The 72,089-nt window shown below is 36.0% G+C and overlaps 2 pseudogenes; both read left to right on the forward strand.

The window, feature by feature from the left end:
• Nucleotides 1–4,770: 4,770 nt before the first annotated feature.
• On the forward strand, nucleotides 4,771–5,181 carry LOC147791429 (14 kDa proline-rich protein DC2.15 pseudogene; annotated as a pseudogene).
• Nucleotides 5,182–27,352: 22,171 nt separating this feature from the next.
• Nucleotides 27,353–27,652, forward strand: LOC147791430 (14 kDa proline-rich protein DC2.15 pseudogene; annotated as a pseudogene).
• The last annotated feature ends 44,437 nt before the right edge of the window (nucleotides 27,653–72,089 follow it).

The following is a 72,089-nucleotide window of genomic DNA, read 5'->3' on the forward strand; positions in this document are numbered from 1 at the left end:
TTATGATTCAAGTCATACCTTCATTCATTCATGACATACAAAGTTTGTGAGTCATGCATCCGTAATAATTGTCATATCTTCCCTAATTAACATAATTTACATAGCTTGGTGTATGAAGTTTTATGCATCATATCATCAATATCATAAATATAATTCCACAAGATGGTAACATGGTATAGTCGTATTATAGCATAGCTTATAACAATACATAATACGACATAGCGTAATTTATAACATAGCATAGCATCACATAATACATGCAAACAGTCATAATAATGACATGTGCAGGGTTCACTAAATTTCTTGAGTTGATGTTCGTTTTATCCTACTCGTCGAGGAATAGTTCCAAAACTAACTCCAAATCGACTTCCTCCATTTTCTTTTTTCTTCATCATGTTCTCCAAATTGGTGTTGGCTAGAAATAAAAGAAATGATAGTATGAATATTGAGAAATAACACACACATCTTAAGCTTGGAATAACTCTAGGAACTTCTCCATCATCATTTTCATGTGATAAATGTTATCTCTCGAATGTGCAATTTCATCACTTATCGAGCTAAAATCTATATAGATATTTTTTTTCTTTACTCAAGCTTTTGTCTAACTGCAAAGGCTCATAATATATCACTAGAATTTTTTCGATCATGTACTTATCGAGCATAAACACGTGGAACACATGAAGTAGGGTAAACATTCTTGTATTGAGAAGTAAATTTGTATATGTTTCAAGATCCTTATGTGTAGTAATGACTTAATTTAAAATAATTATAAATTCCACCTCTTAATTTTTAAAATCTTCTTTAATTAAAAGAATTAAATTTATTTCACATGAAATTAAAATTATAAATATGAAACCTATCTTTTTAATAAAATGTAGAATATTAACCAAAATGAACATATATCATTGGATTGGATTATATCATTGACTATAATGTTGGATTTGAATTTAAAAATAAATAAATAAATATATGGATATTAATTTCTTGTAGGTCAATTTCATTCCCTTTTTTTTTTTTTTTACTTTAATTTATTAGTCGTAATGGTCCCTCACGTAAATAACTGATACGAACCGTTATGACATTTTCATCGATAGTTGACATATACATTCATTGTTCAACAATTTATTTAACTTGCGTTTACTGTTTCGATCATAAAGAAAAATATAATTAAAAAAAACTTATACAAAGATAAATATTTAACCTAAACATTATTTCTAAATTATGATCAGTAGAAATTTAAGTTTAGTTATTGACATGCAAAACTACAATATTTGAATAGTTAAAGCGAAACTATTGGTAGAGTTGATATGGCTTTTTTTGGGATTGATTAAGAATGAACAACAAAGGAAATATAATGTTTTTTAATGGATCAAATCTTGAAGGTTTGACTTTTTATGGTTTGCAAGTGGAGAATAAAGTTTAAATTAAGAGTAAAAAAAAAAAAAAAAAAGAAATAAAAGTCATTAAATTGACTAATTAATGTTTTTATATTTGATTATGCAATGTATTGATTGGTGGAGTTCTGGGATGTGTCACACACCTCTCTTTGCTTGTTCATTACTTTGACTTTCTTTTAAGTAAATTGTCTTGGAGTGATGCCTTCCAATTTTTCAAGTTCTTCTTTTTTCTTTTTTTGATATATTTTAATTATAAACTTTCTGTTTTCGATCTATTAAAATATTATGTCGGCGAGACAATAAATAGTTTTTGAACAATCAAATCATACTAGTAGATTATTTGTGCGTCACTCTCCATTAATCATTTTAATTTTTATGAATTATCCTAACTTCTATTAGGATAAACAAATAAATTTTGATTAGTTGACAATAGTCTCTATTTTTAAATTATGGTAATGCCTTATATTCACTAACCTGGATGAGAGGTGTCACTACACGTACGATTCTTCAACGAAATACTCATTAGAATCTTTCTTATGAAGCTATGAATTTACACATTCAATTTAAAAATAAGAAATAACAAGTACCATAAATGTTAGAAAAGAAACATTAACATGATTCCAGTACGAAGATGAGAACCCTGAACTACCCATGAAGAAAAACAATGCATACTACTCTCATAACTTAGCTTCTATGACCATTCTAGAATCACGGTCGTATGTGTAGGGGTGCTTTACCTTTACCTAAAATATAAGGGTAGTATGTGGCTAGTATTTGAAGAAATACTCAATAAGTAACCCTACTGTTGGGGTCAGTAACCCTACTTAAATAGTTGTATATACTTTTCTTTCTACAACAGTAACCATGAAAATAAGATTTTTAATAAAAATATAATTATTGATTATATTTCAAGACTTTTAACAATGGGCCATGTAAATGAGAGAAATAATTTTATAGATTTCAAACTTGAAACTGATTTTCTGGGCTCACATAGGTTGACTCGAATTTCAAAGGACGGAATCGAACATTCATTAAAGATATATTCGTGCAACGATTTAAGCTAGCTAAGTAAGTGAACTTACTATCGGCATGGTTATATTTGCTGTTGACACGTGCCCCGTGATTCTGCACGTGTCATATATATTGATATGTGTGAATTTTTTGTGGATCGATATGCTTCTTATTTGTTATGTATATGTTATAATATGTGAATTGTTTAATAATAATTACGGTACGATGTGTTCAATGATATGTTTGAGATAGGATACGAGAAGGATGCAAAAAACGAAATGTAACGATAGGAGTAAAATACGTTCATGAAACGTTAAGGTTAAGTTACATACCAGAGTGATATGGATAAGAGAGATTGATGGAAGAATACAGTTAGGCTACGGGTAGAAAGGGATATTGTTGTGATAGATTGATAGAACGATAGCGTAAGGTTAAGTTCTTGTGATGAGATGACTAAGGTACGTTAACGTAATGATATGTCTGTGATAAGTAAAGAACGTTAAGGCTATGATAAGTTAGAGAACGATATGACTATGAAGTGTTTATGTTATGACTCGTTTATGATATGAGACATTGTGATGCAATATGTTATGGTATGATGTGTATATGATGAAATGTTATGTTAAAAGGATAGCACGTTATGTTAGGTCTCCTAAATTGTGTGTATACAGCACGATATGAATGACATGAAATTACGATAAATGAAATGAAGTATAACCCCGTTAGAATTATGTATGATTTGAGAATTGAAGGATGAGAAACGATATGACATGAATGATGAACGATATCTGAAACAATATGAAAAATGATATGATACGTACATAATGCTAGCGGGGTTGTATTAAAGGATAATGAAAATGGAAAAGTTTTGGGACCTCATGCATTATGTGTGCTCATGCATTTGGGAGGGATACCCCTATCCCATCACGAGGGTACGGACGCGTACATCCAATGGCAGGACAACGATCGTTATGCTCTGCATAGCGCTGCCGTGATGGTTACTAGTTCTACCGAGTGTCAGGCCTAAGGGGCTCCTAGAGTATGCCCACCGGATGAGGAAGGTGGCCCAGCAGTGTGTGAATTAGCTGGTGAGCCCATACTCGCACGTATGGGCTGTGTGTAGAGTATATGGTACACGTCCAAAATTATTCGTTACGACAGCATCGTAGGGAAAACGAAACGAAAGATAGTTCTCATCATTTCATTGTATGTGATTGTTGCATTTAACCCCAATAGTGGTGTCACTTGCTGAGTATTTCTTTAAATACTAAGCCATATGCTACTACATTTTTCAGGTTAAGGTAAGGCATTCCGGTACGGTTGACGACGATATCGCAACTTGAGACCAAGGCGCATGCAGAGGGTAATGGTATTTATTTTGTTAGACATGGGCTAGAATAGGATGTTTTTAACTTAAACTATTCATTTTATTTAGTCTTTTGTTGTGTCGTTTTAAAGATGTTTTCAAAACACGTAAGTCCATGACTTTGTTTTAAAATAAAGGTTATGTTTTATGGAATTCAAATAAAGTCTTCCGCATTCAATGTTTATGGTACGTATACAGTAGCGACCTTAAATTAAGTAGAAAATTTTGGGTCATTACAGCTCACATGCGCACATGGACCGTTAAGGATGGACTCGTTTACATACCCCTAAGGCTTGACTCGTTGGGTTAAATGTGCTGACGCGCCGAACACCACAGAGGGAAAGACCCACATGATATCATGACGAACATAAATATCAAAAGTACACATATGTACTAACATAACGGAGATGTATCATGATGCACAACATACATAAATGCGTGAGGTCCCAATGACTTAAAATCAGTAAGAATCATTTCATTTATCCTTTTATTCATGTCATAGTACACATACGAGACATGTATGCATAGTATTCATCATGGCTTTCATCATGCATCATCATTAGTATAATATAATCTATAACATGCCTTTACTTTACTTTACATGACATGACATGACATTAGGTATATAACATGTTTTAGTTTCTGCTGGGTACAAAATTTAATTCTATCAAATATTATTTTCCAACAATAATTTGTTTTAAAAAGTATTTGATATCTTATTATCAAACATCACTTGGTCTATTTTGTAGGCCATTTGACATTTTTATAATATTTTAAAAAAAGACAAACTAATTAAAAACCCATCTCTCAAATCAATTCCTCAAAAGTTAATAAAGTAACTGAAAAAGTTGGGTGTTTCATATCCAGCAATTTATAAGGAATTTTTTTTTATAATACAACAAATTCTCGAACCCCATTTATAAAAACCCCAACCCTTCTCATAATTCTTCACAAGCCATCGCACAAACCTACAAACCCTTCAATATCTCTCCACCAATGGCTTCGAAGCTCTCTTCACCCATTGCCCTCCTCCTCCTCCTCAACCTCCTCTTCTTCACTATGGTCAGCTCCACCTATGTCCCTTGCCCACCGCCGCCACCCAAGCCCCACAAGCCCACCCCGTCAAGGCAGCAACCATCACTCCCCAAGTGCCCCAGGGACACCCTCAAACTTGGCGTCTGCGCCGACTTGCTGGACGATCTAGTGCACTTAGTGATCGGCTCACCACCAAAATCCCCATGCTGCACCCTAATCCAAGGCCTTGTTGACCTGGAAGCTGCTGTGTGCCTTTGCACTGCGGTGAAGGCCAGAGCCTTGGGTCTCAAGATTGACCTCTCAGTTTCCCTCAGCTTTCTTTTGAACTATTGTGGAAAGAAGGTTCCGTTCGGCTTCCAATGCGCTGCTTGAAACCAAATCCTTTCATTTCCGTTTCTTGTTTCTTCTTCAATTTTCCATTTCAATGTCGTGTTTAAATAATTGGTTTGGTCGTACGTCGTGTTATGATGAGTTTGGAAATCTTCTCAGAATTCCACCATCTTTTTATAGTTTCATTACAATGCAATGTAACATAATGGTACGTAGTTTTTTTTTTTTCAAATGAACAACGTTGTTCGTCTATTCTTGTGTCTTATTACAAATTTGACGATGCATATGTTTGAAACCTCAAATCATGTTTCACCTGTGTCACTTGCATGAAATCATAACCCTTAACTTCAAAATTTTCATGACGAAAAATTAAAGAGAGTAATATTAACACTCAAGTTTTAAATGACAATGTTGATGAAAAATGTAGAGACCTCAATTTAATGAAAATATGGATGTGAGTGTAACAGCCCAAGTACGCCGCTAGTAGATATTATCCATTTGGAATCGTTATGTATCGCCGTCAGCCTTACGGTTTTAAAACATGTTTGTTAGGGAGAGGTTTTCACATTCCTATAAAGAATGCTTCGTTCTCCTCTCCAACTGACGTGGGATCTCACAATCCACCCCCTTGGGGGCTAGCGTCTTTGTTGGCACACCGCTCGGTGTCTTGTTCTGATGCCATTTGTAATAGTTTAAGCTCACCGTTAGCAGGGATTATCTACTTTGGCCGTTACGTATCACCGTTAGTCTCACGGTTTTAAAATGTGTCTGTGAGAGATGTTTCCACATTATTTTAAGAAATGTTTCGTTCTCTTTTTCAACCGACGTGAGATCTCATAGTCCATGGGAACTTTTGAAAAATTTATGAGAATATCTAAACCATCGTATAAGAATTTGCTATTCTAAACGAGGAAGAGGGTTATTATTAATATTATGTGTTGATATTTTTATTAAATATAAGGTCAATTTTATACAATATGATTAAAAAGTGGATTTGGTGGACAATATTAGATATCGACATATTAATGAAAAAAGAATACAATGGTCCGTGTCAATACTCTCGGTCACGGTCATTGAAAAGCAAATTGTAGAGATAATTGCTACATTTTTCTTTTTCTTTTCTTTATTTCTTTATTTAATTATTTATAGAAACAACTTTAATTTTAATTTTGAAGAAGACGATGAATAATTCGTGGTTCACTAAGCTGGGCAATTAATTTTTTTTTCTAATACTTATTTATTACAACCTTTTGATAATTTTTGAATTGTTATCCATTATACTTCATATTAATTACATCATCATATGCCTCTTTTATCTCGAATCAATGATAAGTATTTTAATATATTTAAAATTGTAAAATAGGTTTTTTTTTATTAATTTAATTTATTAGTATTTTTGTTGTATATATTTTTTTTTTCAAAATTGTCTATTGATATTGACATTTCCATAAAATCGAGACTTCCATATTTTAAACATTAATGTTAAGTAACTAATTTTGATATCTAACCTAAGGGCTATAACTTGAATAGAAAATGCAACTATTTTACCTTCATTCTCATAGCCTATATAGTGACCCTACATGGTTGTCTTACCTTCATCTAAAAGAAAATAACACTTGGTTTGATAATTTAAAAAAATACTCAGTAAATAATCACACTGTTGCGGTCGGAAAATGCAAATACATGCAACGATCTCTACTTTTCAGTCTGGATAGAGTTGAATGTGTAATATTTCTCTACACATGGACACATAGATCCACCTTGCAGACTCGTATACGTATCCTCTAAGTCTACTTGTTGGGCTAGCTTAAACTCACGTTGGCAGAAGCTATGGAGGGAAAGGAGCGTGCATAACACCATGACGTACATGGTATCGTAGTTTATGTAGTGTAATATATGGAGGTTCATGCATCATACAACCAAGCCAACATTAAAGCCATTTCGTAGGCGAAGTTATTAACGTATGGAAAATTAGAGTATCTTTCTTTAAGACCTACCTTGATCGGCACAAATGTGAGGATTGTTGAGCTATTCTTAGATATATTTATATTTTAAGTCTCTCCTTTCTCCGGTAGAGTTGAAGTGTCACAGCCCAAAATTTGAATCTCGAAATCAAGGGCTGGACCAACAGACTATGCAATGAAATCGTGTAATAACAAATAGAGAAGACGAGATTTCAAAAAAAAAAAAAACTTTTGCAATTACGTAAAAGGTTTAAAATCCAAAACAAGGTTTTCAAGTAAGAAAAGTATGGAAACTGTTTACAAGCAATGCATGACAAATCTAACAAAATTATGCACAGACTCCTAGACGCCCAAGGACACTCCTCTGTGGCATTAAGATTCAGCATGCATTCCCGCCTCGATCCATGGCATCACTCACCGGAAAAAAAAGAGTAGAAAGGAATGAGTATAAAAATACTCAGTAAGCAGGCTACTTGTAGGCTCTTTTCGCATCCTTATCTTGGTGAGTAACCACGGTCTTTCTCAGGTTTCTAAGGAGAGTGATCTAAGCTGCAACTCTCTTTTCTGTATCTTAGGAGGCTTGCCCATCTTAAGCATTGAAATGATCAGTGTCCTGAGGTGAGGTGCGACCTCATAAGTAAATCTGAGGGGATTGTATGGCTGGATCTGAAAATGTGACTCTCTCTGAACATCATCCATGGAGGTTAACTGGCAACCCTCACACGGGACCATACATCCACTAAACGGGGTGGGACCCCCTGTGTGCCGGTCAGCTACTGAGTCATCCTATGTGGCTCCACGTCCCCCGCTCAGGGACGGGTTTCTACGGCCGAGGAGTCCTGTTCAGAAGACCCCTTGGCTATCACCACTAGGTCTGGGCACCTGTCACACTTCCGTATCCGGATCTGCTAAACACAACGATCATCGTACCGGAGCTCTATCTCGATGGTACGATATCGGAGGAGAGAGGGAAGTGGAGGTTCTGATGACACTACCTACACTGCTCAACTCTAGCGGGCTACCTATAGTTACCGTGGTGACCTATTATTCTTTCTAGGGTAGAACCTGGTGGCTTAGACATAGATTCATGTATCTCTAGGATTCTCGTGCCTGGTCTCACAAACCTATCGAGTTAGGAATTCTGGGCTCTGGATCTGCCGGTAATCATTTTGCGGGTCTAATTGCACGGTATTCTAAAGGTCCCCCAATCAAGGGTCTCGTCTAGCCTACTTAGTCACAAGCACCCTAATCTAAGCTCATAATTTCTTCCTATTCATCAAGAAAGATACACAAGAAATCATCATGCATAAGAGTTAACACGCAGCAGTTCAGGCAATATTAACAAACATGCTCAACGGGAAGATAACGTCCATCTTTACCCGGAGCGCAGATTTCACAAGTTTCCCAACCTCCTCATGCATACATACATTATCAGAGTCTCAATCAAAACAGATTTAATACACATTTCGTATCTAGCTTTCCATAATCATCTCATATTCGCAGTTTCTATACTATTATGCTAAGTCCGGCTAGCTAATTTCATAGGTGGTAGCATGCATGCTTGTTCCTAGCGGTTCCTACAAGTACTGCTCGTGGGAATCCAAATGGCTACTTACTTGGTTGACGCGTGCCTTCCCGAGTTCGAGTTTTCTTGACGGAATGGATTCCAACAAATCCGAAATTTCCTTCACAAGTCCTAATTCACATAATAATAGGGTCAGCATCAAATCGGATCGGAAAACAAGCAAACAGAGACTGAACGGGAAGAAAATCGGTTCCTCACGCGCCCCCACTCGCGACACGCTTGCCGTGGAGGGTCACTATGCGCGCGTGCCCCACGCGCTGCTCCCCGCGTAGGCGCAGGTCAGAGGCACCGGGTCAGGCGCTTCACGTGCGGCGCGGGTCGGGCCGGCCAGGTCTGCGCGCCTGACGCGTGTCCTGCCGGGTGAGGTCGTGCCTCACCAGCCGGTGATTGACACGTGTCGATCACCGGTTCCGCCGCTCTCCTCCGTTGCCGACCGACGCGTGGCGGCCTCCACCTTCTCTCCTACGTTTTTTTTCATTTTCCAGGTCTCTTCACGTTTCGATCTATTTTCTTTCGACTTTTTTATCTTCCAATTTGTAATCCGATTCGACAAATTTTCTTCACGAACCTTGTAGATCTCATATTCTACTCCTTCGAAACAATTTTCTTAAAATTTTCTGATAATCACAGATCTTATTATTTGAGTTCGAATTCGGAGAAAAAAATACGAGTTCTTACCAAAAATCACGTTTTCTTGAAACTCCTATTCGAACGCCAATCTTGGCCGCCTTCACTCCAGAACTTAACCAGATAGCGCTGTTCAGGGTAGAGTCCAAGGATCAACACAAAACGTCACTAACACACAAAAATCTTAATGATTTCTCGATCTAGACACTCATGGACTACCCTGAAGTTTTTGGACATTTTGACGAAATAGGAAGGTGCGATTCATTAGAGCACCTTGCCTCGGACTATTGACGGTTTAGATTGGGGACTCGAATCTCCGACGTCCATTCAGATCCGATCTCCTCCTCCTCCCTCAAAACCTTAATCTTCTTCCCTCTTCTTTCTTCTTCCTCTCCCCTCTTTTTTCTCTTTTCCAAATTATGTCTCGCCAAAAGAGACCCCTCAAGTAATAAGGGCAAAATGACTGGTTTGCCTCTATTGTGACCTAATTTCTTTTTTCTTTTTTTCCCTTTTTTTTTTTTAAACACTCGAGCGCTACATGAAGCCTCAAGAAAAGCAGCCCAATAAATAGTTCATACTCGCAATTGTGCTCCATACATTAAACCTATGATAATAAGACAAACTATGAAGTTTGAATAGTTTATGACACTATGGGGTTCCGCTGACTTCTAGACGTCGTTACAGATTAGCTTGATTAGAGGGTCCAGGCGAGCGCCTGGAGGATTCACGCTCGCACGTGCGGGTCATGTGTAAAGAAGTACTACACATCCAATTTGTTCGAGATTGGAGGTCAGTCCTAGATGAGCTAGAGCTCGATCCCAAGAGCATGTTGCATGTGTTTGCATCAGCATGACCCCTACAGTGGGTCACTTACTGAATATTTTTCGAAATACTCAAGCCGTGTGCCAAATATCATTTTTCAGGTAAAGACAAAACGCCCATGTACGGACGACGACGACATCGGAAATAGATACTGTGGCCCGTGCATAAGGTAGTTGCATGTTTAAATTTTTAGTTAAAGAAGTATAGGACGCTTTTATTTCATTATTTAGATTATTCTATTTGTAATTGTTTTGTTTTAATTTTAAATTCCAACGTTATATTTTGAAACAAGTAAGACCGACAATGTGTTCTATTAGTTTGAAGTGTTCTGAAACATGTTTGTTAGGGAGAGGTTTTCACATTCCTATAAAGAATGCTTCGTTCTCCTCTCCAACTAACGTGGGATCTCACAATCCACCCCCTTGGGGGCCAGCGTCTTTGTTGGCACATCGCTCGGTGTCTCGCTCTAATGCCATATGTAATAGCCTAAGCTCACCGTTAGCAGGGATTATCTACTTTGGCCCGTTACGTATCGCCGTTAGTCTCACAGTTTTAAAATGTGTCTGTGAGAGATGTCTCCACATTATTTTAAGAAATGTTTCGTTTTCTTTTATAACCGACGTGAGATCTCATAGTCCATGGGAACTTTTGAAAAAATTATGAAAATATTTAAACCGTCGTATAAGAATTTACTATTTTAAACGAGGAAGAGGGTTATTATTAATATTATGTGTTGATATTTTTATAAAATATAAGGTCAATTTTATACGATATGATTAAAAAGTGGATTTGGTTGACAATATTAGATATCGACATACTAATGAAAAAAAAATACAATGGTCCGTGTCAATACTCTCCGTCAATGAAAAGCAAATTGTAGAGATAATTGCTACATTTTTCTTTTTCTTTTTCTTTTCTTTATTTATTTAATTATTTATAGAAACAACTTTAATTTTAATTTTGAAGAAGACGATAAATAATTCGTGGTTCACTAAGCTCGGCAATTAATTTTTTTTTCTAATAATTATTTATTACAACCTTTTCATAATTTTTGAATTGTTATCCATTATACTTCATATTAATTACAACATCATATGCCTCTTTTATCTCGAGTCAATGATAAGTATTTTAATATATTTAAAATTGTAAAATAGGTTTTTTTTTTATTAATTTAATTTATTAGTATTTTTGTTTTATATATATATATTTTTTCAAAATTATCTATTGATATTGACATTTCCATAAAATCGAGACTTTGATATTTTTTTGTCAACATTAACATTTGAAACATTAATGTCAAGTAACTAATTTTGATATCTAACCTAAGGGCTATAACTTGAATAGAAAATGCAACTATCATACTTTCATTCTCATAGCCTATACAGTGACCCTACATGGTTGTCTTGCCTTCATCTAAAAAAAATAGCACTTGGTTTGATAATTTTAAAAAATACTCAGTAAATAATCACACTGTTGTGGTCGGAAAATGGAAATACGTGTAACGATCTCTACTTTTCAGTCTGGATAGAGCTGAATGTGTAATATTTCTCTACACATGCACACATAGATCCACCTAGCAGACTCGTATACGTATCCTCTAAGTCTACTTGTTGGGCTAGCTTACACTCACGTTGGCAGAAGCTATGGAGGGAAAGGAGTGTGCATAATATCACGACGTACATGATATCGTAGTTTATGTAGTGTAATATATGGAGGTTCATGCATCATACAACATTAACATCACAACATAGTTCCATAACATGACATAATCATATTATAGTACATCTTGTATCATTGCATAAACATAACATACCACAAAACGCATCAAACAATCATGAAAAATTCATCATTCGTGCATCATACAAGTCATTCAACCAAGCCAACATTAAAGCCATTTCGTAGGCCAAGTTATTAACGTATGGAAAATTAGAATATCTTTGTTTAAGACCTACCTTGATCGGCACAAATGTGAGGATTGTTGAGCTATTGATAACTCTCTAATAGTAGAGTCATATTAAGTTCTTTTGTTGTTAATATTGCACTCTTATTCACAATTTACTCATTTATTATCCCATTTATTCGACTTAGTGAGCATGAAATCGTTTATTGCGGTCTAACATGAAAAAAAATATGATTTTGCATAAATCGATCTTAATTGTATGTTCAATTGAGTTACGTGGTAAAATTTGAGACATTTATGCTAAACCACGTGGGAGTAGCAAATTTGGAAACAAATAGGGGATGACATGGAAATTTTAAATCCACGTTAGCAGTCCAAGTGGGTCATTGATTACCCAATGAGAAACATCCTATGTGGACAACTTATTCATTTTCAGCCCTAAAGGGGAACCCATGCTCAATATAAAAGGAAAAGAAAGATTAAGAGGAGGAGAGCCACACTTTGGGGAGAAAAATCGAATTACACAGCAGCAGCCTCTGCTGCAGTGAACTGCTATGAAACTAGAGAAGAAGAAGAAAACCCTAATTCAGCAGCTGTTGACAGCAGAAGGAAAAGAAACCAACAAGGATTGATTAGGGCAAAGAGGTGGACGTGAGAGCTCAAGAGAAGGGAACTTCCATTGACGAACGACAACAAATCGGGATAACTCTCTATTTCCTTATTCTCTTTTCTTATTCCATCAATTTTACTTGATGAAGATGCAGATTCCTCTGTTTAATTCAGTTTGTATGGAGAGCTAAACTTAATAGGGGAGGCGAGAGAGTTTTATATAGTTTAAGTATGTTGACGGTATGATTTTAGTTTATTAAAGAGTTGTTGTTAATGATTTACATGTATGTTTAATTAGCTACTTTACATACATAGTTGTTCTCTTGTTCGGGAGAAGAGAGGGAGCAATGAAATCCTCTTTAATACTCTAGTTTGATAGCAAGGAGACTTGAAGGGTAATAGAAGGGTTAGGAATAATTCTTCTCCTATAGCCTTGTTAATAGAAATTACAACGATTATGGAAATAATCACCATTCATGATCCTCGGAAGTGGGCTTGAGAATCTATTAAAAGGAACTAAAATCAACCACAAAACTCAACAACTTATCTATTTAATCTCTCTTAGCCGAACCTTCCTCATTATAGTTGATTGTCTCATAATTTTCTGTTTTTCGACAGCAGTAGCACTCTGTTTTAGTTTTGTTTAAATAGTTAAAATCTCCAACACCCATTTGAATGTTACCCAAAAACTCAATTTCCAGCGATAAAATTAATAAAAAAGATAGGTTCCCTGTGGAATCGATAATTTACTTATTACTTGGTACATGTGATAGTGTATACTTGCATTTATTCTTGTGAATTTTACATCATTTTATTCTATACATCCACAAGCGATCAGCTATTCTTAGATATATTTATATTTTAAGTCTCTCCTTTCTCCGGTAGAGTTGAAGCCTCAAGAAAAACAGCCCAATAAATAGTTCATACTCGTAATTGTGCTCCATACATTAAACCTATGATAATTAGCCAAACTATCAAGTTTGAATAGTTCATGACACTATGGGGTTCCGCTGACTTCCAGACGTCGTTACAGATTAGCTTGATTAAAGGGTCCAGGCAAGCGCCCGGACGATTCACGCTCGCATGTGTTGGTCATGTGTAAAGGAAGTACTACACATCTAATTTGTTCGAGATTGGAGGTCACTCGTAGATGAGTTAGAGCTCGATCCCAAGAGCACGTTGCATGTTTTTGCATCAGCATGACCCGTACAGTGGGTCACTTACTGAGTATTCTTTAAAATACTCAAGCCGTATGCCACATATCATTTTTCAGGTAAAGAAAAAACGCCCATGTACGGACGACGACGACATCGGAAATAGATACTGTGGTACGTGCATAAGGTAGTTGCATGTTTAAATTCTTAGTCATAGGAGTATAGGACGCTTTTATTTCATTATTTAGATTATTCCATTTGTAATTGTTTTGTGTTAATTTTAAATTCCAACGTTATATTTTGAAACACGTAAGACCAACAATGTGTTCTAGTAATTTGAAGTGTTCTGAATGTGTTTTAAATTTTTCGTTATTTATGATGAGTATCTAAGAGTTACATTCCGCATTTAAGAGATAAACATGAGACTTGGTAGCGACTCTGAGTATGTAAAAATTTAGGATCGTTACATAAAACATTAACTTGAGACTAAAGAATAAGCTAAACCTAAATGGGAATGAGTGAATAAAAAATAAAATACGAGGAATGCCAAACCGAATCAAATAAGTTAACAAATCAAAATTTGTTACCCATGCAGTATTAGAAAGCCATGACAAAGGGATGATCTTAGAGTCAAGGTCGAGGCCTAAGCCATCGAGGCTAGAAATAAGTCACTTAGGTTGAGGCCACCTTGGTCAGGTTGAGAAAATCTTGATGAATAGCTTTACTAAGTAAGCCTATGTCAAGGCAAACACCTTCATCCAAGTCTATGATGAATCTCTCTACCTTCTTTGTCTTCATGTAGACCAATTTCGAGGCTAGGCTAAGCTCATTCGCCTCATGAATTCTTGGTATATTCCTATTGTTTTATACATGTGACCATGCTCAAGTAATACTCTTCTCATAATGTCGTGTGATTAAACCACCATTAGGACTGGATATAAAGGTCATCTGCACTTTCTCCATCAGATTTAGAGCAAAGCTTTTTCCTTTCATTTTGACATTGAACATGTCTTTGCACTACATCTCTAATCAATCACTCCTTATTCTCAAACAAGTAACTGTCCATGTTTTTCGAAACTTTTTTAGGGAATGATGAGGCATGATGATTTAGAATAGAATTTCGAAGAAACAGAGTGTATAAAGCAGTAAAAAAGTGCTTAAAATCGAAACCCTAATTCGGAAACCCCAAACCGAGACGTTTGAAACTCGTGCTAAAAAAAACCGAGCAACCGTACATGTTTTTCAAAACTTTTGTGGGGAATTATTAGGCATGATGATTTAGAATAGAATGTTGATGAAATGGAGTGTATAAAGCAGTAAAAAAGTACTTCAAATCGAAACCCTAATTCGGAAAACCCAAATCGGGACGTTGAAACACGTGCTAAAGAAACCGAGTAACTTTCCATGTTTTAAGAAACTTTTTTGGGGAAGGATTAGGCATGATGATTTAGAATAGAATGTTGAATAAAAAGAGTGTATAAAGCAGTAAAAAAGTGCTTAAAATCGAACCCTATTTCGGAAACTGCAAACTGGGACGTTTCAAACATGTTCTAAAAAACCGATAAACTGTCCATGTTTTTCGAAACTTTTGTGGGGAATGATTAGCCATGATGATGAAGAATAGAATGTCGAAGAAACGGAGTGTATAAAGCAATAAAAAAGGGCTTAAAATTGAAACCCTAATTCAGAAACCCCGAACCGGGACGTTTGAAACACGTGCTAAAAAACCAAGTAACTGTTCGTGTTTTTCGAAACTTTTGTAGGGAATGATGAGGCATGATGATTTAGAATAGAATTTTGAAGAAACGGAGTGTATAAAGCAATAAAAAAGTGTTTAAAATCGAAACCCTAATTCGGAAACCTCAAACCAAGACGTTTGAAACACGTGCTAAAGAAACTGAGTAACTTTTCATGTTTTAAGAAACTTTTGTGAGGAATGATTAGGCATGATGATTTAGAATAGATTGTCGAAGAAACAGAGTGTATAAAGCAGTAAAAAAAGTGCTTAAAATCGAACCCCTAATTCGGAAACCCCAAACCGGGACGTTTGAAACACGTGCTAAAATAACCGAGTAACTGTCCATGTTTTTTGAAACTTTTGTGGGGAATGATTAGGCATGATGATCAAGAATAGAATGTCGAAGAAACGGAGTGTATAAAGCAGTAAAAAAGTGCTTAAAACCGAAACCCTAAACTGGGTCGTTTGAAACACGTGCTAAAAAAATCCGAGTAACTATCCATGTTTTAAGAAACTTTTTTGGGGAATGATTAGGCATGATGATTAAGAATAGAATGTCAAAGAAACGGAGTGTATAAAGCAGTAAAAAAGTGCTTAACATCGAAAAAAAATGTTTCGTTCCTCCTTCCAACTAACGTCTCTAGTTGATCAATACAGATATATGTGGACCAATTAACCCCGAGTCCTTCGGCGAAAATAGGTATTTCATTTCCTTTATCGATGATCACTCATGGAAAACTTAGGCTTACTATCTGAAAGAAAAATCCAAGGCATTCGAGGTGTTAAAAAATTTCAAAGTAATGGTGGAGAAGGAAACATGTAGACACATCAAAGCTGTTGTGGCTAGTATACTTTGACGACTTTGATGGAGTACTGCGAGGAGCTAGGCATAAGGTGATTTTTAACCGCACCGTACACCCCTCAATAAAATGGTGTGGCCGAGAGAAAGAACCGGGCCATTCTCGACATGGATATCTCAATGCTTAAGAGAAAAAGGATGTCGAAGGAATTTTGGGCAGAAACCGTGCAATGCACCATCTACGTACAAAATCGATGTCCACATGCAAAGTTAGATGATCAAACACCACAAGAGGCTTGGAACGGACAAAAGCCTACAATTTCTCACCCTTAAAATGTTTGGTAGTGTGGCTTATGCTCACGTACCGGACCAACGAAGAACGAAGCTCGAAGACAAAAGCAAAAGGTATATCTTTATTTGATATGATGGGAAGACAAAAGGATACAAGCTACTTGACCCGATTAGTAAGATGATGATAGTGAGTCACAATGTGCGAGTAAATGAATCCAGCGAATGGGATTGGAACAATTTGACGGATGTCAACATCGAAGTAGGAGAATCATCAGTTGCTACACCAACAGACTCAGAAATTTTCAATGATGAAGATGAACCACGACAACCCAAAATGCGGAGTTTGCGAGTTTTGTATGACTCAACTAATGAGGTACACCTTGTATGTCTTATGGCAGATGCTGAAAATACCAGCTTTGAAGAGGCGGTGCGAGACACGAAGTGGCAAACCGATTCATCGCAACAACACATGGGAAGCGACAAAATTACCGGTAGGAAGTCAGCCCATAGGTGGGAAGTGGGTATTCAAGAAAAAGATGAATGCTCAAGGCGAGATTGAACGGTACAAGGCGCGACTTGTTGCGAAGGGATACAAGCAAAAGGCTGGAATCGACTATGACAAAGTGTTTGTTCCCGTCGCTAGAATGGAGACAATCTGATTGATCATTTCCCAAGCAGCCCAATTCAAATGGCCGATTTTTCAAATGGATGTCAAGTCAGCATTCTTGAATGGTGTGCTTAAAGAAGAAGTATACCTCGAACAACCTCCCGGGTATGTGAAAATTGGAGAAGAGAAGAAGGTACTAAAATTGAAGAAGGCGCTTTACGGGTTGAAACAAGCACCATGAGGATGGAATACTCGTATCGACACATACTTCAAGGAGAACGGGTACAAGCAATGTCCCCACGAACATTCACATTATACAAAGAAGAGTGGAGGCGATGTGATACTTGTCGCTCTCTATGTCGATGACCTCATCTTCTCAGGCAACAATAATGAAATGATAGAAGAGTTCAAAAGCACAATGACGCGAGAATTTGAGATGACAGACTTGAGCTTGTTAAAGTTTTTCCTCGGTTTGGAGGTTAAACAAGGAGAAACATGTATTTTTATATCACAGGAGAAATATGCAAAGGAAATTTTGAAGAAGTACAAGATGAAAAATTGCAACCCGGTATCTACACCAATGGAACCAGGTGCAAAGCTCTCAAAGTATGATGAAGGAGAACGAGTAGATGCAAATAGGTACAGAAGCCTGGTGGGAAGCCTTCAATCTTACATGCACAAGGCTAGATCTTTCATTAAGTGTTAGCATAATAAGCCGGTTCATGGAGGAGCCAATTTATTCACATTGAAAGACGTTGAAGCGAGTTCTCGATACGTCCAAGGAACATTGTCACTTGGGGTTATTCTACTGAAAAATAGAATATTACAAGTTAGTCGATTACTCTGACAGTAATTGGTGCGGAGACATAGACGATCGAAAAAGTACATCGGGTTATGTATTCTTCATGGGCAACACAGCATTTGCTTGGCTTTCAAAGAAGCAACCGATCGTGACACTCTCGACGTGTGAAGCTGAGTATATAGCAGCATCTTGATGTGTGTGTCACGCAATATGGCTTAGAAACTTGTTGAGTAAGATGGAGCAAAAGCATCGAGGTTCAACCGTAATACAAGTTGACAACAAATCAGCAATTGAGTTGGCCAAGAACCTAGTAAACCGTGAAAGAAGCAAACACATTGACGTTCGATTAAATTTAATCTGAGATCATGTGAAGGAAGGAAATGTGAAATTGCTGCATGTGGCAAGTCAGGATCAAGTTGCGGACATCTTTACAAAACCGCTACCGAAAGTACTTTTTGACAAATACAAGAAGACGATTGGCATGGCAGACGACAAGAGCATTGAAGTTTATGTGCGGGAGTTTTGTTGGAAATAAACTTAAATGAAAAAAAGAAGAGAAGGGTAGTTTTTTATTTTGTTAAACTTAGTAAGACTTTTGAAATTTGAGTGAAAAGGCCAAAGAAAATATAAAGGGCCAAGAATCATCCCACGAGAAAATGGGTGATGGGGTAGCTAATTTTATATCTTAGAAACCCTATAAATTGATTCGTTTTTATTGTAAAATGCAAGAGGCAGAGAGCAAGAACAAGAGACAGAAAGCAAAGTGTACAGTGTAATAGAAAATAGCTTTTTCATAATTTCTTTTGTCCCCTTGTCTCTCCCCTCTTGACACCTCCTTCACAGGTTCGTGAGAGTTATTTAAACAAGTTGATTTCAGAGCGAGCGTCTATTTTCTACAAGTTGGTATCAGAGCCATTGTTATTTTCAACAAACTCAAAATCCCTAATCAAATTCAGGACTTTTATTCCACGAATCCTCTCATCTCCTTCATATTCCGCCTTGAGGTAATCCCAGATTTCCTTTGCTGTTTTGAGAGACATTATTCGCATGAAGATCATTTGAGATACGGCTGCAAATAGGCAAGCTTTTGTCTTTGATTTTCTTGTCTTCTTTTCCTTATGTGCTTTGATTTTTGCTACAATAGGATTTGCTGGAAGTGGAGGGACCTCGTAATCCTCTTCTATTGCTTCCCAAAGATCCAAAGCCTCCAAATAAGTCTCCATCCGAACTTTTCACATTTGATAATTGTCTCCATCGAAGACTGGTGGTGCAACAGCTAAAAAACTAGATTCTCCTTCCATTTTGATCTCACATATCCTTAAGAAGACGACTTTGATACCAATTTGTTAGTGAAAGAATGAGTGATTGAATGGTTGAGGAGAAAATTGTATTATGAAGACCAAGAAAGGTCTAAATATATAGAGAGAATATAAAAAGATATTAAAAAATCTACCTAGAAATCTGCAGTAACAAACCAGTAAACAAATTAAAACTAAATCAACTCCTAACGACAACGAGATTTAATTAGATATTAGCTGATAGCAATCTAAACAAACACGTGATCTTTAACAGTCCAATTGATGATACAAAGGCTGTTTCTCTTACAATTTCATAATTATTTCATCTCTTGCATCATCTTAGGGTTGTTGGTTGCCTACGCTCGTTATTTGGTTGTCATAATCTATATTTATTAAACGAAAGGTCTCCCACATTAGGGTAGTCGTAGTGGGGACCGACACTACTACAGGCATCGATGGTGCCACTTGTGGTACTGTAGGTAGCGACAAGGCTAGGCCTATACGACCCTAATTTTCCTAATCAAATATAGATACTACTACATACATGACATGGCTAATACGTGTGGAAAAGTCTATGAAAATATTTCATAAACGATGTCGTGGATTTAAACATTCATAATAAATTCATTAAAACAATATTGCTATGAACAATATAGCAAAAAATAGCTGATGTGAATTTAAATGAGATAAAAAAAAATATAAGGCGATGGCGTGATATAACCTAAGGACTACTAAAACAAACATGAACACAATACCTTAGCTTTGATCTCATGGCCTTCACCGCGACGCCGTCACATCCATACGAGAGTACCTTACCTGTACCTAAGAAAGAAGAGTAACATGCGACTTAGTATTTTAAGAAATAATCCATAAGTAACCCCACTGTTGAAGTAAGAAAAATGCAATCAAATGCAATATGGTGGGACCTATCATTTCATAAAACCATCATGACATGACTTTAAACTCAGTCCGGGCAGGGTTGAATGTGTAGTACTTATATACACACGGCCCACGCACGTGCACATAGTCTCACCAGATAGACTCATGTATATATTCCCTTGGCCTCATTCATCAGGTTAATGCACGTTCATGCTATCGGAAATCACATGGAGAAAGGACCCACGTAATATCACGACAAAAATAGATATCGTAATGTACGCATTCGTATTATTCACAATGGGAAAGTATCCTGGTGCAAATGACGCACATAAATGCTTGAGGTCCCCATAGCTTAAAACCATGACATAAGTTTATGATTCAAGTCATACCTCCATTCATTCATGACATACAAAGTTTGTGAGACATGCATCCGTAATAATTAACATAATTTACATAGCTTGGTGTATGAAGTTTTATGCATCATATCATCAATATCATAAATATAATTCCACAAGATGGTAACATGGTATAGTCGTATTATAGCATAGCTTATAAAAATACATAATACGACATAGCGTAATTTATAACATAGCATAACATCACATAATACATGCAAACAGTCATAATAATGACATGTGCAGGGTTCACTAAATTTCTTGAATTGATGTTCGTTTTATCCTACTCGTCGAGGAATAGTTCCAAAAGTAACTCCAAATCAACTTCCTCCATTTTCTTTTTTCTTCATGTTCTCCAAAATGGCATTGGCTAGAAATAAAAGAAATGATAGTATGAAGATTGAGAAATAACACACACATCTTAAGCTTGGAATAACTCTAGGAACTTCTCCATCATCATTTTCATGTGATAAATGTTATCTCTCTAATGTGCAATTTCATCACTTATCGAGCTAAAATCTATATAGATATTTTTTTTCTTTACTCAAGCTTTTGTCTAACTGCATTGGCTCATAATATATCACTAGAGTCTTGTCGATCATGTACTTACCGAGCAAAAACACGTGGAACACATGAAGTAGGGTAAACATTCTTGTATTGAGAAGTAAATTTGTATTTGTTTCAAGATCCTTATGTGTAGTAATGACTTAATTTAAAATAATTATAAATTCCACCTCTTAATTTTTAAAATCTACTTTAATTAAAAGAATTAAATTTATTTCACATGAAATTAAAATTATAAATATGAAACCTATCTTTTTAATAAAATGTAGAATATTAACCAAAATGAACATATATCATTGGATTGGATTATATCATTGACTATAATGTTGGATTTGAATTTAAAAATAAATAAATAAATATATGGATATTAATTTCTTGTAGGTCAATTTCATTCCGTTTTGTTTTTTTTTTTACTTTAATTTATTAGTCGTAATGGTCCCTCACGTAAATAACTGATACGAACCGTTATGACATTTTCATCGATAGTTGACATATACATTCATTGTTCAACAATTTATTTAACTTGCATTTACTGTTTCGATCATAAAGAAAAATATAATTAAAAAAAACTTATACAAAGATAAATATTTAACTTGCATTTACTGTTTGATCATGAGTAGAAATTTAAGTTTAGTTATTGACATGCAAAACTACAATATTTGAATAGTTAAAGAGAAACTATTGGTAGAGTTGATATGGCTTTTTTGGGATTGATTAAGAATGACAACAAAGGAAATATAATGTTTTTTAATGGATCAAATCTGGAAGGTTAGACTTTTTATGGTTGCAAGTAGAGAATAAAGTTTAAATTAAGAGTAAAAAAAAAAATAATAAATAAAAGTCATTAAATTGACTAATTAATGTTTTTATATTTGATTATGCAATGTATTGATTGGTGGAGTTCTGGGATGTGACACACCTCTCTTTGCTTGTCCATTACTTTGACTTTCTTTTAAGTAAATTGTCTTTTCTTTTTTTGATGCCTTCCAAGTTTTCAAGTTCATCTTTTTTCTTTTTTTGATATATTTTAATTATAAACTTTCTATTTTCGATCTATTAAAATATTATGTCGGCGAGACAATAAATAGTTTTTGAACAATCAAATCATACTAGTAGATTATTTGTGCGTCACTCTCAATAAATCATTTTATTAGGATAAACAAATAAATTTTGATTAGTTGACAATAGTCTCTATTTTTAAATTACGGTAAATGCCTTACATTCACTAACCTGGATGAGAGGTGTCACTACACGTACGATTCTTCAACGAAATACTCAGTAGAATCTTTCTTATGAAGCTATGAATTTACACATTCAATTTAAAAATAAGAAATAACAAGTACCATCAACGTTAGAAAAGAAACATTAACATGATTCCAGTACGAAGATGAGAACCCTGAACTACCCATGAAGAAAAACAATGCATACTACTCTCATAACTTAGCTTCTATGACCATTCTAGAATCACGGTCGTATGTGTAGGGGTGCTTTACCTTTACCTAATATATAAGGGTAGTATGTGGCTAGTATTTGAAGAAATACTCAATAAGTAACCCTACTGTTGGGGTCAGATAATCCAAACAAACATATACATGATAGGACCTACGCTTTAAAGCAATATAACATGACATTGAGCTCTTTCTAGTCTGGGTAAGGTTGGATGTGTGGTACTTTTTCAGACACCACTCATGTAATAGCCCAACAATAAAGAAAGAAAGAAACAAATAAAATAATTATAAAAAAATAATAATAATAAAATAAATAAATAAATAAACAAAAAAACAACCTTTCCCCCTCTCCACTAACCTTTCATCCCTCCCCACAATTATCTCCCCCCCTCCCCTCCTCAACCCATCCTCCTGCCACAAAGCAATAGAAAAACAACTTCAGATTTACTTGAGAAAAAAAAAAATGAGAATGACCTTTTTACTCAGCTGTGATTCATGTGAGATTTATGTGAAGATAGATCTGATCAATAAGATATATATTAAATCTTCATTTTCTTTTATCCTATTGTTTTTTAGAAATCACAGCCAATTATAGTTAGATGTTCATTGAATTATTACAATGGTTTAGCTTTGAGTTAGAAACTAAATGTCCATCATTCATATTCTAGCAAATCATTAGTAATATTAGATTAAATTTATATCAGTAGCCAAATGAATAGATTAAAAATAGAATGACCAATAAAATTTGTGAACGGTAAACATTGAGGTAAGGAAAGATTTGGAAACAGAGATCCACTGTAAATTTAGAATACATGAGAACAGAATGAAAAGGGCACAGGGAACAAACAAAAAAAAAATTAGGGAATTAAAAACCACAAACTAAATTTAGAGGGAAAGGTAAAAGCAGATGGTAAATACAGAGAGTATAAAGCTCAGAATAACTTAAATAGTTGTATATACTTTTCTTTCTACAACAGTAACTATGGAAAATAAGATTTTTAATAAAAATATAATTATTGATTATATTTCAAGACTTTTAACAATGGGTCACCCATGTAAATGAGAGAAATAATTTTATAGATTTCAAATTTGAAACTGATTTTCTGGGCTCACATAGGTTGACTCGGATTTCAAAGGACGGAATCGAACATTCATTAAAGATCGTGACAACGATTTAAGCTAGCCAAGTAAGTGAACTTACTATCGGCATGGTTATATTTGTTGTTGACACGTGCACCGTGATTCTGCACGTGTCATATATATTGATATGTGTGAATTATTTGTGGATCGATATGCTTCTTATTTGTTATGTATATGTTATAATATGTGAATTGTTTAATAATAATTACGGTACGATGTGTTCAATGATATGTTTGAGATAGGATACGAGAAGGATGCACAAAACAAAATGTAACGATAGGAGTAAAATACGTTCATGAAACGTTAAGGTTAGGTTACATACCAGAGTGATATGGATAAGAGAGATTGATGGAAGAATACAGTTAGGCTACGGGTAGAAAGGGATATGTTTGTGATAGATTGATAGAACGATAGCGTTAGGTTAAGTTCTTGTGATGAGATGACTAAGGTACGTTAACGTAATAATATGTCTGTGATAAGTAAAGAATGTTAAGGCTATGATAAGTTAGAGAACGATATGACTATGAAGTGTTTATGTTATGACTCGTTTATGATATGAGACATTGTGATGCAATATGTTATGTATGATGTGTATATGATGAAATGTTATGTTAAAAGCATAGAACGTTATGTTAAGTCTCCTAAATTGTGTGTATACAGCACGATATGAATGACATGAAATTACGATAAATGACATGAAGTATAACCCCGTTAGAATTATGTATGATTTGAGAATTGAAGGATGAGAAACGATATGACATGAATGATGAACGATATGAAAAATGATATGATACGTACATAATGCTAGCGGGGTTGTATTAAAGGATAATGAAAATGGAAAAGTTTTGGGACCTCATGCATTATGTGTGCTCATGCATTTGGGAGGGATACCCCTATCCCATCACGAGGGTACGGATGCGTACATCCAATGGCAGGACAACGATCGTTATGCTCTACATAGCGCTGCCGTGACGGTTACTAGTTCTACCGAGTGTTTGGCCTAAGGGGCTCCCAGAGTATTCCCACCGGATAAGGAAGGTGGCCCAGCAGTGTGTGAATTAGCTGGTGAGCCCATACTCGCACGTATGGGCTGTGTGTAGAGTATATGGTACACGTCCAAAATTATCCGTTACGACAGCATCGTAGGGAAAACGAAACGAAAGATAGGTCTCATCATTTCATTGCATGTGATTGTTGCATTTAACCCCAATAGTGGTGTCACTTGCTGAGTATTTCTTTAAATACTAAGCCATATGCTACTACATTTTTTTCAGGTTAAGGTAAGGCATTCTAGTACGGTTGACGACGATATCGCAACTCGAGACCAAGGCACATGCAGAGGGTAATGGTATTTATTTTCTTATACTTGGGCTAGAATAGGATGTTTTTAACTTAAACTATTCATTTTATTTAGTCTTTTGTTGTGTCGTTTTAATGATGTTTTCAAAACACGTAAGTCCATGACTTTGTTTTAAAATAAAGGTTATGTTTTATGGAATTCAAATAAAGTCTTCCGCATTCAATGATTATGGTACGTATACAGTAGCGACCTTAAATTAAGTAGAAAATTTCGGGTCATTACAGCTCACATGCGCACATGGACCGTTAATGATGGACCCGTTTACATACCCCTAAGGCTTGACTCGTTGGGTTAAATGTGCTGACACGCCGAACACCACAGAGGGAAAGACCCACATGATATCATGACGAACATAAATATCGAAAGTACACATATGTACTAACATAACAGAGATGTATCATGATGCACAACATACATAAATGCGTGAGGTCCCAATGGCTTAAAATGAGTAAGAATCATTTCATTTATCCTTTTATTCATGTCATAGTACACATACGAGACATGTATGCATAGTATTCATCATGGCTTTCATCATGCATCATCATTAGTATAATATAATCTATAACATGCCTTTACTTTACATGACATGACATGACATTAGGTATATAACATGTTTTAGTTCCTGCTTGGTACAAAATTTAATTCTAAAACTAAAACGTGATTCCTTAGTTCAAATTTGAACTATTGCTACAAAATTAACACAATGAACAAAAAGAGGGTTCAAGAATTTAACTTACTCAGATGACCTCCTTAAACGGCGATACTTCCTTCAAAAAATTGATGTTGATATCCAACGCAAATTAGGCGATTGATCCAATAACTCACTTCTATTTAGGGTATATTTTTTTTCAAAACTTTGTTTTACTCCTTTAATTACATTCTACCCCTTAAGTAACATTAATCCTCTAATTAAGACTTTGTTTATGATTGTATCTACTAATCCTAGAACTAAGATTATTTACTAAATATTTTTTATAATCAATGTTTTCTATTTTTTAGGTAAAGGCAAAGACATCTTAAGCAGCACAATGATTGCTATAGAAGTTGGGAGAGACTTTCGATAGAGTTTTGTTTATATTTCAGTTTTTCATTTTTTTAATATCTTATTCAAACACGTTTTTATTTGAAACAAGGATGGGTTTCATGCTATCGAAGTTTAACTGTCCAATATATGTTTTAAAATTCATTTTTGGGATCCTAAATAAAAGTCTAATTTTATTTTTTATTTTTTTTTAGATCTTTTATCTTATAACCATTTCATCTCAATTAAATTTTAAAAGATTTTCAAAGCATGCATGTAATAACAATCATAGTCTTGTCATGTTTTAGAGGTTGTATTGTTATGTCATACTAACATCAATATATACCACAACTCATTGTTAACATATATTTATCCGCTTTGACTCATTATACATCGCCGCCAATTTTACAATTTACTAGGGAGAGGTTTCCACACCCTTCAAAATGACATGGAATCTCATAGTTATATTTAAAAAAAAAAAAAAAAAAAAACTATATTATATTTGTAAAAATTATTTGTGCTAAAAATAATCTCTAGATTATCATCTATTGCCCACTTGTCTGGAGTGTTCTATCAAATATTATTTTCCAACAATAATTTGTTTTAAAAAGTATTTGATATCTTATTATCAAACATCATTTGGTCTATTTTGTAGGCCATTTGACATTTTTATAATATTTTAAAAAAAGACAAACTAAATAAAAACCCATCTCTCAAGTCAATTCCTCAAAAGTAAATAAAGTAACTGAAAAAGTTGGGTGTTATAAAAAAAACGCTATAAAAAGTCTTTTTGAAAAACCCATCTTTCAAAAAAACGCTATAAAAAGTCACTCTATTATAGCATTTATTATAGTTATAAAAAAAACGCTATAAAAAGTCTCAGACTTTTAATAACATGGGCTGTCATGGACGTACGAAAAACGCTATAAAAAGTCTACGATAGGCAGTTTTCGAAAGCTATGTTATCTATTATTTCTTGTAGTGTAAAGTAACTCAAAGAGTTAGATGTTTCATATCCAGCAATTTATAAGGAATTTTTGTTTTAAAATACAACAAATTTCCAAACCCCATTTATAAAAACCCTAACCCTTCTCATAATTCTTCACAAGCCATCGCACAAACCTACAAACCCTTCAATATCTCTCCACCAATGGCTTCCAAGCTCTCTTCACCCATTGCCCTCCTCCTCCTCAACCTCCTCTTCTTCACTATGGTCAGCTCCACCTATGTCCCTTGCCCACCGCCGCCACCTAAGCCCCACAAGCCCACAGCGTCAAGGCAGCAACCATCACTCCCCAAGTGCCCTAGGGACACCCTCAAGCTTGGCGTCTGCACCGACTTGCTGGACGATCTAGTGCACTTAGTGATCGGCTCACCACCAAAATCCCCATGCTGCACCCTAATCCAAGGCCTTGTTGACCTGGAAGCTGCTGTGTGCCTTTGCACTGCGGTGAAGGCCAGAGCCTTGGGTCTCAAGATTGACCTCTCAGTTTCCCAATGCCCTGCTTGAAACCAAATTCTTTCATTTTCGTTTCTTGTTTCTTCTTCAATTTTCCATTTCAATGTCGTGTTTAAATAATTTGTTTGGTCATACGTCGTGTTATGATGGGTTTGGAAATCTTCTCAGAATTCCACCATCTTTTTATAGTTTCATTACAATGCAATGTAACATAATGATACGTAGTTTTTTTTTTTTCAAATGAATAACGTTGTTCGTCTATTCTTGTGTCTTATTACAAATTTGACGATGCATATGTTTGAAACCTCAAATCTTGTTTCACCTGTGTCACTTGCATGAAATCATAATAAACCCTTAACTTCAAAATTTTCATGACGAAAAATTAAAGAGAGTAATATTAACACTCAAGTTTTAAATGACAATGTTGATGAAAAATGTAGAGACCTCAATTTAATGAAAATATGGATGTCAGTGTAACAGCCCAAGTACGCCGCTAGTAGATATTATCCGTTTGGAATCGTTATGTATCGCCGTCAGCCTTACGGTTTTAAAACATGTTTGTTAGGGAGAGGTTTTCACATTCCTATAAAGAACGCTTCGTTCTCCTCTCCAACTGACGTGGGATCTCACAATCCACCCCCTTGGGGGCCAGCGTCTTTGTTGGCACACCGCTCGGTGTCTGGCTCTGATGCCATTTGTAATAGCCTAAGCTCACCGTTAGCAGGGATTATCTACTTTGGCCCGTTAGGTATCGCCGTTAGTCTCACGGTTTTAAAATGTGTATGTGAGAGATGTTTCCACATTACTTTAAGAAATGTTTCGTTCTTTTTTTCAATCGACGTGAGATCTCATAGTCCATGAGATCTTTTGAAAAATTTATGAGAATATTTAAACCGTCGTATAAGAATTTACTATTCTAAACGAGGAAGAGGGTTATTATTAATATTATGTGTTGATATTTTTATTAAATATACGGTCAATTTTATACAATATGATTAATAAGTGGATTTGGTGGACAATATTAGATATCGACATATTAATGAAAAAAGAATACAATGGTCCGTGTCAATACTCTCGGTCACGGTCAATGAAAAGCAAATTGTAGAGATAACTGCTACATTTTTCTTTTTCTCTTCTTTGTTTATTTATTTAATTATTTATAGAAACAACTTTAATTTTAATTTTGAAGAAGACGATGAATAATTTGTGGTTCACTAAGCTCGGCAATTAATTTTTTTTTTCTAATAATTATTTATTATAACCTTTTCATAATTTTCGAATTGTTAACCATTAAAATTCATATTAATTACATCATCATATGTCTCTTTTTATCTCGAGTCAATAATAAGTATTCTAATATATTTAAAATTGTAAAATAGGTTTTATCTTTTTTTTATTAATTTAATTTATTAGTATTTTTGTTTTATATATATATTTTTTTTTCAAAATTATCTATTGATATTGACATTTCCATAAAAGCGAGACTTCGATATTTTTTTGTCAACATTAACATTTTAAACATTAATGTTAAGTAACTAATTTTGATATCTAACCTAAGGGCTATAACTTGAATAGAAAATGCAACTATCATACCTTCATTCTCATAGCCTATATAGTGACCCTACATGGTTGTCTTACCTTCATCTAAAAGAAAATAACACTTGGTTTGATAATTTAACAAAATACTCAGTAAATAATCACACTGTTGCGGTCGAAAAATGCAAATACATGCAACGATCTCTACTTTTCAGTCTGGATAGAGTTGAATGTGTAATATTTCTCTACACATGCACACATAGATCCACCTAGCAGACTCGTATATGTATCCTCTAAGTCTACTTGTTGGGCTAGCTTAAATTCACGTTGGCAGAAGCTATGGAGGGAAAGGAGCGTGCATAATACCACGACGTACAAGATATCGTAGTTTATGTAGTGTAATATATGGAGGTTCATGCATCATACAACCAAGCCAACATTAAAGCCATTTCGTAGGCGAAGTTATTAACGAATGGAAAATTAGAGTATCTTTGTTTAAGACCTACCTTGATCGGCACAAATGTGAGGATTGTTGAGCTATTCTTAGATATATTTATATTTTAAGTCTCTCCTTTCTCCGGTAGAGTTGAAGTGTCACAGCCCAAAATTTGAATCTCGAAATCAAGGGCTAGACCAACAAACTATGCAATGAAATCGTGTAAAGACAAATAGAGAAGACGAGATTTCAAAAAAAAAAAAACTTTTGCAATTACGTAAAAGGTTTAAAATCCAAAACAAGGTGTTCAAGTAAGAAAAGTATTGAAACGGTTTACAAGCAATGCATGACAAATCTAACAAAATTATGCACAGACTCCTAGACGCCCAATGTCACTCGTCTGTGGTATTAAGATTCAGCATGCATTCCCGCCTCGATCCATGGCATCACTCACCTGAAAAAAAAGAGTAGAAAGGAATGAGTATAAAAATACTCAGTAAGCAGCCTACTTGTAGGCTCTTTTCACATCCTTATCTTGGTGGGTAACCACGGTCTTTCTCGGGTTTCTAAGGAGAGTGATCTAAGCTGCAACTCTCTTTTCTATATCTTAGGAGGCTTGCCCATCTTAAGCAGTGAAATGATCAGTGTCCTGAGGTGAGGTGCGACCTCATAAGTAAATCTGAGGGGATTGTATGGCTGGATCTGAAAACATGACTCTCTCTGAACATCATCCATGGAGGTTAACTGACGACCCTCACACGGGACCATACATCCACTAAACGGGGTGCAACCCCCTGTGTGTCGGTCAGCTACTGAGTCATCCTATGTGGCAACACGTCCCCCGCTCAGGGACGGGTTTCTACGGCCTAGGAGTCCTGTTCAGAAGACCCCTTACCTATCACCACTAGGTCTGGGCACCTGTCACACTTCCGTATCCGGATCTGCTAAGCTCAACGATCACCGTACCGGAGCTCTGTCTCGACGGTACGATATCGGAGGAGAGAGGGAAGTGGGGGTTCTGATGACACTACCTACACTGCTCAACTCTAGCGGGCTACCTATAGTTACCGTGGTGACCTATTATTCTTTCTAGGGTGGAACTTGGTGGCTTAGACATGAATTCGTGTATCTCTAGGATTCTCGTGCCTGGTCTCACAAACCTATCGGGTTTGGAATTCTGGGCTCTGGATCTGTCGGTAATCATTTTGCGGGTCTAATTGCATGATATTCTAGAGGTCCCCCAATCAAGGGTCTTGTCTAGCCTACTTAGTCACAAGCACCCTAATCTAAGCTCATAATTTCTTCCTATTCATCAAGAAAGATACACAAGCAATCATCATGCATAAGAGTTAACACGCAGCAGTTCATGCAATATTAACAAACATGCTCAACGGGAAGATAACGTCCATCTTTACCCAGAGCGCAGATTTCACAAGTTTCCCAACCTCCTCATGCATACATACATTATCAGAGTCTCAATCAAAACAAATTTAATACACATTTCGTATCTAGCGACATAATCATCTCATATTCGCAGTTTCATAGGTGGTAGCATGCATGCTTGTTCCTAGCGGTTCCTACAAGTACTGCTCGTGGGAATCCAAATGGCTACTTACTTGGTTGACGCGTGCCTTCCCGAGTTCGAGTTTTCTTGACGGAATGGATTCCAACAAATCTGAAATTTCCTTCACAAGTCCTAATTCACATAATAATAGGGTCAGCATCAAAATCGGATCTGAAAACAAGCAAACAGAGACCGAACGGGAAGAAAATTGGTGCCTCACGCGCCCCCACGCGCGCCATGAAGGGTCACTACGCGCACGTGCCCCATGCGCTCCTCCCCGCGTAGGCGCAGGTCAGAGGCACCGGGTCTGGCGCTTCACGTGCGGCGCGGGTCGGGCCGACCAGGTCTGCGCGCCTGACGCGTGTCCTGCCGGGTGAGGTCGTGCCTCACCAGCCGGTGATCGACACGTGTCGATCACCGGTTCCGCCGCTCTCCTCCGTTGCCGACCGACGCGTGGCGGCCTCCACCCTCTCTCCTGCGTTTTTTTCATTTTCCAAGTCTCTTCACGTTTCGATCTATTTTCTTTCGACTTTTTTATCTTCCAATTCGTTATCCGATTCGAAAAATTTTCTTCACGTACCTTGTAGATCTCATATTCTACTCCTTCGAAACAATTTTCTTAAAATTTCCTGATAATCACAGATCTTATTATTTGAGTTCGAATTCAAAGAAAAAAATACGAGTTCTTACCAAAAATCACGTTTTCTTTAAACTCCGATTCGAACGCCAATCTTGGCCGCCTTCACTCCAGAACTTAACTAGATAGCGCTGTTCAGGGTAAGAGTCCAAGGATCAACACAAAACGTCACTAACACACAAAAATCTTAATGAGAGCACCTTGCCTCGAAGTATTGACGGTTTAGATTGGGGACTTGAATCTCCGGCGGCCATTCAGATTCAATCTCCTCCTCCTTCCTCAAAACCTTAATCTTCTTCCCTCTTCTTTCTTCTTCCTCTCCCCTCTTTTTTCTCTTTTCCAAATTATGCCTCAGCCAAAAGAGACCCCTCAAGTAACAAGGGCAAAATGACTGGTTTGCCCCTATTGTGACCTAATTTATTTTTTCTTTTTTTCCTTTTTTTTTTTTAAATACTTGAGCGCTACATGAAGCCTCAAGAAAAGCAGCCCAATAAATAGTTCATACTCGCAATTGTGCTCCATACATTAAACCTATGATAATAAGACAAACTATCAAGTTTGAATAGTTCATGACACTATGGGGTTCTGCTGACTTCCAGACGTCGTTATAGATTAGCTTGATTAGAGGGTCCAGGCGAGCGCCTGAAGGATTCACTCTCGCACGTGCGGGTCATGTGTAAAGAAGTACTACACATCCAATTTGTTCGAGATTGGAGGTCACTCCTAGATGAGCTAGAGCTCGATCCCAAGAGCATGTTGCATGTGTTTGCATCAGCATGACCCCTACAGTGGGTCACTTACTGAGTATTTTTCGAAATACTCAAGCCGTGTGCCAAATATCATTTTTCAGGTAAAGACAAGACACCCATGTACAGACGACAATGACATCGGAAACAAATATTGTGGTCCGTGAATAAGGTAGTTGCATGTTTAAATTCTTAGTCATATGAGTATAGGACGCTTTATTTCATTATTTAGATTATTCCATTTGTAATTGTTTTGTTTTAATTTTAAATTCCAATGTTATATTTTGAAACAAGTAAGACCGACAATGTGTTCTATTAGTTTGAAGTGTTCTGAAACATTTTTGTTAGGGAGAGGTTTTCACATTCCTATAAAGAATGCTTCGTTCTCCTCTCCAACTAACGTGGGATCTCATAATCCACCCCCTTGGGGGCCAGCGTCTTTGTTGGCACACCACTCGGTGTCTGACTCTAATGCCATTTGTAATAGCCTAAGCTCACCGTTAGCAGGGATTATCTACTTTGGCCCATTACGTATCGCTGTTAGTCTCACGGTTTTAAAATGTGTCTGTGAGAGATGTTTTCACATTATTTTAAGAAATGTTTCGTTCTCTTTTTCAACCGACGTGAGATCTCATAGTCCATGGAAACTTTTAAAAAATTTATGAAAATATTTAAACCGTCGCATAAGAATTTACTATTTTAAACGAGGAAGATGGTTATTATTAATATTATGTGTTGATATTTTTATAAAATATAAGGTCAATTTTATACGATATGATTAAAAAGTGGATTTGGTTGACAATATTAGATATCGACATACTAATGAAAAAAAAAATACAATGGTCCGTGTCAATACTCTCGGTCAATGAAAGCAAATTGTAGAGATAATTGCTACATTTTTCTTTTTCTTTTCTTTATTTATTTATTTAATTATTTATAGATCCAACTTTAATTTTAATTTTGAAAAAGATGATGAATAATTTGTGGTTCACTCAGCTGGGCAATTAATTTTTTTTTTCCAATAATTATTTAGTACAACCTTTTCATAATTTTTGAATTGTTAACCATTAAAATTCATATTAATTACATCATCATATGCCTCTTTTATCTCGAGTCAATAATAAGTATTTTAATATATTTAAAATTGTAAAATAGGTTTTTTTTATTAATTTAATTTATTAGTATTTTTGTTTTATATATATATTTATTTTTAAAATTATCTATTGATATTGGCATTTTCATAAAATCGAGACTTCGATATTTTTTTGTCAACATTAACATTTGAAACGTTAATGTTAAGTAACTAATTTTGATATCTAACCTAAGGGCTATAACATGAATAGAAAATGCAACTATCATACTCTCATTCTCATAGCCTATATAGTGACCCTACATGGTTGTCTTGCCTTCATCTAAAAAAAATAGCACTTGGTTTGATAATTTAAAAAAATACTCAGTAAATAATCACACTGTTGCGGTCGGAAAATGGAAATACATGCAACGATCTTTACTTTTTAGTCTGGATGAGCTGAATGTGTAATATTTCTCTACACATGCACACATAGATCCACCTAGCAGACTCGTATACGTATCCTCTAAGTCTACTTGTTGGGCTAGCTTACACTCACGTTGGCAGAAGCTATGGAGGGAAAGGAGCGTGCATAATATCACGACGTACATGATATCGTAGTTTATGTAGTGTAATATATGGAGGTTCATGCATCATACAACATTAATATCACAACATAGTTCCATAACATGACATAATCATATTATAGTACATCTTGTATCATTGCATAAACATAACATACCACAAAACGCATCAAACAATCATGAAAAATTCGTCATTCGTACATCATACAAGTCATTCAACCAAGCCAACATTAAAGCAATTTCGTAGGCGAAGTTATTAACGTATGGAAAATTAGAGTATCTTTGTTTAAGACCTACCTTGATCGGCACAAATGTGAGGATTGTTGAGCTATTGATAACTCTCTAATAGTAGAGTTATATCAAGTCCTTTTGTAGTTAATATTGCACTCTTATTCACAATTTAATCATTTATTACCCCATTTATTCTACTTAGTGAGCATGAAATCGTTTATTGCGGTCCAACATGAAAAAAAATTTGATTTTGCATAAATCGATCTTAATTGTATGTTTAATTGAGTTACGTGGTAAAATTTACGACATTTATGCTAAACCATGTGGGAGTAGCAAATTTGGAAACAAATGGGGGATGACATGGAAATTTTAAATCCACGTCAGCAGTGCAAGTGGGTCATTGATTACCCAATGAGGAACATCCTATGTGGACAACTTATTCATTTTCAACCCTAAAAGGGAACCCATGCTCAATATAAAAGGAAAATTCGAATTACACAGCAGCAGCCTCTGCTGCAGTGAACTGCTATGAAACTAGAGAAGAAGAAGAAAACCTTAATCCAGCAGCTGTTGACAGCAGAAGGAAAAGGAGACCAACAAGGATTGATTAGGACAAAGAGGTGGACGTGAGAGCTCAAGAGAAGGGAACTTCCATTGACGAACGACAACAAACCGGGATAACTCTCTATTTCCTTATTCTCTTTTCTTATTCCATCAATTTTACTTGATGAAGATGCAGATTCCTCTGTTTAATTCAGTTTGTATGGAGAGCTAAACTTAATAGGGGAGGCGAGAGAGTTTTATATAGTTTAAGTATGTTGACAGTATGATTTTAGTTTATTAAAGAGTTGTTGTTAATGATTTACATGTATGTTTAATTAACTACTTTACATACACAGTTGTTCTCTTGAAGGGTAACAGAAGGGTTAGGAATAATTCTTCTCCTATAGCCTTGTTAATAGAAATTACAACGATTATGGAAATAATCACCATTCATGACCCTCGGAAGTGGGCTTGAGAATCTATTAAAAGGAACTAAAATCAACCACAAAACTCAACAACTTATCTATTTAATCTCTCTTAGCCGAACCTTCCTCATTATAGTTGATTATCTCATAATTTTCTGTTTTTCGACAGCAGTAGCACTCTGTTTTAGTTTTGTTTAAATAGTTAAAATCTCCAACACCCATTTGAATGTTACCCAAAAACTCAATTTCCAGTGAAAAAATTAATAAAAAAGATAGGTTCCCTGTGGAATCGATAATTTACTTATTACTTGGTACTTGTGATAGTGTATACTTGCACTTATTCTTGTGAATTTTACATCATTTTATTCTATACATCCACAAGCGATCAGCTATTCTTAGATATATTTATATTTTAAGTCTCTCCTTTCTCCGGTAGAATTGAAGCCTTAAGAAAAACAGCCCAATAAATAGTTCATACTCATAATTGTGCTCCATACATTAAACATATGATAACTAGCCAAACTATCAAGTTTGAATAGTTCATGACACTATGGGGTTCCGCTGACTTCCAAACGTCGTTACAGATTAGCTTGATTAAAGGGTCCAGGCGAGCGCACGGAGGATTCACGCTCGCATGTGTTGGTCATGCGTAAAGGAAGTACTACACATCCAATTTGTTCGAGATTGGAGGTTAGTCCTAGATGAGCTAGAGCTCGATCCCAAGAGCATGTTGCATGTGTTTGCATCAGCATGACCCCTACAGTGGGTCACTTACTGAGTATTCTTCGAAATACTCAAGCCATGTGCCACATATCATTTTTCAGGTAAAGACAAAACGCCCATGTACGGACGACGACGACATCGGAAATAGATACTGTGGTACATGCATAAGGTAGTTGCATGTTTAAATTCTTAGTCATAGGAGTATAGGACGCTTTTATTTCATTATTTAGATTATTCCATTTGTAATTGTTTTGTGTTAATTTTAAATTCCAACGTTATATTTTGAAATACGTATGACTGACAATGTGTTCTAGTAGTTTGAAGTGTTCTGAATGTGTTTTAAATTTTTCGTTATTTATGATGAGTATCTAAGAGTTATAGTCCGTATTTACGAGATAAGCATGAGACTTGGTAGCGACTCTGAGTATGTAAAAATTTAGGATCGTTACTTAAAACATTAACTACTAGGGAGAGGTTTGACTCATTATATATCGCCGCCAATTTTACAATTTACTAGGGAGAGGTTTCCACACCCTTATAAAAAAAAATGTTTCGTTACTCCTTCAGACAGACGTGGAATCTCATAGTTATATTTAAAAAAAAAAACCATATTATATTTGTAAAAATTATTTGTGCTAAAAATAATCTCTAGATTATCATTTATTACCCACTTCGTAAAAATTATTAGGCATGATGATTTAGAACAAAATATTTCAGAAACCGAGTGTATAAAGCAATAAAAAAGTTCTTTAAATCGAAACCCTAATTCGGAAACCCCAAACTGGGACGTTTGATACAGGTGCTAAAAAAACCGAATAACTATTCATGTTTTTTAAAACTTTTGTTGGGAATGATTAGAAATGATGATTTAGAATAGAATGTCGAAGAAGCGAAGTGTTTAAAGCAGTAAAAAGAGTGCTTCAAATCAAAACCCTAATTTGGAAACCCCAAACTCGGACGTTTGAAGCACGTGCTACAAAAATCGGGGAACTATCCATGTTTTTCGGATCTTTTGTGGGGAATGATTAGGCATGCTGATTTAGAATAGAATGTTGAAGAAACGGAGTGTATAAAAAAGTAAAAAAGTGCTTAAAATCGAAACCCTAATTCGGAAACCCGAAACCGGGACGTTTGCAACACGTGCTAAAGAATCCAAGTAACTTTCCATCTTTTTCAAAACTTTTGTGGGGAATGATTAGAAATGATGATTTAGAATAGAATGTCGAAAAAGCGGAGTGTATAAAACAGTAAAAAAGTGCTTAAAATCGAATCCCTAATTCGAAAACCCCAAACCGGGACGTTTGAAACACGTGTAAAAAAACCGGGTAACTGTCCATGTTTTTTGAAACTTTTGTGAGAAATGATTAGGTATGATGATTTAGAATAGAATGTCGAAGAAATAGAGTGTATAAAGCAGTAAATAAGTGCTTAAAATCGATACCCTATTTCGAAAACCCAAAACCGGGACGTTTGAAACACGTGCTAAAAAAATCGAGTAACTGTCCACGTTTTAAGAAACTTTTGTGGGGAATGATTAGGCATGATGATTTAGAATAGAATGTCGAAAAATAGAGTGTATAAAGCAGTAAAAAAGTGCTTAAAATCGAACCTTAATTCAAAAACCCCAAACCGAGACGTTTGAAACACGAGATAAAAACACCGAGTAACTGTACATGTTTATAAATTTTTTTGTGGGAAATGATTAGGCATGATGATTTAGAATAGAATGTCGAAGAAACGGAGTGTATAAAGCAGTAAAAAAGTGCTTCAAATCGTAACCCAAATTTGGAAACCCCAAACCGGGACGTTTGAAACACGTGCTAAAAACACCGAGTAACTGTCCATGTTTTTTGAAACTTTTGTGGGGAATGATTAGGCATGATGATTTAGAATAGAATGTCGAAGAAACGGAGTGTATAAAGCAGTAAAAAAGTGCTTAAAATTGAACCCTAATTCGGAAACCACAAACCGGGACGTTTGAAACACGTGCTAAAATAACCCAGTAATTGTCCATGTTTTTCGAAACATTTGTGGGGAATGATTAGGCTTGATGATTTAGAATAGAATGTCGAAGAAACGGAGTGTATAATGCAGTAAATAAGTGCTTAAAATCGATACCCTATTTCGAAAACCCAAAACCGGGACGTTTGAAACACGTGCTAAAAAAATCGAGTAACTGTCCACGTTTTAAGAAACTTTTGTGGGGAATGATTAGGCATGATGATTTAGAATAGAATGTCGAAAAACAGAGTTTATAAAGCAGTAAAAAAGTGCTTAAAATCGAAACCCTAATTCGAAAACCCCAAACTGAGAAGTTTGAAACACGACCTAAAAAAACCGAGTAACTGTACATGTTTATAATTTTTTTGTAGGAAATGATTAGGCATGATGATTTAGAATAGAATGTCGAAGAAACGGAGTGTATAAAGCAGTAAAAAAGTGCTTGAAATCGTAACCCAAATTCGGAAACCCCAAACCGGGACGTTTGAAAAACGTGCTAAAAACACCTTGTAACTGTCCATGTTTTTTGAAACTTTTGTGGGGAATGATTAGGCATGATGATTTAGAATAGAATGTCGAAGAAACGGAGTGTATAAAGCGGTAAAAAACTGCTTGAAATCGTAACCCTAATTCGGAAACCCCAAATAGGGACGTTTGAAACAAGTGCTACAAAAACCGAGTAACTATCCATGTTTTTGAAACTTATAGGGGGAATGATTAGGTATGATGATTTAGAAGAGAATGTCAAAGAAACAGAGTGTATAAAGAAGTAAAATTTGCTTAAAATCGAAATCCTAATTCGGAAACCCCAAACCGGGACGTTTGAAACACGTGCTAAAAAAACCGAGTAACTGTCCATGTTTTAAAAACCTTTTGTGGGGAATGATTAGGCATTTTAATTTCGAATAGAATGTTGAAGAAACGGAGTGTATAAAGCAGTAAAAAAGAGCTTCAAATCGAAAACCTAATTCGGAAACCCCAAACCGGGACGTTCGAAACACGTGCTAAAAACACCTAGTAACTGTCCATGTTCTTCGAAACTTTTGTGGGGATTGATCAGGCATGATGAATTAGAATAGAATGTCGAAGAAATGGAGTGTATAAAGCTGTAAAAAAGTGCTTAAAGTCAAAACACTAATTCAGAAACCCCAAACCGGGACGTTTGAAACACGTGCTAAAAAAACCAAGTAACTGTTCATGTTTTTTGAAACTTTTGTAGGGAATGATGAGACATGATGATTTAGAATAGAATTTTGAAGAAACGGAGTTTATAAAGCAGTAAAAAAGTGCTTAAAATCGAAACCCTAATTCGGAAACCCCAAACCGGGACGTTTGAAACACGTGCTACAAAAATCGGGGAACTGTCCATGTTTTTCAAAACTTTTATGGGGAATGATTAGGCATACTGATTAGAATAGAATGTTGAAGAAACGGAGTGTATAAAGCAGTAAAAAAATGCTTAAAATTGAAATCGTAATTCTGAACCCCAAATCGGGACATTGAAACACGTGCTAAAGAAACCGAGTAACTTTCCATGTTTTGAGAAACTTTTTTGGGGAATGATTAGGCATGATGATTTGGAATAGAATGTTGAATAAAAAGAGTGTATAAAGTAGTAAAAAAGTGCTTAAAATCGAACCCTATTTCGGAAACTGCAAACTGGGACGTTTCAAACACGTTCTAAAAAACCGATAAACTTTCCATGTTTTTCGAAACTTTTGTGGGGAATGATTAGCCATGATGATGAAGAATAGAATGTCGAAGAAACGGAGTGTATAAAGCAGTAAAAAAATGCTTAAAATCGAAATCGTAATTCTGAAACCCCAAACCGGGACGTTTGAAACAGGTGCTAAAAAAATCGAGTAACTGTCCATGTTTTAAGAATCTTTTGTGGGGAATGATTAGCAATGATGATTTACAGAATGTTGAAGAAACAGAGTGTATAAAGGAGTAAAAAAGTGCTTAAAATCGAAAGCCTAATTCGGAAACCCGAAACTGGGACGTTTGAAACACGTGCTAAAATAATCAAGTAACTGTCCATGTTTTTCGAAACTTTCGTGGGGAATGATTAGGCTTGATGATTTAGAATAGAATGTTGAAGAAACAGAGGGTATAAAGCAGTAAAAAAATGCTTGAAATCGTAACCCTAATTCGGAAACCCCAAACCGGTACGTTTGAAATAAGTACTACAAAATTTGAGTAACTGTCCATGTTTTTCGACACTTTTATGAGGAATGATTAGGCATGATGATTTAGAAGAGAATGTCGAAGACACTGAGTGTATAAAGCAGTAAAAAGTGCGTAAAATCGAAATCCTAATTTGGAAACACCAAACCGGAATATTTGAAACACTTCCTAAAAAAACCGAGTAACTGTCCATGTTTTAAGAACCTTTTGTGGGGAATGATTAGGCATGATGATTTATAAGAGAATTTCGAAAAAACTGAGTGTATAAAGAAGTAAAAAAGTGCTTAAAATCGAAACCTAATTCGGAAACCCCAAACCGGGACGTTTGAAACACGTGCTAAAAAAAACAAGTAACTGTCCATGTTTTAAGAAACTTTCAGGGGGAATGATTAGGCATGATGACTTAGAAGAGAATGTCGAATAAACCGAGTGTATAAAGCAGTAATAAAAGTGCTTAAAATCAACCCTAATTCGGAAACCCCAAACCGGGACGTTTGAAACAAGTGCTAAAAAAATAAGTAACTGTCCATATTTTTCGAAAATTTTCTGGAGAATGAATAGAAATGATGATTTAGAATAGAATGTCAAAGAAGCGGTGTGTATAAAGCAGTAAAAAAGTGCTTGAAATTGTAACTTTAGGGGGGAATGATTAGGCATGATGATTTAGAAGAGAATGTCGAAGAAACCGAGTGTATAAAGCAGTAAAACGTGATTAAAATCGAAATCCTAATTCGGAAACTCGAAACAGGAACGTTTGAAACACGTGCTAAAAAAACCGAGTAACTGTCCATGTTTTAAGAACCTTTTGTGGGGAATGATTAAGCATGATGATTTAGAATAGAATGTCGAAGAAACGGAGTGTATAACGCTGTAAAAAAGTGCTTAAAATCGAAACGCTACTTCAGAAACCCCAAACCAGGACGTTTGAAACACGTGCTAAAAAACTGAGTAACTGTCCATGTTTTAAGAACCTTTTGTGGGGAATGATTAGGCATGATAATTTATAAGAGAATTTCGAAGAAACTGAGTGTATAAAGAAGAAAAAAAGTGCTTAAAATCGAAACCCTGATTCGGAAGCCCCAAACCGGGACGTTTGAAACACGTGCTAAAAAACTGAGTAACTGTCCATGTTTTAAGAAACTTTCGGGGGGGAATGATTAGGCATGATGACGTAGAAGAGAATGTCGAATAAACCGAGTGTATAAAGAAGTAAGAAGTGCTTAAAATCGAAATCCTAATTCGGAAACCCCAAACCGAGACGTTTGAAACACGTGCTAAAAAACTTATTAATTGTCCATGTTTTAAGAACTTTTTTTGGGGAATGATTAGGCATGACGATTTAGAATAGAATGTCGAAGAAATGGAGGGTATAAAGCAGTAAAAAGGTGCTTAAAATCCAAACCCTAATTCAGAAACCCCAAATCGGGACGTTTGAAAAACGTGCTAAAAAAACCGAGTAATTGTCCATGTTTTAAGAAACGTTTGTGGGGAATGCTTAGGCATGATGATTTAGAATAGAATGTCGAAGAAATGGAGTGTATAAAGCACTAAAAAAGGGCTTTAAATCGAAACCCTAATTCGGAAACCCCAAACCGGGACGTTTGAAACACGTGCTAAAAAACCGAGTAACTGTCCATGTTTTTCGAAACTTTTTTAGGGAATGATGAGTCATGATGATTTAGAATATAATTTGAAGAAACGGAGTGTATAAAGCAGTAAAAAAGTGCTTAAAATCGAAACCCTACTTCGGAAACCCCAAACCGGGACGTTTGAAACACGTGCTACAAAAATCGGGGAACTGTCCATGTGTTTTCAAAACTTTTCTGGGGAATGAATAGGCATACTGATTAGAATAGAATGTTGAAGAAACGGAGTGTATAAAGCAGTAAAAAAATGCTTAAAATCGAAATCGTAATTCTGAAACCCCAAACCGGGACGTTTGAAACAGGTGCTAAAAAAATCGAGTAACTGTCCATGTTTTAAGAATCTTTTGTGGGGAATGATTAACAATGATGATTTACAGAATGTGGAAGAAACAGAGTGTATAAAAGGAGTAAAAAAGTGCTTAAAATCGAAACCCTAATTCGAAAACCCGAAACTGGGACGTTTGAAACACGTGCTAAAATAATCGAGTAACTGTCCATGTTTTTCGAAACTTTCATGGGGAATGATTAGGCATGATGATTTAGAATAGAATGTCGAAGAAAGCAGTAAAAAAATGCTTGAAATCGTAACCCTAATTCGGAAACCCCAAACCGGTACGTTCGAAATAAGTACTACAAAAACCGAGTAACTGTCCATGTTTTTCGACACTTTTATGGGGAATGATTAGGCATGATGATTTAGAAGAGAATGTCGAAGAAACCGAGTGTATAAAGCAGTAAAACGTGATTAAAATCGAAATCCTAATTCGGAAACCCGAAACAGGAACGTTTGAAACACGTGCTAAAAAAACCGAGTAACTGTCCATGTTTTAAGAACCTTTTGTGGGGAATGATTAAGCATGATGATTTAGAATAGAATGTCGAAGAAACGGAGTGTATAACGCTGTAAAAAAGTGCTTAAAATCGAAACGCTAATTCAGAAACCCCAAACCAGGACGTTTGAAACACGTGCTAAAAAACTGAGTAACTGTCCATGTTTTAAGAACCTTTTGTGCGGAATGATTAGGCATGATAATTTATAAGAGAATTTCGAAGAAACTGAGTGTATAAAGAAGTAAAAAAGTGCTTAAAATCGAAACCCTGATTCGGAAGCCCCAAACCGGGACGTTTGAAACACGTGCTAAAAAACCGAGTAACTGTCCATGTTTTAAGAAACTTTCGGGGGGGAATGATTAGGCATGATGACGTAGAAGAGAATGTCGAATAAACCGAGTGTATAAAGAAGTAAGAAGTGCTTAAAATCGAAATCCTAATTCGGAAACCCCAAACCGGGACGTTTGAAACACGTGCTAAAAAACTTATTAATTGTCCATGTTTTAAGAACTTTTTTTGGGGAATGATTAGGCATGACGATTTAGAATAGAATGTCGAAGAAATGGAGGGTATAAAGCAGTAAAAAGGTGCTTAAAATCCAAACCCTAATTCAGAAACCCCAAATCGGGACGTTTGAAAAACGTGCTAAAAAAACCGAGTAATTGTCCATGTTTTAAGAAACGTTTGTGGGGAATGCTTAGGCATGATGATTTAGAATAGAATGTCGAAGAAATGGAGTGTATAAAGCACTAAAAAAGGGCTTTAAATCGAAACCCTAATTCGGAAACCCCAAACCGGGACGTTTGAAACACGTGCTAAAAAACCGAGTAACTGTCCATGTTTTTCGAAACTTTTTTAGGGAATGATGAGTCATGATGATTTAGAATATAATTTGAAGAAACGGAGTGTATAAAGCAGTAAAAAAGTGCTTAAAATCGAAACCCTACTTCGGAAACCCCAAACCGGGACGTTTGAAACACGTGCTACAAAAATCGGGGAACTGTCCATGTGTTTTCAAAACTTTTCTGGGGAATGAATAGGCATACTGATTAGAATAGAATGTTGAAGAAACGGAGTGTATAAAGCAGTAAAAAAATGCTTAAAATCGAAATCGTAATTCTGAAACCCCAAACCGGGACGTTTGAAACAGGTGCTAAAAAAATCGAGTAACTGTCCATGTTTTAAGAATCTTTTGTGGGGAATGATTAACAATGATGATTTACAGAATGTGGAAGAAACAGAGTGTATAAAAGGAGTAAAAAAGTGCTTAAAATCGAAACCCTAATTCGAAAACCCGAAACTGGGACGTTTGAAACACGTGCTAAAATAATCGAGTAACTGTCCATGTTTTTCGAAACTTTCATGGGGAATGATTAGGCATGATGATTTAGAATAGAATGTCGAAGAAAGCAGTAAAAAAATGCTTGAAATCGTAACCCTAATTCGGAAACCCCAAACCGGTACGTTCGAAATAAGTACTACAAAAACCGAGTAACTGTCCATGTTTTTCGACACTTTTATGGGGAATGATTAGGCATGATGATTTAGAAGAGAATGTCGAAGAAACCGAGTGTATAAAGCAGTAAAACGTGATTAAAATCGAAATCCTAATTCGGAAACCCGAAACAGGAACGTTTGAAACACGTGCTAAAAAAACCGAGTAACTGTCCATGTTTTAAGAACCTTTTGTGGGGAATGATTAAGCATGATGATTTAGAATAGAATGTCGAAGAAACGGAGTGTATAACGCTGTAAAAAAGTGCTTAAAATCGAAACGCTAATTCAGAAACCCCAAACCAGGACGTTTGAAACACGTGCTAAAAAACTGAGTAACTGTCCATGTTTTAAGAACCTTTTGTGCGGAATGATTAGGCATGATAATTTATAAGAGAATTTCGAAGAAACTGAGTGTATAAAGAAGTAAAAAAGTGCTTAAAATCGAAACCCTGATTCGGAAGCCCCAAACCGGGACGTTTGAAACACGTGCTAAAAAACCGAGTAACTGTCCATGTTTTAAGAAACTTTCGGGGGGGAATGATTAGGCATGATGACGTAGAAGAGAATGTCGAATAAACCGAGTGTATAAAGAAGTAAGAAGTGCTTAAAATCGAAATCCTAATTCGGAAACCCCAAACCGGGACGTTTGAAACACGTGCTAAAAAACTTATTAATTGTCCATGTTTTAAGAACTTTTTTTGGGGAATGATTAGGCATGACGATTTAGAATAGAATGTCGAAGAAATGGAGGGTATAAAGCAGTAAAAAGGTGCTTAAAATCCAAACCCTAATTCAGAAACCCCAAATCGGGACGTTTGAAAAACGTGCTAAAAAAACCGAGTAATTGTCCATGTTTTAAGAAACGTTTGTGGGGAATGCTTAGGCATGATGATTTAGAATAGAATGTCGAAGAAATGGAGTGTATAAAGCACTAAAAAAGGGCTTTAAATCGAAACCCTAATTCGGAAACCCCAAACCGGGACGTTTGAAACACGTGCTATAAAAACCGATAAACTGTCCATGTTTTTCGAAATTTTTATGAGGAATGATTAGGCTTGATGATTAAGAATAGAATGTCGAAGAAACGGAGTGTATAAATCAATAAAAAAGTGCTTAAAATTTAAACCCTAATTCGGAAACCCCAAACCGGGACGTTTGAAACACGTGCTAAAAAACCGAGTAACTGTCCATGTTTTTCGAAACTTTTTTAGGGAATGATGAGTCATGATGATTTAGAATATAATTTGAAGAAACGGAGTGTATCAAGCAGTAAAAAAAGTGCTTAAAATCGAAACCCTACTTCGGAAACCCCAAACCGGGACGTTTGAAACACGTGCTACAAAAATCGGGGAACTGTCCATGTGTTTTCAAAACTTTTCTGGGGAATGAATAGGCATACTGATTAGAATAGAATGTTGAAGAAACGGAGTGTATAAAGCAGTAAAAAAATGCTTAAAATCGAAATCGTAATTCTGAAACCCCAAACCGGGACGTTTGAAACAGGTGCTAAAAAAATCGAGTAACTGTCCATGTTTTAAGAATCTTTTGTGGGGAATGATTAGCAATGATGATTTACAGAATGTTGAAGAAACAGAGTGTATAAAGGAGTAAAAAAGTGCTTAAAATCGAAACCCTAATTCGGAAACCCGAAACTGGGACGTTTGAAACACGTGCTAAAATAATCGAGTAACTGTCCATGTTTTTCGAAACTTTCATGGGGAATGATTAGGCATGATGATTTAGAATAGAATGTCGAAGAAAGCAGTAAAAAAATGCTTGAAATCGTAACCCTAATTCGGAAACCCCAAACCGGTACGTTCGAAATAAGTACTACAAAAACCGAGTAACTGTCCATGTTTTTCGACACTTTTATGGGGAATGATTAGGCATGATGATTTAGAAGAGAATGTCGAAGAAACCGAGTGTATAAAGCAGTAAAACGTGATTAAAATCGAAATCCTAATTCGGAAACCCGAAACAGGAACGTTTGAAACACGTGCTAAAAAAACCGAGTAACTGTCCATGTTTTAAGAACCTTTTGTGGGGAATGATTAAGCATGATGATTTAGAATAGAATGTCGAAGAAACGGAGTGTATAACGCTGTAAAAAAGTGCTTAAAATCGAAACGCTAATTCAGAAACCCCAAACCAGGACGTTTGAAACACGTGCTAAAAAACTGAGTAACTGTCCATGTTTTAAGAACCTTTTGTGCGGAATGATTAGGCATGATACTTTATAAGAGAATTTCGAAGAAACTGAGTGTATAAAGAAGTAAAAAAGTGCTTAAAATCGAAACCCTGATTCGGAAGCCCCAAACCGGGACGTTTGAAACACGTGCTAAAAAACCGAGTAACTGTCCATGTTTTAAGAAACTTTCGGGGGGGAATGATTAGGCATGATGACGTAGAAGAGAATGTCGAATAAACCGAGTGTATAAAGAAGTAAGAAGTGCTTAAAATCGAAATCCTAATTCGGAAACCCCAAACCGGGACGTTTGAAACACGTGCTAAAAAACTTATTAATTGTCCATGTTTTAAGAACTTTTTTTGGGGAATGATTAGGCATGACGATTTAGAATAGAATGTCGAAGAAATGGAGGGTATAAAGCAGTAAAAAGGTGCTTAAAATCCAAACCCTAATTCAGAAACCCCAAATCGGGACGTTTGAAAAACGTGCTAAAAAAACCGAGTAATTGTCCATGTTTTAAGAAACGTTTGTGGGGAATGCTTAGGCATGATGATTTAGAATAGAATGTCGAAGAAATGGAGTGTATAAAGCACTAAAAAAGGGCTTTAAATCGAAACCCTAATTCGGAAACCCCAAACCGGGACGTTTGAAACACGTGCTATAAAAACCGATAAACTGTCCATGTTTTTCGAAATTTTTATGAGGAATGATTAGGCTTGATGATTAAGAATAGAATGTCGAAGAAACGGAGTGTATAAATCAATAAAAAAGTGCTTAAAATTTAAACCCTAATTCGGAAACCCCAAACCGGGACGTTTGAAACACGTGCTAAAAAACCGAGTAACTGTCCATGTTTTTCGAAACTTTTTTAGGGAATGATGAGTCATGATGATTTAGAATATAATTTGAAGAAACGGAGTGTATCAAGCAGTAAAAAAAGTGCTTAAAATCGAAACCCTACTTCGGAAACCCCAAACCGGGACGTTTGAAACACGTGCTACAAAAATCGGGGAACTGTCCATGTGTTTTCAAAACTTTTCTGGGGAATGAATAGGCATACTGATTAGAATAGAATGTTGAAGAAACGGAGTGTATAAAGCAGTAAAAAAATGCTTAAAATCGAAATCGTAATTCTGAAACCCCAAACCGGGACGTTTGAAACAGGTGCTAAAAAAATCGAGTAACTGTCCATGTTTTAAGAATCTTTTGTGGGGAATGATTAGCAATGATGATTTACAGAATGTTGAAGAAACAGAGTGTATAAAGGAGTAAAAAAGTGCTTAAAATCGAAACCCTAATTCGGAAACCCGAAACTGGGACGTTTGAAACACGTGCTAAAATAATCGAGTAACTGTCCATGTTTTTCGAAACTTTCATGGGGAATGATTAGGCATGATGATTTAGAATAGAATGTCGAAGAAAGCAGTAAAAAAATGCTTGAAATCGTAACCCTAATTCGGAAACCCCAAACCGGTACGTTCGAAATAAGTACTACAAAAACCGAGTAACTGTCCATGTTTTTCGACACTTTTATGGGGAATGATTAGGCATGATGATTTAGAAGAGAATGTCGAAGAAACCGAGTGTATAAAGCAGTAAAACGTGATTAAAATCGAAATCCTAATTCGGAAACCCGAAACAGGAACGTTTGAAACACGTGCTAAAAAAACCGAGTAACTGTCCATGTTTTAAGAACCTTTTGTGGGGAATGATTAAGCATGATGATTTAGAATAGAATGTCGAAGAAACGGAGTGTATAACGCTGTAAAAAAGTGCTTAAAATCGAAACGCTAATTCAGAAACCCCAAACCAGGACGTTTGAAACACGTGCTAAAAAACTGAGTAACTGTCCATGTTTTAAGAACCTTTTGTGCGGAATGATTAGGCATGATACTTTATAAGAGAATTTCGAAGAAACTGAGTGTATAAAGAAGTAAAAAAGTGCTTAAAATCGAAACCCTGATTCGGAAGCCCCAAACCGGGACGTTTGAAACACGTGCTAAAAAACCGAGTAACTGTCCATGTTTTAAGAAACTTTCGGGGGGGAATGATTAGGCATGATGACGTAGAAGAGAATGTCGAATAAACCGAGTGTATAAAGAAGTAAGAAGTGCTTAAAATCGAAATCCTAATTCGGAAACCCCAAACCGGGACGTTTGAAACACGTGCTAAAAAACTTATTAATTGTCCATGTTTTAAGAACTTTTTTTGGGGAATGATTAGGCATGACGATTTAGAATAGAATGTCGAAGAAATGGAGGGTATAAAGCAGTAAAAAGGTGCTTAAAATCCAAACCCTAATTCAGAAACCCCAAATCGGGACGTTTGAAAAACGTGCTAAAAAAACCGAGTAATTGTCCATGTTTTAAGAAACGTTTGTGGGGAATGCTTAGGCATGATGATTTAGAATAGAATGTCGAAGAAATGGAGTGTATAAAGCACTAAAAAAGGGCTTTAAATCGAAACCCTAATTCGGAAACCCCAAACCGGGACGTTTGAAACACGTGCTATAAAAACCGATAAACTGTCCATGTTTTTCGAAATTTTTATGAGGAATGATTAGGCTTGATGATTAAGAATAGAATGTCGAAGAAATGGAGTGTATAAATCAATAAAAAAGTGCTTAAAATTTAAACCCTAATTCGGAAACCCCAAACCGGGACGTTTGAAACACGTGCTAAAAAACCGAGTAACTGTCCATGTTTTTCGAAACTTTTTTAGGGAATGATGAGTCATGATGATTTAGAATATAATTTGAAGAAACGGAGTGTATAAAGCAGTAAAAAAGTGCTTAAAATCGAAACCCTACTTCGGAAACCCCAAACCGGGACGTTTGAAACACGTGCTACAAAAATCGGGGAACTGTCCATGTGTTTTCAAAACTTTTCTGGGGAATGAATAGGCATACTGATTAGAATAGAATGTTGAAGAAACGGAGTGTATAAAGCAGTAAAAAAATGCTTAAAATCGAAATCGTAATTCTGAAACCCCAAACCGGGACGTTTGATACAGGTGCTAAAAAAATCGAGTAACTGTCCATGTTTTAAGAATCTTTTGTGGGGAATGATTAACAATGATGATTTACAGAATGTGGAAGAAACAGAGTGTATAAAAGGAGTAAAAAAGTGCTTAAAATCGAAACCCTAATTCGGAAACCCGAAACTGGGACGTTTGAAACACGTGCTAAAATAATCCAGTAACTGTCCATGTTTTTCGAAACTTTCATGGGGAATGATTAGGCATGATGATTTAGAATAGAATGTCGAAGAAAGCAGTAAAAAAATGCTTGAAATCGTAACCCTAATTCGGAAACCCCAAACCGGTACGTTCGAAATAAGTACTACAAAAACCGAGTAACTGTCCATGTTTTTCGACACTTTTATGGGGAATGATTAGGCATGATGATTTAGAAGAGAATGTCGAAGAAACCGAGTGTATAAAGCAGTAAAACGTGATTAAAATCGAAATCCTAATTCGGAAACCCGAAACAGGAACGTTTGAAACACGTGCTAAAAAAACCGAGTAACTGTCCATGTTTTAAGAACCTTTTGTGGGGAATGATTAAGCATGATGATTTAGAATAGAATGTCGAAGAAACGGAGTGTATAACGCTGTAAAAAAGTGCTTAAAATCGAAACGCTAATTCAGAAACCCCAAACCAGGACGTTTGAAACACGTGCTAAAAAACTGAGTAACTGTCCATGTTTTAAGAACCTTTTGTGCGGAATGATTAGGCATGATAATTTATAAGAGAATTTCGAAGAAACTGAGTGTATAAAGAAGTAAAAAAGTGCTTAAAATCGAAACCCTGATTCGGAAGCCCCAAACCGGGACGTTTGAAACACGTGCTAAAAAACCGAGTAACTGTCCATGTTTTAAGAAACTTTCGGGGGGGAATGATTAGGCATGATGACGTAGAAGAGAATGTCGAATAAACCGAGTGTATAAAGAAGTAAGAAGTGCTTAAAATCGAAATCCTAATTCGGAAACCCCAAACCGGGACGTTTGAAACACGTGCTAAAAAACTTATTAATTGTCCATGTTTTAAGAACTTTTTTTGGGGAATGATTAGGCATGACGATTTAGAATAGAATGTCGAAGAAATGGAGGGTATAAAGCAGTAAAAAGGTGCTTAAAATCCAAACCCTAATTCAGAAACCCCAAATCGGGACGTTTGAAAAACGTGCTAAAAAAACCGAGTAATTGTCCATGTTTTAAGAAACGTTTGTGGGGAATGCTTAGGCATGATGATTTAGAATAGAATGTCGAAGAAATGGAGTGTATAAAGCACTAAAAAAGGGCTTTAAATCGAAACCCTAATTCGGAAACCCCAAACCGGGACGTTTGAAACACGTGCTATAAAAACCGATAAACTGTCCATGTTTTTCGAAATTTTTATGAGGAATGATTAGGCTTGATGATTAAGAATAGAATGTCGAAGAAATGGAGTGTATAAATCAATAAAAAAGTGCTTAAAATTTAAACCCTAATTCGGAAACCCCAAACCGGGACGTTTGAAACACGTGCTAAAAAACCGAGTAACTGTCCATGTTTTTCGAAACTTTTTTAGGGAATGATGAGTCATGATGATTTAGAATATAATTTGAAGAAACGGAGTGTATAAAGCAGTAAAAAAGTGCTTAAAATCGAAACCCTACTTCGGAAACCCCAAACCGGGACGTTTGAAACACGTGCTACAAAAATCGGGGAACTGTCCATGTGTTTTCAAAACTTTTCTGGGGAATGAATAGGCATACTGATTAGAATAGAATGTTGAAGAAACGGAGTGTATAAAGCAGTAAAAAAATGCTTAAAATCGAAATCGTAATTCTGAAACCCCAAACCGGGACGTTTGAAACAGGTGCTAAAAAAATCGAGTAACTGTCCATGTTTTAAGAATCTTTTGTGGGGAATGATTAACAATGATGATTTACAGAATGTGGAAGAAACAGAGTGTATAAAAGGAGAAAAAAAGTGCTTAAAATCGAAACCCTAATTCGGAAACCCGAAACTGGGACGTTTGAAACACGTGCTAAAATAATCCAGTAACTGTCCATGTTTTTCGAAACTTTCATGGGGAATGATTAGGCATGATGATTTAGAATAGAATGTCGAAGAAAGCAGTAAAAAAATGCTTGAAATCGTAACCCTAATTCGGAAACCCCAAACCGGTACGTTCGAAATAAGTACTACAAAAACCGAGTAACTGTCCATGTTTTTCGACACTTTTATGGGGAATGATTAGGCATGATGATTTAGAAGAGAATGTCGAAGAAACCGAGTGTATAAAGCAGTAAAACGTGATTAAAATCGAAATCCTAATTCGGAAACCCGAAACAGGAACGTTTGAAACACGTGCTAAAAAAACCGAGTAACTGTCCATGTTTTAAGAACCTTTTGTGGGGAATGATTAAGCATGATGATTTAGAATAGAATGTCGAAGAAACGGAGTGTATAACGCTGTAAAAAAGTGCTTAAAATCGAAACGCTAATTCAGAAACCCCAAACCAGGACGTTTGAAACACGTGCTAAAAAACTGAGTAACTGTCCATGTTTTAAGAACCTTTTGTGCGGAATGATTAGGCATGATAATTTATAAGAGAATTTCGAAGAAACTGAGTGTATAAAGAAGTAAAAAAGTGCTTAAAATCGAAACCCTGATTCGGAAGCCCCAAACCGGGACGTTTGAAACACGTGCTAAAAAACCGAGTAACTGTCCATGTTTTAAGAAACTTTCGGGGGGGAATGATTAGGCATGATGACGTAGAAGAGAATGTCGAATAAACCGAGTGTATAAAGAAGTAAGAAGTGCTTAAAATCGAAATCCTAATTCGGAAACCCCAAACCGGGACGTTTGAAACACGTGCTAAAAAACTTATTAATTGTCCATGTTTTAAGAACTTTTTTTGGGGAATGATTAGGCATGACGATTTAGAATAGAATGTCGAAGAAATGGAGGGTATAAAGCAGTAAAAAGGTGCTTAAAATCCAAACCCTAATTCAGAAACCCCAAATCGGGACGTTTGAAAAACGTGCTAAAAAAACCGAGTAATTGTCCATGTTTTAAGAAACGTTTGTGGGGAATGCTTAGGCATGATGATTTAGAATAGAATGTCGAAGAAATGGAGTGTATAAAGCACTAAAAAAGGGCTTTAAATCGAAACCCTAATTCGGAAACCCCAAACCGGGACGTTTGAAACACGTGCTATAAAAACCGATAAACTGTCCATGTTTTTCGAAATTTTTATGAGGAATGATTAGGCTTGATGATTAAGAATAGAATGTCGAAGAAACGGAGTGTATAAATCAATAAAAAAGTGCTTAAAATTTAAACCCTAATTCGGAAACCCCAAACCGGGACGTTTGAAACACGTGCTAAAAAACCGAGTAACTGTCCATGTTTTTCGAAACTTTTTTAGGGAATGATGAGTCATGATGATTTAGAATATAATTTGAAGAAACGGAGTGTATCAAGCAGTAAAAAAAGTGCTTAAAATCGAAACCCTACTTCGGAAACCCCAAACCGGGACGTTTGAAACACGTGCTACAAAAATCGGGGAACTGTCCATGTGTTTTCAAAACTTTTCTGGGGAATGAATAGGCATACTGATTAGAATAGAATGTTGAAGAAACGGAGTGTATAAAGCAGTAAAAAAATGCTTAAAATCGAAATCGTAATTCTGAAACCCCAAACCGGGACGTTTGAAACAGGTGCTAAAAAAATCGAGTAACTGTCCATGTTTTAAGAATCTTTTGTGGGGAATGATTAGCAATGATGATTTACAGAATGTTGAAGAAACAGAGTGTATAAAGGAGTAAAAAAGTGCTTAAAATCGAAACCCTAATTCGGAAACACGAAACTGGGACGTTTGAAACACGTGCTAAAATAATCCAGTAACTGTCCATGTTTTTCGAAACTTTCATGGGGAATGATTAGGCATGATGATTTAGAATAGAATGTCGAAGAAAGCAGTAAAAAAATGCTTGAAATCGTAACCCTAATTCGGAAACCCCAAACCGGTACGTTCGAAATAAGTACTACAAAAACCGAGTAACTGTCCATGTTTTTCGACACTTTTATGGGGAATGATTAGGCATGATGATTTAGAAGAGAATGTCGAAGAAACCGAGTGTATAAAGCAGTAAAACGTGATTAAAATCGAAATCCTAATTCGGAAACCCGAAACAGGAACGTTTGAAACACGTGCTAAAAAAACCGAGTAACTGTCCATGTTTTAAGAACCTTTTGTGGGGAATGATTAAGCATGATGATTTAGAATAGAATGTCGAAGAAACGGAGTGTATAACGCTGTAAAAAAGTGCTTAAAATCGAAACGCTAATTCAGAAACCCCAAACCAGGACGTTTGAAACACGTGCTAAAAAACTGAGTAACTGTCCATGTTTTAAGAACCTTTTGTGCGGAATGATTAGGCATGATAATTTATAAGAGAATTTCGAAGAAACTGAGTGTATAAAGAAGTAAAAAAGTGCTTAAAATCGAAACCCTGATTCGGAAGCCCCAAACCGGGACGTTTGAAACACGTGCTAAAAAACCGAGTAACTGTCCATGTTTTAAGAAACTTTCGGGGGGGAATGATTAGGCATGATGACGTAGAAGAGAATGTCGAATAAACCGAGTGTATAAAGAAGTAAGAAGTGCTTAAAATCGAAATCCTAATTCGGAAACCCCAAACCGGGACGTTTGAAACACGTGCTAAAAAACTTATTAATTGTCCATGTTTTAAGAACTTTTTTTGGGGAATGATTAGGCATGACGATTTAGAATAGAATGTCGAAGAAATGGAGGGTATAAAGCAGTAAAAAGGTGCTTAAAATCCAAACCCTAATTCAGAAACCCCAAATCGGGACGTTTGAAAAACGTGCTAAAAAAACCGAGTAATTGTCCATGTTTTAAGAAACGTTTGTGGGGAATGCTTAGGCATGATGATTTAGAATAGAATGTCGAAGAAATGGAGTGTATAAAGCACTAAAAAAGGGCTTTAAATCGAAACCCTAATTCGGAAACCCCAAACCGGGACGTTTGAAACACGTGCTATAAAAACCGATAAACTGTCCATGTTTTTCGAAATTTTTATGAGGAATGATTAGGCTTGATGATTAAGAATAGAATGTCGAAGAAACGGAGTGTATAAATCAATAAAAAAGTGCTTAAAATTTAAACCCTAATTCGGAAACCCCAAACCGGGACGTTTGAAACACGTGCTAAAAAACCGAGTAACTGTCCATGTTTTTCGAAACTTTTTTAGGGAATGATGAGTCATGATGATTTAGAATATAATTTGAAGAAACGGAGTGTATAAAGCAGTAAAAAAGTGCTTAAAATCGAAACCCTACTTCGGAAACCCCAAACCGGGACGTTTGAAACACGTGCTACAAAAATCGGGGAACTGTCCATGTGTTTTCAAAACTTTTCTGGGGAATGAATAGGCATACTGATTAGAATAGAATGTTGAAGAAACGGAGTGTATAAAGCAGTAAAAAAATGCTTAAAATCGAAATCGTAATTCTGAAACCCCAAACCGGGACGTTTGAAACAGGTGCTAAAAAAATCGAGTAACTGTCCATGTTTTAAGAATCTTTTGTGGGGAATGATTAGCAATGATGATTTACAGAATGTTGAAGAAACAGAGTGTATAAAGGAGTAAAAAAGTGCTTAAAATCGAAACCCTAATTCGGAAACCCGAAACTGGGACGTTTGAAACACGTGCTAAAATAATCCAGTAACTGTCCATGTTTTTCGAAACTTTCATGGGGAATGATTAGGCATGATGATTTAGAATAGAATGTCGAAGAAAGCAGTAAAAAAATGCTTGAAATCGTAACCCTAATTCGGAAACCCCAAACCGGTACGTTCGAAATAAGTACTACAAAAACCGAGTAACTGTCCATGTTTTTCGACACTTTTATGGGGAATGATTAGGCATGATGATTTAGAAGAGAATGTCGAAGAAACCGAGTGTATAAAGCAGTAAAACGTGATTAAAATCGAAATCCTAATTCGGAAACCCGAAACAGGAACGTTTGAAACACGTGCTAAAAAAACCGAGTAACTGTCCATGTTTTAAGAACCTTTTGTGGGGAATGATTAAGCATGATGATTTAGAATAGAATGTCGAAGAAACGGAGTGTATAACGCTGTAAAAAAGTGCTTAAAATCGAAACGCTAATTCAGAAACCCCAAACCAGGACGTTTGAAACACGTGCTAAAAAACTGAGTAACTGTCCATGTTTTAAGAACCTTTTGTGCGGAATGATTAGACATGATAATTTATAAGAGAATTTCGAAGAAACTGAGTGTATAAAGAAGTAAAAAAGTGCTTAAAATCGAAACCCTGATTCGGAAGCCCCAAACCGGGACGTTTGAAACACGTGCTAAAAAACCGAGTAACTGTCCATGTTTTAAGAAACTTTCGGGGGGGAATGATTAGGCATGATGACGTAGAAGAGAATGTCGAATAAACCGAGTGTATAAAGAAGTAAGAAGTGCTTAAAATCGAAATCCTAATTCGGAAACCCCAAACCGGGACGTTTGAAACACGTGCTAAAAAACTTATTAATTGTCCATGTTTTAAGAACTTTTTTTGGGGAATGATTAGGCATGACGATTTAGAATAGAATGTCGAAGAAATGGAGGGTATAAAGCAGTAAAAAGGTGCTTAAAATCCAAACCCTAATTCAGAAACCCCAAATCGGGACGTTTGAAAAACGTGCTAAAAAAACCGAGTAATTGTCCATGTTTTAAGAAACGTTTGTGGGGAATGCTTAGGCATGATGATTTAGAATAGAATGTCGAAGAAATGGAGTGTATAAAGCACTAAAAAAGGGCTTTAAATCGAAACCCTAATTCGGAAACCCCAAACCGGGACGTTTGAAACACGTGCTATAAAAACCGATAAACTGTCCATGTTTTTCGAAATTTTTATGAGGAATGATTAGGCTTGATGATTAAGAATAGAATGTCGAAGAAATGGAGTGTATAAATCAATAAAAAAGTGCTTAAAATTTAAACCCTAATTCGGAAACCCCAAACCGGGACGTTTGAAACACGTGCTAAAAAACCGAGTAACTGTCCATGTTTTTCGAAACTTTTTTAGGGAATGATGAGTCATGATGATTTAGAATATAATTTGAAGAAACGGAGTGTATAAAGCAGTAAAAAAGTGCTTAAAATCGAAACCCTACTTCGGAAACCCCAAACCGGGACGTTTGAAACACGTGCTACAAAAATCGGGGAACTGTCCATGTGTTTTCAAAACTTTTCTGGGGAATGAATAGGCATACTGATTAGAATAGAATGTTGAAGAAACGGAGTGTATAAAGCAGTAAAAAAATGCTTAAAATCGAAATCGTAATTCTGAAACCCCAAACCGGGACGTTTGAAACAGGTGCTAAAAAAATCGAGTAACTGTCCATGTTTTAAGAATCTTTTGTGGGGAATGATTAACAATGATGATTTACAGAATGTGGAAGAAACAGAGTGTATAAAAGGAGAAAAAAAGTGCTTAAAATCGAAACCCTAATTCGGAAACCCGAAACTGGGACGTTTGAAACACGTGCTAAAATAATCCAGTAACTGTCCATGTTTTTCGAAACTTTCATGGGGAATGATTAGGCATGATGATTTAGAATAGAATGTCGAAGAAAGCAGTAAAAAAATGCTTGAAATCGTAACCCTAATTCGGAAACCCCAAACCGGTACGTTCGAAATAAGTACTACAAAAACCGAGTAACTGTCCATGTTTTTCGACACTTTTATGGGGAATGATTAGGCATGATGATTTAGAAGAGAATGTCGAAGAAACCGAGTGTATAAAGCAGTAAAACGTGATTAAAATCGAAATCCTAATTCGGAAACCCGAAACAGGAACGTTTGAAACACGTGCTAAAAAAACCGAGTAACTGTCCATGTTTTAAGAACCTTTTGTGGGGAATGATTAAGCATGATGATTTAGAATAGAATGTCGAAGAAACGGAGTGTATAACGCTGTAAAAAAGTGCTTAAAATCGAAACGCTAATTCAGAAACCCCAAACCAGGACGTTTGAAACACGTGCTAAAAAACTGAGTAACTGTCCATGTTTTAAGAACCTTTTGTGCGGAATGATTAGGCATGATAATTTATAAGAGAATTTCGAAGAAACTGAGTGTATAAAGAAGTAAAAAAGTGCTTAAAATCGAAACCCTGATTCGGAAGCCCCAAACCGGGACGTTTGAAACACGTGCTAAAAAACCGAGTAACTGTCCATGTTTTAAGAAACTTTCGGGGGGGAATGATTAGGCATGATGACGTAGAAGAGAATGTCGAATAAACCGAGTGTATAAAGAAGTAAGAAGTGCTTAAAATCGAAATCCTAATTCGGAAACCCCAAACCGGGACGTTTGAAACACGTGCTAAAAAACTTATTAATTGTCCATGTTTTAAGAACTTTTTTTGGGGAATGATTAGGCATGACGATTTAGAATAGAATGTCGAAGAAATGGAGGGTATAAAGCAGTAAAAAGGTGCTTAAAATCCAAACCCTAATTCAGAAACCCCAAATCGGGACGTTTGAAAAACGTGCTAAAAAAACCGAGTAATTGTCCATGTTTTAAGAAACGTTTGTGGGGAATGCTTAGGCATGATGATTTAGAATAGAATGTCGAAGAAATGGAGTGTATAAAGCACTAAAAAAGGGCTTTAAATCGAAACCCTAATTCGGAAACCCCAAACCGGGACGTTTGAAACACGTGCTATAAAAACCGATAAACTGTCCATGTTTTTCGAAATTTTTATGAGGAATGATTAGGCTTGATGATTAAGAATAGAATGTCGAAGAAACGGAGTGTATAAATCAATAAAAAAGTGCTTAAAATTTAAACCCTAATTCGGAAACCCCAAACCGGGACGTTTGAAACACGTGCTAAAAAACCGAGTAACTGTCCATGTTTTTCGAAACTTTTTTAGGGAATGATGAGTCATGATGATTTAGAATATAATTTGAAGAAACGGAGTGTATCAAGCAGTAAAAAAAGTGCTTAAAATCGAAACCCTACTTCGGAAACCCCAAACCGGGACGTTTGAAACACGTGCTACAAAAATCGGGGAACTGTCCATGTGTTTTCAAAACTTTTCTGGGGAATGAATAGGCATACTGATTAGAATAGAATGTTGAAGAAACGGAGTGTATAAAGCAGTAAAAAAATGCTTAAAATCGAAATCGTAATTCTGAAACCCCAAACCGGGACGTTTGAAACAGGTGCTAAAAAAATCGAGTAACTGTCCATGTTTTAAGAATCTTTTGTGGGGAATGATTAGCAATGATGATTTACAGAATGTTGAAGAAACAGAGTGTATAAAGGAGTAAAAAAGTGCTTAAAATCGAAACCCTAATTCGGAAACCCGAAACTGGGACGTTTGAAACACGTGCTAAAATAATCGAGTAACTGTCCATGTTTTTCGAAACTTTCATGGGGAATGATTAGGCATGATGATTTAGAATAGAATGTCGAAGAAAGCAGTAAAAAAATGCTTGAAATCGTAACCCTAATTCGGAAACCCCAAACCGGTACGTTCGAAATAAGTACTACAAAAACCGAGTAACTGTCCATGTTTTTCGACACTTTTATGGGGAATGATTAGGCATGATGATTTAGAAGAGAATGTCGAAGAAACCGAGTGTATAAAGCAGTAAAACGTGATTAAAATCGAAATCCTAATTCGGAAACCCGAAACAGGAACGTTTGAAACACGTGCTAAAAAAACCGAGTAACTGTCCATGTTTTAAGAACCTTTTGTGGGGAATGATTAAGCATGATGATTTAGAATAGAATGTCGAAGAAACGGAGTGTATAACGCTGTAAAAAAGTGCTTAAAATCGAAACGCTAATTCAGAAACCCCAAACCAGGACGTTTGAAACACGTGCTAAAAAACTGAGTAACTGTCCATGTTTTAAGAACCTTTTGTGCGGAATGATTAGGCATGATACTTTATAAGAGAATTTCGAAGAAACTGAGTGTATAAAGAAGTAAAAAAGTGCTTAAAATCGAAACCCTGATTCGGAAGCCCCAAACCGGGACGTTTGAAACACGTGCTAAAAAACCGAGTAACTGTCCATGTTTTAAGAAACTTTCGGGGGGGAATGATTAGGCATGATGACGTAGAAGAGAATGTCGAATAAACCGAGTGTATAAAGAAGTAAGAAGTGCTTAAAATCGAAATCCTAATTCGGAAACCCCAAACCGGGACGTTTGAAACACGTGCTAAAAAACTTATTAATTGTCCATGTTTTAAGAACTTTTTTTGGGGAATGATTAGGCATGACGATTTAGAATAGAATGTCGAAGAAATGGAGGGTATAAAGCAGTAAAAAGGTGCTTAAAATCCAAACCCTAATTCAGAAACCCCAAATCGGGACGTTTGAAAAACGTGCTAAAAAAACCGAGTAATTGTCCATGTTTTAAGAAACGTTTGTGGGGAATGCTTAGGCATGATGATTTAGAATAGAATGTCGAAGAAATGGAGTGTATAAAGCACTAAAAAAGGGCTTTAAATCGAAACCCTAATTCGGAAACCCCAAACCGGGACGTTTGAAACACGTGCTATAAAAACCGATAAACTGTCCATGTTTTTCGAAATTTTTATGAGGAATGATTAGGCTTGATGATTAAGAATAGAATGTCGAAGAAATGGAGTGTATAAATCAATAAAAAAGTGCTTAAAATTTAAACCCTAATTCGGAAACCCCAAACCGGGACGTTTGAAACACGTGCTAAAAAACCGAGTAACTGTCCATGTTTTTCGAAACTTTTTTAGGGAATGATGAGTCATGATGATTTAGAATATAATTTGAAGAAACGGAGTGTATAAAGCAGTAAAAAAGTGCTTAAAATCGAAACCCTACTTCGGAAACCCCAAACCGGGACGTTTGAAACACGTGCTACAAAAATCGGGGAACTGTCCATGTGTTTTCAAAACTTTTCTGGGGAATGAATAGGCATACTGATTAGAATAGAATGTTGAAGAAACGGAGTGTATAAAGCAGTAAAAAAATGCTTAAAATCGAAATCGTAATTCTGAAACCCCAAACCGGGACGTTTGATACAGGTGCTAAAAAAATCGAGTAACTGTCCATGTTTTAAGAATCTTTTGTGGGGAATGATTAACAATGATGATTTACAGAATGTGGAAGAAACAGAGTGTATAAAAGGAGTAAAAAAGTGCTTAAAATCGAAACCCTAATTCGGAAACCCGAAACTGGGACGTTTGAAACACGTGCTAAAATAATCCAGTAACTGTCCATGTTTTTCGAAACTTTCATGGGGAATGATTAGGCATGATGATTTAGAATAGAATGTCGAAGAAAGCAGTAAAAAAATGCTTGAAATCGTAACCCTAATTCGGAAACCCCAAACCGGTACGTTCGAAATAAGTACTACAAAAACCGAGTAACTGTCCATGTTTTTCGACACTTTTATGGGGAATGATTAGGCATGATGATTTAGAAGAGAATGTCGAAGAAACCGAGTGTATAAAGCAGTAAAACGTGATTAAAATCGAAATCCTAATTCGGAAACCCGAAACAGGAACGTTTGAAACACGTGCTAAAAAAACCGAGTAACTGTCCATGTTTTAAGAACCTTTTGTGGGGAATGATTAAGCATGATGATTTAGAATAGAATGTCGAAGAAACGGAGTGTATAACGCTGTAAAAAAGTGCTTAAAATCGAAACGCTAATTCAGAAACCCCAAACCAGGACGTTTGAAACACGTGCTAAAAAACTGAGTAACTGTCCATGTTTTAAGAACCTTTTGTGCGGAATGATTAGGCATGATAATTTATAAGAGAATTTCGAAGAAACTGAGTGTATAAAGAAGTAAAAAAGTGCTTAAAATCGAAACCCTGATTCGGAAGCCCCAAACCGGGACGTTTGAAACACGTGCTAAAAAACCGAGTAACTGTCCATGTTTTAAGAAACTTTCGGGGGGGAATGATTAGGCATGATGACGTAGAAGAGAATGTCGAATAAACCGAGTGTATAAAGAAGTAAGAAGTGCTTAAAATCGAAATCCTAATTCGGAAACCCCAAACCGGGACGTTTGAAACACGTGCTAAAAAACTTATTAATTGTCCATGTTTTAAGAACTTTTTTTGGGGAATGATTAGGCATGACGATTTAGAATAGAATGTCGAAGAAATGGAGGGTATAAAGCAGTAAAAAGGTGCTTAAAATCCAAACCCTAATTCAGAAACCCCAAATCGGGACGTTTGAAAAACGTGCTAAAAAAACCGAGTAATTGTCCATGTTTTAAGAAACGTTTGTGGGGAATGCTTAGGCATGATGATTTAGAATAGAATGTCGAAGAAATGGAGTGTATAAAGCACTAAAAAAGGGCTTTAAATCGAAACCCTAATTCGGAAACCCCAAACCGGGACGTTTGAAACACGTGCTATAAAAACCGATAAACTGTCCATGTTTTTCGAAATTTTTATGAGGAATGATTAGGCTTGATGATTAAGAATAGAATGTCGAAGAAATGGAGTGTATAAATCAATAAAAAAGTGCTTAAAATTTAAACCCTAATTCGGAAACCCCAAACCGGGACGTTTGAAACACGTGCTAAAAAACCGAGTAACTGTCCATGTTTTTCGAAACTTTTTTAGGGAATGATGAGTCATGATGATTTAGAATATAATTTGAAGAAACGGAGTGTATAAAGCAGTAAAAAAGTGCTTAAAATCGAAACCCTACTTCGGAAACCCCAAACCGGGACGTTTGAAACACGTGCTACAAAAATCGGGGAACTGTCCATGTGTTTTCAAAACTTTTCTGGGGAATGAATAGGCATACTGATTAGAATAGAATGTTGAAGAAACGGAGTGTATAAAGCAGTAAAAAAATGCTTAAAATCGAAATCGTAATTCTGAAACCCCAAACCGGGACGTTTGAAACAGGTGCTAAAAAAATCGAGTAACTGTCCATGTTTTAAGAATCTTTTGTGGGGAATGATTAACAATGATGATTTACAGAATGTGGAAGAAACAGAGTGTATAAAAGGAGAAAAAAAGTGCTTAAAATCGAAACCCTAATTCGGAAACCCGAAACTGGGACGTTTGAAACACGTGCTAAAATAATCCAGTAACTGTCCATGTTTTTCGAAACTTTCATGGGGAATGATTAGGCATGATGATTTAGAATAGAATGTCGAAGAAAGCAGTAAAAAAATGCTTGAAATCGTAACCCTAATTCGGAAACCCCAAACCGGTACGTTCGAAATAAGTACTACAAAAACCGAGTAACTGTCCATGTTTTTCGACACTTTTATGGGGAATGATTAGGCATGATGATTTAGAAGAGAATGTCGAAGAAACCGAGTGTATAAAGCAGTAAAACGTGATTAAAATCGAAATCCTAATTCGGAAACCCGAAACAGGAACGTTTGAAACACGTGCTAAAAAAACCGAGTAACTGTCCATGTTTTAAGAACCTTTTGTGGGGAATGATTAAGCATGATGATTTAGAATAGAATGTCGAAGAAACGGAGTGTATAACGCTGTAAAAAAGTGCTTAAAATCGAAACGCTAATTCAGAAACCCCAAACCAGGACGTTTGAAACACGTGCTAAAAAACTGAGTAACTGTCCATGTTTTAAGAACCTTTTGTGCGGAATGATTAGGCATGATAATTTATAAGAGAATTTCGAAGAAACTGAGTGTATAAAGAAGTAAAAAAGTGCTTAAAATCGAAACCCTGATTCGGAAGCCCCAAACCGGGACGTTTGAAACACGTGCTAAAAAACCGAGTAACTGTCCATGTTTTAAGAAACTTTCGGGGGGGAATGATTAGGCATGATGACGTAGAAGAGAATGTCGAATAAACCGAGTGTATAAAGAAGTAAGAAGTGCTTAAAATCGAAATCCTAATTCGGAAACCCCAAACCGGGACGTTTGAAACACGTGCTAAAAAACTTATTAATTGTCCATGTTTTAAGAACTTTTTTTGGGGAATGATTAGGCATGACGATTTAGAATAGAATGTCGAAGAAATGGAGGGTATAAAGCAGTAAAAAGGTGCTTAAAATCCAAACCCTAATTCAGAAACCCCAAATCGGGACGTTTGAAAAACGTGCTAAAAAAACCGAGTAATTGTCCATGTTTTAAGAAACGTTTGTGGGGAATGCTTAGGCATGATGATTTAGAATAGAATGTCGAAGAAATGGAGTGTATAAAGCACTAAAAAAGGGCTTTAAATCGAAACCCTAATTCGGAAACCCCAAACCGGGACGTTTGAAACACGTGCTATAAAAACCGATAAACTGTCCATGTTTTTCGAAATTTTTATGAGGAATGATTAGGCTTGATGATTAAGAATAGAATGTCGAAGAAACGGAGTGTATAAATCAATAAAAAAGTGCTTAAAATTTAAACCCTAATTCGGAAACCCCAAACCGGGACGTTTGAAACACGTGCTAAAAAACCGAGTAACTGTCCATGTTTTTCGAAACTTTTTTAGGGAATGATGAGTCATGATGATTTAGAATATAATTTGAAGAAACGGAGTGTATCAAGCAGTAAAAAAAGTGCTTAAAATCGAAACCCTACTTCGGAAACCCCAAACCGGGACGTTTGAAACACGTGCTACAAAAATCGGGGAACTGTCCATGTGTTTTCAAAACTTTTCTGGGGAATGAATAGGCATACTGATTAGAATAGAATGTTGAAGAAACGGAGTGTATAAAGCAGTAAAAAAATGCTTAAAATCGAAATCGTAATTCTGAAACCCCAAACCGGGACGTTTGAAACAGGTGCTAAAAAAATCGAGTAACTGTCCATGTTTTAAGAATCTTTTGTGGGGAATGATTAGCAATGATGATTTACAGAATGTTGAAGAAACAGAGTGTATAAAGGAGTAAAAAAGTGCTTAAAATCGAAACCCTAATTCGGAAACACGAAACTGGGACGTTTGAAACACGTGCTAAAATAATCCAGTAACTGTCCATGTTTTTCGAAACTTTCATGGGGAATGATTAGGCATGATGATTTAGAATAGAATGTCGAAGAAAGCAGTAAAAAAATGCTTGAAATCGTAACCCTAATTCGGAAACCCCAAACCGGTACGTTCGAAATAAGTACTACAAAAACCGAGTAACTGTCCATGTTTTTCGACACTTTTATGGGGAATGATTAGGCATGATGATTTAGAAGAGAATGTCGAAGAAACCGAGTGTATAAAGCAGTAAAACGTGATTAAAATCGAAATCCTAATTCGGAAACCCGAAACAGGAACGTTTGAAACACGTGCTAAAAAAACCGAGTAACTGTCCATGTTTTAAGAACCTTTTGTGGGGAATGATTAAGCATGATGATTTAGAATAGAATGTCGAAGAAACGGAGTGTATAACGCTGTAAAAAAGTGCTTAAAATCGAAACGCTAATTCAGAAACCCCAAACCAGGACGTTTGAAACACGTGCTAAAAAACTGAGTAACTGTCCATGTTTTAAGAACCTTTTGTGCGGAATGATTAGGCATGATAATTTATAAGAGAATTTCGAAGAAACTGAGTGTATAAAGAAGTAAAAAAGTGCTTAAAATCGAAACCCTGATTCGGAAGCCCCAAACCGGGACGTTTGAAACACGTGCTAAAAAACCGAGTAACTGTCCATGTTTTAAGAAACTTTCGGGGGGGAATGATTAGGCATGATGACGTAGAAGAGAATGTCGAATAAACCGAGTGTATAAAGAAGTAAGAAGTGCTTAAAATCGAAATCCTAATTCGGAAACCCCAAACCGGGACGTTTGAAACACGTGCTAAAAAACTTATTAATTGTCCATGTTTTAAGAACTTTTTTTGGGGAATGATTAGGCATGACGATTTAGAATAGAATGTCGAAGAAATGGAGGGTATAAAGCAGTAAAAAGGTGCTTAAAATCCAAACCCTAATTCAGAAACCCCAAATCGGGACGTTTGAAAAACGTGCTAAAAAAACCGAGTAATTGTCCATGTTTTAAGAAACGTTTGTGGGGAATGCTTAGGCATGATGATTTAGAATAGAATGTCGAAGAAATGGAGTGTATAAAGCACTAAAAAAGGGCTTTAAATCGAAACCCTAATTCGGAAACCCCAAACCGGGACGTTTGAAACACGTGCTATAAAAACCGATAAACTGTCCATGTTTTTCGAAATTTTTATGAGGAATGATTAGGCTTGATGATTAAGAATAGAATGTCGAAGAAACGGAGTGTATAAATCAATAAAAAAGTGCTTAAAATTTAAACCCTAATTCGGAAACCCCAAACCGGGACGTTTGAAACACGTGCTAAAAAACCGAGTAACTGTCCATGTTTTTCGAAACTTTTTTAGGGAATGATGAGTCATGATGATTTAGAATATAATTTGAAGAAACGGAGTGTATAAAGCAGTAAAAAAGTGCTTAAAATCGAAACCCTACTTCGGAAACCCCAAACCGGGACGTTTGAAACACGTGCTACAAAAATCGGGGAACTGTCCATGTGTTTTCAAAACTTTTCTGGGGAATGAATAGGCATACTGATTAGAATAGAATGTTGAAGAAACGGAGTGTATAAAGCAGTAAAAAAATGCTTAAAATCGAAATCGTAATTCTGAAACCCCAAACCGGGACGTTTGAAACAGGTGCTAAAAAAATCGAGTAACTGTCCATGTTTTAAGAATCTTTTGTGGGGAATGATTAGCAATGATGATTTACAGAATGTTGAAGAAACAGAGTGTATAAAGGAGTAAAAAAGTGCTTAAAATCGAAACCCTAATTCGGAAACCCGAAACTGGGACGTTTGAAACACGTGCTAAAATAATCCAGTAACTGTCCATGTTTTTCGAAACTTTCATGGGGAATGATTAGGCATGATGATTTAGAATAGAATGTCGAAGAAAGCAGTAAAAAAATGCTTGAAATCGTAACCCTAATTCGGAAACCCCAAACCGGTACGTTCGAAATAAGTACTACAAAAACCGAGTAACTGTCCATGTTTTTCGACACTTTTATGGGGAATGATTAGGCATGATGATTTAGAAGAGAATGTCGAAGAAACCGAGTGTATAAAGCAGTAAAACGTGATTAAAATCGAAATCCTAATTCGGAAACCCGAAACAGGAACGTTTGAAACACGTGCTAAAAAAACCGAGTAACTGTCCATGTTTTAAGAACCTTTTGTGGGGAATGATTAAGCATGATGATTTAGAATAGAATGTCGAAGAAACGGAGTGTATAACGCTGTAAAAAAGTGCTTAAAATCGAAACGCTAATTCAGAAACCCCAAACCAGGACGTTTGAAACACGTGCTAAAAAACTGAGTAACTGTCCATGTTTTAAGAACCTTTTGTGCGGAATGATTAGACATGATAATTTATAAGAGAATTTCGAAGAAACTGAGTGTATAAAGAAGTAAAAAAGTGCTTAAAATCGAAACCCTGATTCGGAAGCCCCAAACCGGGACGTTTGAAACACGTGCTAAAAAACCGAGTAACTGTCCATGTTTTAAGAAACTTTCGGGGGGGAATGATTAGGCATGATGACGTAGAAGAGAATGTCGAATAAACCGAGTGTATAAAGAAGTAAGAAGTGCTTAAAATCGAAATCCTAATTCGGAAACCCCAAACCGGGACGTTTGAAACACGTGCTAAAAAACTTATTAATTGTCCATGTTTTAAGAACTTTTTTTGGGGAATGATTAGGCATGACGATTTAGAATAGAATGTCGAAGAAATGGAGGGTATAAAGCAGTAAAAAGGTGCTTAAAATCCAAACCCTAATTCAGAAACCCCAAATCGGGACGTTTGAAAAACGTGCTAAAAAAACCGAGTAATTGTCCATGTTTTAAGAAACGTTTGTGGGGAATGCTTAGGCATGATGATTTAGAATAGAATGTCGAAGAAATGGAGTGTATAAAGCACTAAAAAAGGGCTTTAAATCGAAACCCTAATTCGGAAACCCCAAACCGGGACGTTTGAAACACGTGCTATAAAAACCGATAAACTGTCCATGTTTTTCGAAATTTTTATGAGGAATGATTAGGCTTGATGATTAAGAATAGAATGTCGAAGAAATGGAGTGTATAAATCAATAAAAAAGTGCTTAAAATTTAAACCCTAATTCGGAAACCCCAAACCGGGACGTTTGAAACACGTGCTAAAAAACCGAGTAACTGTCCATGTTTTTCGAAACTTTTTTAGGGAATGATGAGTCATGATGATTTAGAATATAATTTGAAGAAACGGAGTGTATAAAGCAGTAAAAAAGTGCTTAAAATCGAAACCCTACTTCGGAAACCCCAAACCGGGACGTTTGAAACACGTGCTACAAAAATCGGGGAACTGTCCATGTGTTTTCAAAACTTTTCTGGGGAATGAATAGGCATACTGATTAGAATAGAATGTTGAAGAAACGGAGTGTATAAAGCAGTAAAAAAATGCTTAAAATCGAAATCGTAATTCTGAAACCCCAAACCGGGACGTTTGAAACAGGTGCTAAAAAAATCGAGTAACTGTCCATGTTTTAAGAATCTTTTGTGGGGAATGATTAACAATGATGATTTACAGAATGTGGAAGAAACAGAGTGTATAAAAGGAGTAAAAAAGTGCTTAAAATCGAAACCCTAATTCGGAAACCCGAAACTGGGACGTTTGAAACACGTGCTAAAATAATCCAGTAACTGTCCATGTTTTTCGAAACTTTCATGGGGAATGATTAGGCATGATGATTTAGAATAGAATGTCGAAGAAAGCAGTAAAAAAATGCTTGAAATCGTAACCCTAATTCGGAAACCCCAAACCGGTACGTTCGAAATAAGTACTACAAAAACCGAGTAACTGTCCATGTTTTTCGACACTTTTATGGGGAATGATTAGGCATGATGATTTAGAAGAGAATGTCGAAGAAACCGAGTGTATAAAGCAGTAAAACGTGATTAAAATCGAAATCCTAATTCGGAAACCCGAAACAGGAACGTTTGAAACACGTGCTAAAAAAACCGAGTAACTGTCCATGTTTTAAGAACCTTTTGTGGGGAATGATTAAGCATGATGATTTAGAATAGAATGTCGAAGAAACGGAGTGTATAACGCTGTAAAAAAGTGCTTAAAATCGAAACGCTAATTCAGAAACCCCAAACCAGGACGTTTGAAACACGTGCTAAAAAACTGAGTAACTGTCCATGTTTTAAGAACCTTTTGTGGGGAATGATTAAGCATGATGATTTAGAATAGAATGTCGAAGAAACGGAGTGTATAACGCTGTAAAAAAGTGCTTAAAATCGAAACGCTAATTCAGAAACCCCAAACCAGGACGTTTGAAACACGTGCTAAAAAACTGAGTAACTGTCCATGTTTTAAGAACCTTTTGTGCGGAATGATTAGACATGATAATTTATAAGAGAATTTCGAAGAAACTGAGTGTATAAAGAAGTAAAAAAGTGCTTAAAATCGAAACCCTGATTCGGAAGCCCCAAACCGGGACGTTTGAAACACGTGCTAAAAAACCGAGTAACTGTCCATGTTTTAAGAAACTTTCGGGGGGGAATGATTAGGCATGATGACGTAGAAGAGAATGTCGAATAAACCGAGTGTATAAAGAAGTAAGAAGTGCTTAAAATCGAAATCCTAATTCGGAAACCCCAAACCGGGACGTTTGAAACACGTGCTAAAAAACTTATTAATTGTCCATGTTTTAAGAACTTTTTTTGGGGAATGATTAGGCATGACGATTTAGAATAGAATGTCGAAGAAATGGAGGGTATAAAGCAGTAAAAAGGTGCTTAAAATCCAAACCCTAATTCAGAAACCCCAAATCGGGACGTTTGAAAAACGTGCTAAAAAAACCGAGTAATTGTCCATGTTTTAAGAAACGTTTGTGGGGAATGCTTAGGCATGATGATTTAGAATAGAATGTCGAAGAAATGGAGTGTATAAAGCACTAAAAAAGGGCTTTAAATCGAAACCCTAATTCGGAAACCCCAAACCGGGACGTTTGAAACACGTGCTATAAAAACCGATAAACTGTCCATGTTTTTCGAAATTTTTATGAGGAATGATTAGGCTTGATGATTAAGAATAGAATGTCGAAGAAATGGAGTGTATAAATCAATAAAAAAGTGCTTAAAATTTAAACCCTAATTCGGAAACCCCAAACCGGGACGTTTGAAACACGTGCTAAAAAACCGAGTAACTGTCCATGTTTTTCGAAACTTTTTTAGGGAATGATGAGTCATGATGATTTAGAATATAATTTGAAGAAACGGAGTGTATAAAGCAGTAAAAAAGTGCTTAAAATCGAAACCCTACTTCGGAAACCCCAAACCGGGACGTTTGAAACACGTGCTACAAAAATCGGGGAACTGTCCATGTGTTTTCAAAACTTTTCTGGGGAATGAATAGGCATACTGATTAGAATAGAATGTTGAAGAAACGGAGTGTATAAAGCAGTAAAAAAATGCTTAAAATCGAAATCGTAATTCTGAAACCCCAAACCGGGACGTTTGAAACAGGTGCTAAAAAAATCGAGTAACTGTCCATGTTTTAAGAATCTTTTGTGGGGAATGATTAACAATGATGATTTACAGAATGTGGAAGAAACAGAGTGTATAAAAGGAGTAAAAAAGTGCTTAAAATCGAAACCCTAATTCGGAAACCCGAAACTGGGACGTTTGAAACACGTGCTAAAATAATCCAGTAACTGTCCATGTTTTTCGAAACTTTCATGGGGAATGATTAGGCATGATGATTTAGAATAGAATGTCGAAGAAAGCAGTAAAAAAATGCTTGAAATCGTAACCCTAATTCGGAAACCCCAAACCGGTACGTTCGAAATAAGTACTACAAAAACCGAGTAACTGTCCATGTTTTTCGACACTTTTATGGGGAATGATTAGGCATGATGATTTAGAAGAGAATGTCGAAGAAACCGAGTGTATAAAGCAGTAAAACGTGATTAAAATCGAAATCCTAATTCGGAAACCCGAAACAGGAACGTTTGAAACACGTGCTAAAAAAACCGAGTAACTGTCCATGTTTTAAGAACCTTTTGTGGGGAATGATTAAGCATGATGATTTAGAATAGAATGTCGAAGAAACGGAGTGTATAACGCTGTAAAAAAGTGCTTAAAATCGAAACGCTAATTCAGAAACCCCAAACCAGGACGTTTGAAACACGTGCTAAAAAACTGAGTAACTGTCCATGTTTTAAGAACCTTTTGTGCGGAATGATTAGGCATGATAATTTATAAGAGAATTTCGAAGAAACTGAGTGTATAAAGAAGTAAAAAAGTGCTTAAAATCGAAACCCTGATTCGGAAGCCCCAAACCGGGACGTTTGAAACACGTGCTAAAAAACCGAGTAACTGTCCATGTTTTAAGAAACTTTCGGGGGGGAATGATTAGGCATGATGACGTAGAAGAGAATGTCGAATAAACCGAGTGTATAAAGAAGTAAGAAGTGCTTAAAATCGAAATCCTAATTCGGAAACCCCAAACCGGGACGTTTGAAACACGTGCTAAAAAACTTATTAATTGTCCATGTTTTAAGAACTTTTTTTGGGGAATGATTAGGCATGACGATTTAGAATAGAATGTCGAAGAAATGGAGGGTATAAAGCAGTAAAAAGGTGCTTAAAATCCAAACCCTAATTCAGAAACCCCAAATCGGGACGTTTGAAAAACGTGCTAAAAAAACCGAGTAATTGTCCATGTTTTAAGAAACGTTTGTGGGGAATGCTTAGGCATGATGATTTAGAATAGAATGTCGAAGAAATGGAGTGTATAAAGCACTAAAAAAGGGCTTTAAATCGAAACCCTAATTCGGAAACCCCAAACCGGGACGTTTGAAACACGTGCTATAAAAACCGATAAACTGTCCATGTTTTTCGAAATTTTTATGAGGAATGATTAGGCTTGATGATTAAGAATAGAATGTCGAAGAAACGGAGTGTATAAATCAATAAAAAAGTGCTTAAAATTTAAACCCTAATTCGGAAACCCCAAACCGGGACGTTTGAAACACGTGCTAAAAAACCGAGTAACTGTCCATGTTTTTCGAAACTTTTTTAGGGAATGATGAGTCATGATGATTTAGAATATAATTTGAAGAAACGGAGTGTATCAAGCAGTAAAAAAAGTGCTTAAAATCGAAACCCTACTTCGGAAACCCCAAACCGGGACGTTTGAAACACGTGCTACAAAAATCGGGGAACTGTCCATGTGTTTTCAAAACTTTTCTGGGGAATGAATAGGCATACTGATTAGAATAGAATGTTGAAGAAACGGAGTGTATAAAGCAGTAAAAAAATGCTTAAAATCGAAATCGTAATTCTGAAACCCCAAACCGGGACGTTTGAAACAGGTGCTAAAAAAATCGAGTAACTGTCCATGTTTTAAGAATCTTTTGTGGGGAATGATTAGCAATGATGATTTACAGAATGTTGAAGAAACAGAGTGTATAAAGGAGTAAAAAAGTGCTTAAAATCGAAACCCTAATTCGGAAACCCGAAACTGGGACGTTTGAAACACGTGCTAAAATAATCCAGTAACTGTCCATGTTTTTCGAAACTTTCATGGGGAATGATTAGGCATGATGATTTAGAATAGAATGTCGAAGAAAGCAGTAAAAAAATGCTTG

The sequence above is a fragment of the Cucurbita pepo genome, chromosome 8 (assembly GCF_057944985.1).
Source record: "Cucurbita pepo subsp. pepo isolate OVF chromosome 8, ASM5794498v1, whole genome shotgun sequence".
NCBI lineage: Eukaryota > Viridiplantae > Streptophyta > Magnoliopsida > Cucurbitales > Cucurbitaceae > Cucurbita > Cucurbita pepo.